This window comes from Coptis chinensis, chromosome 7, assembly GCF_015680905.1.
Source record: "Coptis chinensis isolate HL-2020 chromosome 7, ASM1568090v1, whole genome shotgun sequence".
NCBI classification, from domain to species: Eukaryota; Viridiplantae; Streptophyta; class Magnoliopsida; order Ranunculales; family Ranunculaceae; genus Coptis; species Coptis chinensis.
In genome coordinates, this window is record NC_141462.1 from 63,294,814 (window position 1) to 63,366,902 (window position 72,089).

A 72,089-nucleotide genomic window follows, 5' to 3' on the forward strand; every position below is an offset into this window, starting at 1 on the left:
TATATATAGAATTCTCTCCCCCTTTGGTGCTCCATGAATTGAATGAGATCCCCCTTTCGTGCTCCATTCATTGATGATACTTAATGCATGTATTCATGTTCATTTTGTAACCATTTGGTAACTCATGACTCTTAAGATGACTAATTATAATGATCCAATAAGTTAGTCTCAAGATATGATCAATGGCAATGACACGTGTTGCGAATATATTGATGATGATATATATATGTCCCCCACACAGCTCCCTCTCGTTAGGTCGTGCTTTATTAAGAACGATCTGACGAGAGAAACAATTTGACACGTGTCCAAGTGGAACAGTGAGCGTGTTGGAGGGTGTGTGAGCGTTCTGCTCTAGTGAGTGTAGGTCTAGAATCTTTAGTGCTTAAGTAAAAGTTACGCTTTCGAGTGGCCTTGCAGTCAAGGACCTTTTAGCTTATGTAAAGCGTTACGCTCCGATGGTCAATGGACCTTTTAGTGCTTATGGAAGCGTTCTGCTCGAGTGAGTGTAGGTCAAAGGACCTTTTAGCGCTTATGTAAGCGTTCTGCTCTAGTAGGTCAAGGGACCTTTTAGTGTTTATGGAAGCGTTCTGCTCGAGTGAGCGTAGGTCGAGGGACCTTTTAGCACTTATGTAAGCGTTCTGCTCTAGTAGACCAAGGGACCTTTAGTGCTTATGGAAGCGTTATGCACTGAATTGATCCTAGAAGTGTAAGTCCTCAATTAGCGAGAATTGATCGGCTATGTAACCTCTAAGCTCGAGGGACCTTTTAGTGGCTAAGTAAGCGTTCTGCCCGGGTGGGCGTAGGCGAGGGACCATTTAGCACTTATGTAAGTGTTTTGCTCGGCTGAGCGTAGGTCGAGGGACCATTTAGCGCTTATGTAAGTATTTTGCTTGGGTGAGCGTAGGTCGAGGGATCTTTTATCGCTTATGTAAGCGATCTGCTCCAGTAGGTCAAGGGACCTTTTAGTGCGTATGGAAGCGTTCTGCTTGAGTGAGCGTAGGTCAAAGGACTAGGAGTGCTCATGTGAGCGTTCTGCTCTAGGGAGCGTTAGAGCTCAAGTGAGCGTATTGCTTTATTGAGCATTCTGCATTGGGCTGGCCCATGACGTATAGGTTCCCAACTGGAGAGAAATGTTAGCTCTATGTAACATTTAATCTCAAGTGAGCGTTTAGTCATTCAGAACGTTTGAGCTTTGGAGAGCGTTTGAGTTCGTTTGAATGTTTTACTTTTAGAAAGTGTTCTGCACTTAGTTAACCCTAGAAGTACAGGTCTCCAACTAACGAGAAGTGTTAAGGCTAAATAGCCTGTGAGCTATGTAGCCTTGAGCTCGAGTGAGCATTTAGTCATTCAGAACATTTGAGCTTTGGAGAGCGTTTGAGTTCGTTTGAATGTTTTGCTCTTAGAGAGCGTTCTGCACTTAGTTGATCCTAGAAGTATAGGTCTCCAACTAGCGAGAAGTGTGAATGCTAAGTAGCTTTTGAGCTATGTAGCCCTGAGCTCGAGTGAAGCGATTTCTTGTGGAGAACGTTTAAGCTCGTAGAGCGTTTTAGGTTAGTGAGCGTTATACCCGGTGGGCCGTGACCGAAAGTGAGTCTACCTGCTTTAGTAAGCGGGTGGCTCTAGTGAGCGTCCTGATTTGGAGATCGCAGTTGATAGCTAGCCTTGAATTGGCGTGACTATAACTAGCCCCAGTTTTGGAGCTTTGATTGACCTGTAAAAAATGCAAGCTAGCACCAAAGAGTTAGTACGAACTAACAGTAGTAATTTTGGAGATGCATGGAGCATAATAACATAATTAAACATGTTTAGATGGCAATAATGAGCCCAAGTCCGGAGATGGTTGTGGCTAGCCCCTCGTTTGCATTGGAGCTTGATTGACCTGCATTAGATCGAATTGCGCATATGGCTGTTGTGAGCCCCAGTTCGGCGTGTAGCTCTTGCACAGTTTTGTCTTTGATCATTAACAGACCTGCAATTTATCGATATATACTGGAAGATCACTAGTAGAAAAGTTGAATAGAACTAGTCCAAAATAAATTGAGTTAGTTGGTCGGGTAAGACTGGTTGTATCTAGGTCGCTCCTGGTTCGTGTTGTAAACGACTTGACAAGGAGCGAGCTGGATTAGTTGTAGCCTTTGTCCAAATTTGATCAACGCTGGCGAGGTCACTTATCAACACCGATAGTTTACTCCAACATTTGTACGTTCTTGGTGGGATAGACGACCTGCAAGCTAAGCAGTACTAAAAACAGCAATAGTACGTCTTCACTAAAAATGTATTTAGTAATAACTTTGTCCAAGTGCTTAGCTTAAGCGACCTGCTAAGGAGTCTATAATCCATGATATATTGCCACATGTAATTGATGGAAGCTCCCAGCTGTGTTTAGAGCCCCAGTTTATAGTTTGATCAAGGACCTGCTGATTGGTTGAGCCAGAGTATTATAGGTTGTAATGCTTTTTTGGCAATCGTCCTGCTGATTTCAGTGATACGATGCTCTTACCTCGCCTTCTTCGTGACTTCTAGCAATCTGATTTTCTTCTAGACTATAGAGAAAATTGTAAGAACGGTTGAGAAGAAAGCAAATGGAATGTCGGCGACCGCACATTAAGGTCTATCAAGGAACAATGAATACTTGTCGAGGTCGACAAAGTTTAAGCGCGAATCTTTGCCCATTAATGGTTGGAATGCTTGTTGCCAAACTAGTTTTGATGATATTGCCTAGTCCCTTTGTTAAGCACAAAATGTTATTGCGCACAACAAAAAGCAGTAAGTTTGTAACGCATAGGTAGTTACGAACTGCATGCAACGGAAACCAAATTTAATAGAAATTGAGTCTTGATGGCAATAGTTTCAGTCAAGCTTTTCTTGTAAGCATTAATTGCTATGATGCAACAAGAAATAATTGCAAAATGAACGAATAGATTCATATCTAACGTCAAGAATTAATAATGCTTGTAAATGACATTTTTTTTATGTGATCAGGTCGTTGAATGGTAAGGAATTAAAGCAATAATATGTATACCAAAGCAATAATATGTATGTGTGTTATCTATTCGAAGAACTTTTGTGTTTTTCACACATATGAAACAAAATATACAGGAAAATATAGTTATGACCGTCGATATCATACACCGTGAACCTAATATAAGACAAGGAAACAGCTGATGTGGTCGATTGACCTATGTAAGTAAACCAAGTCGAACATAGTAGAAGCTCGCTATTCAGGATTATGCCATTCATACTGAGTGAGTTGTACTGCTACAATACGCATGTGTATTTGAATCTAAAGAGGTGTGTCCTGATCCGCTATTTAATTTTGTGAGAGTGTCCAGGCATGTTGATTCCATATACACGAATAGTATTGGTATGCATGTGGGTCTCTATGACACAGGTTTTAACCAACTCTAAATAAGAATTGATAATGGTAATAAGTCAAGCGAACTAATGCCACAAGAATCCATAATCAATATAAAGGTAAGGGTAATTAGCACGCAACAGTTAAGTATGCAAATGACATACAAAATGTTGGTCATGTGACTAGTTTAAGAAGCGCTAGATAGTCCACAAGCCGCAATTGTAAAAAAGGAATTGGTTAGAAACCAGACAGTTCCAAATTGTATTGAAATTTCAGTTCATCATGCGACCTTAGGGTGGAGCAAATCCAAAAGTATGTAGCGTAGACTAGTTAGATAATAGGATAACTTATCTTTCATGACTTGATTAACTCCATGGCGAGCTAGCTTTGATTGATTGATCTTTTCGGAACGACAATCACCATGCTTCGTAGTCTTGAACAAACTTTGAACTAACGAAAGAGAAGTTGAGTTTTCAAGAAATTCGACCCACAGACGGCGCCAATGTAAATGTAATAATTGGGCATACCTTGCATGTGTTGATGATTTGGGTAGAATGATATTGTGACTGAGTTCGACGGATCAAATTGCCTATGTATCTAGTTCGCTGACAAACTGGAATCAAGTCGAACGTAGTTCATTATTTGGATTCGAGTCATAGAGTGATCGATGGTGAACGGAGAAGATGGAGAGTGGAGAAAAAGCCTGGAATTCTCCTTCTCTTGTTTAGAGAGTGGATAGGAAATATATAGAATTCCCTCCCCCCTTTGGTGCTCCATGAATTGAATGAGATCCACCTTTGGTGCTCCATTCATTGATGATACTTAATGCATGTATTCATGTTCATTTTGTAACCATTTGGTAGCTCATGACTCTTGAGATGACTAATTGTAATGATCCAATAAGTTAGTCTCAAGATATGATCAATGGCAATGACACGTGTCGTGAATATATTGATGACGATATATGTCCCCCACAGATACCACTTATAAAAAATGAATAATGTAGAGTTTCTCTCTTTTTTTGATGAATTCTGCAGTTCATTGAAATCCTACATCCAGTGGGAGATGAACCTTTGCATGAAAGCCAATTACAAAAACCTCAAGTAAAATACAAGGCACACCAAGACCATATTTTAAACTCACACTAGTTGAATCTAAAATCCAATCTCTATTACCATCAACATTCCAAGTAGTAACATTGTATTGTGGGAACCTGACCACAAGCTAAACAAGTGATCCACAAAGTTCTTCAAACACTATAAACCAAATTTCAGTGTTAAATTCTTTCTCCTGCACTATATCATTATACAACTTCTTCAGGTCATCAAATTCTTTCTTCTCAGACTCTTGCACGACCTGAACATTAGCCAGCTCTTCCTTCAACTTCTCCATTTCAATCTTGTCAGACTCTCCAAACTACAGTACTAGTTGTTTAAGCTTCGATAACCAAAGAAGAATACCTACACAACACCTAAATAAATATCAAATATTCATATGAGAAGAATACAAAAGATTTTACACGTTCTACACTTACCAAACACTATGCAAGCTCCATAGCCCTTAGATTTTCCTCCAAATCCTTAGCTACGTCCATCTCCTTCCAATCCCATCAAGAACAATATTGTCCACCAAACAACTAGCAATAGGCCGGGGCTGACTTAAAACTACACTCTGACCTCTTGCCAACATGCTTCCTACCATATTTTGGGTTTACATAAACCAGATTTCTATCAAGTTCATAACCCTTATCTCTCACTGGAACTACTCTCACACCCTCTTTACCACCGACTTTCTCCTTACCCTTAAGATGATTCGGAGAGGGTGCAACAACATACTTGCTCAAGCCTTTCTCAAAATTCTCCAAGTCTAAATCGCTTAAATCAATTTGTTGCATTGACCTAAGCTCACGACCCGAGCCCCTACCAGATCGTACAGTCCTACTGATAACCCGTAAAAACTCGACTAGATTACTCTAACTTTATTCTTACGGTTTATCAATATTTTATTTCCTACTCTCACATATATATTCATGCAATATATAGAGTACAGAATCGTTCCACTCTTAAACTATCAAGACATAAATGGAATTCAACTAATCAAACACAAGGAACAATGGTGAGAGTAATGACATGTGAAATTTCTATTCTAAATAACAACTATTCTAACAAGCAATCATCCTCACATGGCTTCCTTAACCTCCTCTAATGGATGTTTTAGCCTAATATCATTATACTATCATTCCCAACACAAGAACAATAATAACAAAATTTAATAACTAATTTAAACTTTATAAATCTAATTTTAACAATAGTCTAAGAATCAAAATGAAAACAACCTAATTTATGAATTTAAAACAACTAAAACTAAATAAGAATTTAATCAATAACTAAATTGAAATGAAAACTAATACTTTATTATAAAACTAATAGTGATTCTAAATAATAATCTATTTTGTTCTAGCACTAATTAATTGAAGGTAAAAACTAGATCTAAAACAAGCTATTCTAACTAATTAATGGAGTCTAATTTTCTAATCTAAATCTAGATATCTTTAAGAGTTAAGTCTTCTCCATAAAAATGGAGGAGACCAGATCCACTTTTTCGTGCATGGGCTGAGGAGCCATGTTTTGGGCCGGAAAATCGAGTCCAAAACCCAATTTCTTCAGTCCACAAAGGCCTTTTCAGCTGGATTTGACTTCTATGAACTTTTTGCCCATTGTTGCTCCTCTGATTGGGTCAATACTTGGACCATTGGAAAGCTCTTTCCGAGCCGGTCGTTTTGACATAAGGTATGCCCAATTCCGAGGTCTGAGTCCAAAGATACGGCCTTCGAAAGTTTTGTTGACTTTTGTGCGCTGTTTTCGCCCGCGTTGACTTTGACTTTTCAGCTTTGACCGGGATTTAAAAAGACTTTTTCTCCTTGAATCTTGGCTTTTAATCATAGAACTTTTTAGCAACTAATCCTTGCTCCTTTATCTCGCAAAAGGGGAGTATTTCTGCACATATTCGACTCTAATACCTGAAATACATAAGAACACAATAGCAGTACTAACTCTTACTTATTAATCACATAATTGGTCAAAAGCGATATTGTTAAAGGGGTTAAAACTACAGTTTTGGGCTCTTATCACCTACCAGACACCCTACCAGAAAGCTTACCACTCTCAGGTTTTAGAATCTTTGAAACCCTAATATCAGAACCCTCAGCTTTATGCTTCAACACCAAACTTAAATCACAGACAACAACACTAACATCTTCCATATCAAAAGGAGAACTCTCCCTTTGCCTAGCAGATTCCCTGGGAGAAAGCTCAAAACTATCACCACCACCTTTGCCTCCAGAACGCTCTAACATACCACCACCACTACCAAAAGCACCTAAATTAAATTACCACCAGTCCGCATATATGTCCAGTTCTATTCTTCTGCCTAGTAATGATGCCAGATTTTGGATCACTCTCAACGATACCACAAGCTCCTCTCTTTTACCTCTTCTTCTTAAGATTAATCCTTGCCAACTTTCTTCACAAAATAGCTTGCTATAAAGTCAACCTTCTCTATCTTCTCAGTTCAATTGAGACAAGCAAACCTTACAATCTCTCCTCAACGAGTTCGATTGGTAATCACGACCTCTACACAAAGAAACAACAAACATTAATCAATATCAGTCATAAAAGAAAAAGAGTCTACATTTATCAAAGGCAAACATACCATCAAAATTACAGACGAGAGTATTCAGATAACTCCCAACAACACAATAAGAATCAATTATCAGCAATGGCCTCTTTTCCCAAGATTCATTACTAAGCCCATCCAATACAGGAGAATTTTTCACTGTGGTTTGCAAACTGAAATTGTTTGCACTAGAGCGCTTAACATCAAAATGCTTCAAAATGTCAAAACCCTAAACAACCTCTAGGTATTGCCAACGAACTGGCAAGGGGCTTTCTCACAAAAATTCAAAAAACTACAAGTCAACTTGGAAAAGGGCAAACGCAAACCAACTTTCAACTTCGAATCTCACCAACAGAATCCGACTTATCTACTTCTAAAACATCATCAAACCCTAGCAACTCTTCTACAGACTAGTCATAGCGAGTATCGTCTGAGTCCGACATAACTCCAGATTTAAACAAATACAACTTCCTAGAAATCAAGATAATAAGAAAATAAAAATTTTACATTTTTGCTCTCACACCGCCTTAGAACTTGATCAACCTACCACAAGGTTTCTTAAGCAAGCTAACTCTTCAGTTTCCCATAAGGCGTAATCATTACAAAAAATTCCAAAAAGACATGTCGACTCATACAAAAAATCAAAAGTAAATCAGATTCATTCACCTACACAAAAGTCGAGGCGGTTATCAAATGATTCAAATGTATATTAGACACATGTCTGACACTACAAAACGTTTCTCCAATCGAGCTACTCTAAGTTCGCCCTACTCAGCAGCTTCCCTCACACGGGTTTATCGACTTCTAAGAACGGACACCAAGCAGTTCAGAATTTGGATGAATACTTATTCTCAAACTACTTACATCGCATACTGATGTAACAGTCAATAAATGCAACTATTTCCCGCAGGTCTAGAACTTCAGCCGCTCTCTCTATTACTTTTCATTAAAGCTCAATTAAGTCTCATGTCAAAAGAACCTGACATGACGCAAAAGATGGGGAAGGATCACCAAGATTACTATATAAAGAGAAGACGAACTATATCTGACTTGATTCAAGTTCACCTCAGAACTTGATATGGGGCAGCTCGCACAGACCCGAGCTCAGCCAATACCAAATCTCACCCCATTTTCCTATATTTTCTTAGAATTGTAAGGTTTTCACTAGTACAAAAAAGGGTTTTTGTGACTGTTTTAAAATGTTATTTGTGACTGTTCTGTTCGAAATGGTCACAAATAATAGAAAAGGGTTTTTGTGACTGTTGTAGAAGCCTTTTTGTCACGCGCACCCTGACAACCGTGACAAATGGCATTTTCATTTTTTGGCCAAGCACACAGAAACTAACCTAGGTTATTTGTTGTTACTATTAAGCCGAAACCGTCTCTAGTGGTATTATTTTTCGTCACTATTCTAATTTTTAAGCCCATAGCCCCTGAAGATAATTAGTTTCTTCTAAAACTACATTAAAACCCACTATCTGAAAACAAACTCATCTTAACGTTCATAATCGTTCAGTCATTGCTCTCATAGTCTCATCTTCACTCATGACTCTCATCTGGTTCATTAATTTTGAAGCTGACGATCAATTAAAGCTCTTCGATTCAGATCTCATTCTTTCGCACTCAACGCTACTCTCGCTTTCTCTTCTTTGCTTTGGGGCATGCCGACATGTGAGAATTTGGTTAGAGGTAAGGCTTCAAAGCTTTGGACTTTATGGTTGTTATCTCCATATTCCATAACCAGGTTAGCCAATTGGATACAAATCGTGGAAGTTCAAAATCTTGTAAGCTCCTTAGTCGATTCCCCCTCTATTAGTTTTCATTAATTTTATTAATCTTTATTAATTTTGTATTAGTTAAGGTTGGGATTTCTCATTGTTTTTAAGAGATGGATTTCTAATTGTTTAACTTGGAATACCATGAGTGAGAAATTCCATTCCATGAACATAACCAACACAATCGTAGACAAAGTTTTGGTTGAATTAAAAGACCCTCTCGACGCGAAAAAAACATTAAGTTTCTTCCACTGGTCATCACACCAGTTTAAAAACATTGAACATGGGGTTGAATCTTATTGCATGGTTGTTCACACATTAGTTCGAGTTAGGCTACGAGTCGATGTGAAAGTTTTACTTGAAACTGCTGTGAGGAAGAGTTGTAAGTATGATTCTATTGGATTTATTGTTGTGGAAATGATGTTTAGTAGTTACAAGATAATGAGTTCAGTTCCATTAGTATTTGATTTGTTGATACAGACTTATTCAAAATTTAGAATGTTTGATACTGCTTTTGAGGCTTGTAGGTTTATAGAAGAACATGCATGGGCTTTCTTGTAGTATTATTAGTTGTAATACTTTGATTCATTTAGTTAAAAAAAGTGGTAGGAATGAATTGGTTTGGAAGATTTATTAAGAGATGGAATGTATGGTTCATTTGGTTGTTCTGCCAGATGCATTCTAGCATCTGGTCATTTATACAAACTACCAGCCAATGCTTGATCTTGTGAAGTTGCTCATATAGAAATATATTGTGCCTGGCGACGAAGCTACTACAAATCATATTTCTGAAGTTATTAATGAGGTGCTGCAGTTAATGCTTTGCCTTCTTGATGGGCTTTCTAGTGGTCCATCCGCAATCACTTCTCTTCCATCTAAATGGGCTCCTGTATTTGAGCTAAGAAATGAAAGGTAGGGTATCTAAAGAACTATTTCCACCCCATATTCTGAACGTGCTAGACCTTTTCTTTTTGATATCTTTAATTTATGGCTGGTGCTTTCAGTTTGCTAACTTTTATTAGAGATCTCGTTCAAAAGGATCCATGTGTATCAGAAGCATTTAGAAGCCAGATCCTGAGGTTTGTGTTGACGTCTTTATTGTTTGTGAACTTCTCTTCTCTGATCTAGTTTTTTTTGTGCTCAATTTTTTCTGTGTCTCATAATTCCAATGCAATGAATCATCTAGTTGAGGCTTCACCATCGGAGGAAGCTATAAATTTGATACTAATATTTTTTGAGAAGCTTCATGCAACCTCCTTCTGCTTTAGTGAGGTGTTTGAAGCGAAGGTTCCAAAAGTGTGCAATTTCCTGTGGGAATCTATTGCTAAGGCAATAGAAGATATTAGACATATGGAGCAGCCGTCAACTATGTACTTTCATGAGTCGAAGTTGGCTTTATTGTGGGGAGTTCTTAGTTGCTACCCCCATATTTCCTATTTGAAAGCAGACCATTCCTTGATTATGGATTTGGTGGTTGCACTTGATCAGCTCCCTATAATTGAAGCAAGTGAGTTTACTCTTATATGTCTCCATTTTGTTTACAACAAAATTTGTTTGTGAGGAAACTTGTAACTTGAGTATAATGTGCACGTGGCAAAGATTGATGTATGTGCTTGACTGCTTGGTGTCAAGCACTTTGCAAGTATTAGTGAAATTGACTTATGCTACTTTGACATGCAAAGAAAGTTGATATCATTAAGAATCTACCCGGATGCAAACTTTTGAAGCCAAATGGTACATATAAGCAAGTACTTATATCGTTAGTTGTTGAACACATGCATAGATGCATGACGGTTCATATGGTTCAAAAAGTTTGCATTTTTTTTTCATGTGTGCAATTTTTGGTTTTTCAGCCCATGCCCCTCCACTCCCATACACAGAAACACCACCTAAGTCTTAGAAAGGGGTCTCAAGTTCAGTTATGTCATTCATGGGTTTCATTTTTCAATAATTAACACTTATGGTACCTTGTATTTTTTTTTATCAGTATATAGAGTTTTGCAGGTTTAGATATCCAACAATATTTAGAGAACCTAACAAGGCATGAAGGAAGAACACAAATTAAAACAACAAAAGACATCCCCAAGAACCAAAGTACACAAAGAAATCAACAATGAGTCCAATCTAAAGATGACTGATGCTTTTAAAGCAAAATGTTAGAAATTGTCTGTTTTTAGTATTTGAACAAGTGAACCAGAATTGTACATGTATACAGAACTGTCTGCTACTCGGTGACTTTGCGGTGTAAAAAAAGGAAAAAATACACAATCTATTCAATAGGAGTCAAGGTTTTATTTTAAATTTGTAGAGTGGAAGTTGGGAGGGAAGAAGTGTCCTTGCCCATGCAAGAAATGTCGAAATAGATATTGGTCGACTTATAAAGATGTTGAGCGCCATTTAGTCATGCCTTAAAGTTTTTATGTGCAGTGGTTAGTTTTTATGTGGTATGTAGCAGCCACTTGATTTCTGTTTGGCAAACGTATCAATCTAATGACACTTGGTAGTTGAGTCTAGATTGGATTTTTGCTGAAAGGATTCTATTGATTTATGACATTTACCTAGTGGTTCTTCCAGGGAATTCAACTAGTAACAAGTCTTAGTTGCTTGACTACATACCACATAAAAGTAAAATTCTAAAAACAAATAATACGTTGATTTGATTTATAATAATTTTCTTTTGTTTCTTTTTCCAAGCTGATTATGAAGATTAGTAGTTGCTCGCGCATTAGGCCATGCGACTTACTTACATTCAAGCCACTATCCTCAAGATGAACCACTAGTTGGCTGACATACATGTGACTTTGGCGAGATTGGGATTGTTTTTCTTTTGAATTCAGATGTATTTTTTTATTGGATTAGAATGATTTGGAATTAGTGTTTATGGATGCTATTTTGAAATAAAGTGGGTTATTCAGTAGTTTGTGTTTGTTCAGAGTTGAAGTGCACTAGTGCAGTTTGAGTTCATTGTGCAATCTTATGGTTCTAATTTTTTTTAAAGAAAATTAAATCATTTATCATGCTTTTAAGACAATTGTCATGAAAAGTGTCTCCTTTTGTGATGCTTTTGAATTCAATTAACTACTGTTTTGCCAAAACAGTCACAAAATCTATGTTTTATGGTGACGGTTTTCCAATATTTGTCACCGTTTTTTGTTGGTGGATAGGCTTCTCTAGAGGAACCATTTGTGACGGTTTTGGGAAAAAAATAAATGACTCTTACTCCGTCACGGTTTTGGAAAAAAAAAAAAAAAGTGACAAAAGACTTTTTAACAGTGGCATAAAGCCTTTTTTCTTGTAGTGATTTGCCTAAAACAAACTTTTATATATAATTATGACTCTAGTTGTTTATATTTTCATTTTTTTTTCTCTCTTCCCATTCTCTTCATCCTTTGCAATAAAAAAAATCAGCAATTTCAAATTAATAATCTTAAAAAAAAAAAAACACTTACAAGTAGCAACAACAAAATATCTGATCTTTAAAATTAAAATAACTTAGAGAGAGAATTGAAGGAAAAAAGTTAAAGCCATGAAGAAAAATTTTCAAAGAGAAAAGAGAGAGAAGGTGCTCAAGGTTTGATATCATTCCACAATTAAACAAAAAATTAAAAGATAAATTGAATTTCAATTTCACTTGAATTTTATCGAGAGAGTGGAGCATACACTTTCGGGGGTGGTGGTCCAAAATCTCTCTCTCTCTCTCTCTCTCTCACATGGTCCAAACATAGTTTCAAAGTTACACACAAATTATACTTCATTGCATAAGCCTAAAAGAGATGGAAGGGATTCTTCATATGCTGGGTTACAAGAAAATAACTATTCAAAGATGATGGTATCTTCAACAGAGAGGGGATTGAAAAATAAAGAGTGGCTATTAATAGTTTAACACTTTTCTTATAAAAATAAGTAAATTATTAGCATTTACATCTACCTTTTTATAACGATCAATCCTACATTCATGTCTTTATCGTGATCCACAATCACCCCAATTCTCCAGCGGACAACCAAAGCTTAAGTTTCTAGTGACTATGAATTGACACATATTATGTGTCTCTCTAGAACCACCAAAAATATGAAATATGATTATTACGAGAAAAAGTAAAGACCATAGGATGCCACAAGGAACTATAGTGCATTCCACAAACTTTGGCTAAATGCTAAAGATTGTTGTGACTTCCTAGTCTATAATAACCAACTATACTTAAATAGAGACAAATCAATATAGCATCTCTAGGCTAAAATTGTATTAGAACATATTGTAGTATTCTGGACCTTTTAAACATCTTTCATTCTATTAATAAAAGAAAATATCTCCCAAGTGCAACAATAATGTATAAAGAATAAAACTGTAAGAAAACAGTGAAAAGTTACAAGCCAAAAGACCACAAAAAATTCCAATAATACCATCTATTTTCATTAGGTGGTTACCATCCTAATATTCTTGTAATGAAAACAAATGAAATCAAGAAGTAAAGAAAAGAGGAGAGGTATTATTATAAGGTAGTCTAACTGTATAATTGACAATCACAAAAGAAAAATGGCATGACAGCAACATACTGACATAGTACTAACCACAGTATACTTGGAAGAGAATTTAACAGCAACATGGCTTTATTAAAATAACTTGCATAAGAGGAAAAAGTAGAATAAGGTTTAACATAATAGTAAAATTACTTAGCAAACCAAAAATAATTCAAATATTAGTTCAATTGGAACCACGGATTATTGTAGCATGTGAACATGGTGTTTGTTTATACGTCACAGTGGAGCACCATATACAAAAGCTAAGATAGACTTTTTTCAGATAACCTTTTCAAATAAATGTTTCTCGAGTATTATTTCCTTGAGAGTCAAAACATACTTCACTAATTTACTAGTGGCAACCTTGGCACTGTTCACAAGAAATTTGCAGACATTCTTTGTTGGTTAGGTGGGTGGGAACACTAACCATTTTCATCCCCAACCAACACAAGACTACAAAATATTTAATGTTTTATCTAAAAAAATAAGAAAAACAAAATTGGGCACTCAAGCTGCAAGCAGATGCATACTTTCATCAACATTAACCAGAAGAGTATTTACAAGTTTGCACAGTTGCATATGAGCTTTATTTTTATCACTTAAAACAAAACAGCTCCCATAAAAGTAATAATTCACATGGATAGAAATGTGATCTTTCTAATAACAAGGTGATGTGAGATCACATTATTGATGATTAGCATGTGCCACGCACATGCTTACATATTTCTATTATTTAGACTATTTGGTTTAGGATTTAGGAGAGTTTGATTTAGGATTTAGGAATAGAGTTTGGTTTCCTATTTAGGTTTCATTGATTGTTTATAAATATCATTGTAAACAAGAGATGGAGGGACTTGATTTATTATTAGATTGAATTTATGAAATTCAGTTTTATTCATTAAACCCTAGTTTTGGGTATTTTTATACATTATGTATCTATTGTTCTTGCTTCCGCGACAAAGATACATCAAATTGGTATCAGATTTCAGCAACTTTCTTGGTTATTTTGCATTGGAAAATCAAGAACGAGGTCGTGGTAGACCTCTCAGAGTTAATACAAGGTTGAATCGAGTAGAAGACGCCCTCTTGGATATGCAAAAGATGATGCAGAATCGGAAAGGAAAAGGACCAACAATTGACGTTGAGCAGACTTTAGCGATTGAGAAAGATGCAGAAGACAAATTACTTGCCCCCGAATCCGATCCCGATGCTGACTTAGAAAATTCGTCAAGTTCCTCCCTTCCTCAACTCTCGCGCCGCCACCATCATGCACCCACGCGCCATAACTCTTCAGCTTCCACTTCATAGTATAACAACATAGAGTTGGGTGTTACTCAAAACCTCAAAATGCAGCAATTGAACACTCACATCAGAGAGGAATCAAATTTTCATGTCCCAGGACATTGACAAAGAATATGGGTGTCATTTCTTTTAAGCTAGAGGGTTGTTTGGTTTTATGTAGTTTATTTAGATGTTGCCAAGTGTAAGGCTAGTATCATCTTTTGTTAGGTGAGAAAGCTTATATATGGACAGAAAAAGAAAAGAGAGGTAGCTAAGAAGAAAATAGAAGAAACCAGGCTCTTGTTTCAGTGAAACAGAGATTAGGCTCTGCATTCTTTGAATCAGAGATTATTTCAAATGTTTTGTTTATGTTTACTGTTCACGAACTTAGTTTTTGTTAATGTACGTGAACTAAGTTGTGAACTCAGTTACTGTTTGTTTATAGAACTAGCTTTAAAACTCAAGCTAGTTCATAACAATTGGTATAAGAGCATTCAATCCTTGGCAAAGATGTTGGAGATGCAAGATGGGGTTTCTCAACTAGCAGAAAAAGTGGAGAGAGAGGCTCAAGCATGGGAGAGTTATGAGAAAAGGATGGATGAGCGATTTGACAATCTATTTAAGCTGCTAAATGATATGGGGTATATAGAAATGGAAAAACAAACTGATTCAGGACTTTCTTCAAACACTAAGATGCCATTAGAGACTTTCACTGAAGCTGAAGCCAACTCAGAAAAAACACTCAAAATACTCCATGCAAATACCATCAACTTCAATAGACGAATCATCGATAGCAGAATCAATTAAACAAAATCTAGGCCACAAAGGTAAGTCATCCGATGCTTTAACTTCCACATATTTGAATGTCGATTTTTCATCAAAAAATGGTATTGGTAGTGCTAAAAACAAATGGGGTTTACTTCATTTACTTAAAGTTGTTCCTAATGAACAAATAAATGAGAAGAAATCTGATTTCATGGTTTCTCCCAGTTTTTCGGCATGGACAATTACCGATGGAATTTCGCTTTTATTTGACGATTCGAATAATGGGTATCATAAAAAAGAGTGAACAAAGTAATGGGGTCTTAATTGTTAGTTTTGGAGTGTGGGGATTTACTAAAAGAAGAGAGTGAGGTTAATGAAGCAATTTTTGGTGGAGATATTTTACATGCTTGTAAAGGAATTAATGGGAAGTGTGTTGTGGAATTTGATAACAGTTTAGATGGTTGTGCTATTTTAGATTTGATTAAAGGGCCAAGAGCGACAAAGGTAATGGTTATGAAGTTTTATGAATTAAGGTGGTTGTTTGATAAGGGGAAAGATTGTACTTCTAAGAATATGGCTAAGTTTTCTACTGAAGGTGTTGGAGCAATTGGACAAGCTTCTTGCACTACATTGTTGGGTGAGCTTTTGGAGTGTTATAAGTTGTTGGTAGTACTTGAAGCACTGTTGAGGAATCAGGTAGTGAGTTCAGGAAATCATCTTTCGTTGAGGAGATTCCGAGATTGGCAGTTTTGGCTTCAGACTTAATTGTTAAGTCGAGATGGATGGTTTTCTTGGTAGATTGTTCCAAGGTTTTTGATAATAGTAAAAAACTCGCTTTTACTCCTATAGAATACTTGATTATGCTAGGAATAAATAAAAGCATGAATTTACTCTGGTTGTTTATCAAAGTTTTATTCTCGTTATCATGCAATATATGGAGTCAGAATTCGTTCCACTCCTAGTTGCTTAGACATAATAATTTCACTAGTTTAACAATTCTAACAATATGATGAGAGCAATAATTTAATTATACTAATGTGATATGAATTAATATTAAGATAAACTAAATTATATTATAGCAATTTAATATGAAGATTTTAATGGAGAAAAAGGATTTGGGGGATTTGATTCTATCTTGATTTAGTCCTAATATGCTAGTATATATTATTGCAATCCTAACCAATAAAGGTTAAATATTTGGATCCCTAACTATTCATGACATCTCTAACCAACTAATAATTAGCATGAGAGGAAGTTTAACCCATTCTCATGGTGAATAAACTAACCTTTAGATTGAAACTCTTAAATAAATAATAATTCTAACTAACACATCAAGTCTTCATCAAAGCTTCATCATAAGGTTTTTTAGGCTATATTCTCACAAGATTTGTAGAATAAGTACTCTAGTCTAGATTTCAAAAACTTACTGCCAATATAAACATAAATGCTCATTCAATATATTTATGGAAAGATGCAATGACTATTATGCAGTAGCCTGATGTGCACAGATGGGACTAAGTCCGCGATGTATAGAATAGGAAGCAACATAAGCAAGAACAAGGAGGAGCAGCAAATCAAGACCGCAGAACTCTTAGTCCATGGGGTGTCAGGTGTACGGTCAGCAAGAGGGTCGTAGGATGACAAGACAGGTGGACGGACCAGATGAGATAAAGAAGGATATAAAAATGAGAAGATAAGAAAAAGAGGAGGCCACTAGAGAGAGAAAAGAGGGAAGGGAGAAGAGAAAGAGAAAAAGAAAAGAGAGAAGATTACGGGAGAGGGTGACATTTAGTATTCATACATTTGGCGCCGTCTGTGGGGATCGGAGAAAGGCAACTTAGAAATGGCACTGAAGAGAGCAGTGGTTAGACCAAAGAAGATTATGGTTCATGAGTCTTTTTCGGAAGCGGTGATTGAGGAGGGAGAATGAGTAGAAGAAAGGGCGAGCAACGGAAGAAACACGCTTGATGCGAGAGGAGATTGAGAGGCTGAAGGAGGAGAACGATGAACTGTGGAAAGAGAGAGAGAAGATGGAGGAGGAGGCCGGGGAAGAACTAAGCGAGGGGTCCGAAAATGAGGGATTTGAAGATGAGGAGGGGGCCGGACTGAATCTAGTAGAAAACCCGGTAGCGGGGTTGACAATGGAGCAAGTCTAAGAGATGATAGACAACGATAGGGAGGCAAACTGGCGGCAGACGAAAGAACGCGGGGGAGCGGCCAGTCAGGTGGTGGCTAGGTTGAATCGCAACCCGTTAGGAGATGACATATGGGCCTCAGAGGTCCCAAAGTGGTTCGCCCAGCTGAGGTTTGAGAGGTATGACAGCAAAAGGGATCCAGCGGACCACATTCATCGTTTTCGGCAACAGATGCCACTTTAGCAGGAGGCTAGGTATGACGGTTTACGGTGTGTGATGTTCTCGGCTAGTCTTAAGGGAGGGGCGTCGGATTGGTATTACCGATTGGCGTCGGATTGGTATTACCGATTGCCGGCGGGGAGCATCAAGAATTTCCAGGAGTTGGAGGAGGCGTTCATAGATCACTTCATACATCAGAAAAAGCGAGTGGTGGACATCACATCTCTATTCAATGTGCGACAAAGGTCCATGGAATTAGTTAGGGAGTTTCTATGTTGGTTCAAGGCAGAGACCCTGAAAGTTGAAAATCTAGACAAGAAGACGGCGGTGATAGACTTTGAGAGAGGCTTACGCCTGGGGACAGGAGTGCACCAATCCGTGGCCAAGAATGAGATTGCGACACTACATGAGCTGTATCCACGAGTGGAAAAGTATATAAGATATGAAGATTCTATGCATAAAGATTCCAAGAGAATGGGGAAGGCCGTGTTGTCCTTGGAGAAGGATCGGGAACGCCGGAAAGTGGGGACATCGGAGAAAGAAAGTGGGAGATACCGCGGGTAAACAGACTCCACTGAACAAACCACTCAGTGAGATCTTGCCCTTAATAAAGAATCCGCCGGGGTATGAGGGACTGCGAACCACGCCAATGGAGATACCGGAGAAGCCCTTCTGTGCATATCATCATATAAGGAATCATGAGATGAATGACTGTTATGCTCTAAAATGGTTAATTTAGAGAATGGTGGAAAAAGGGAGGATGGGAGAATTTGTGAGAGATGGTCGGAATGAGGAGCGCATGCCGCCGCAGGGAAGGATACTGGGAACCATCAACGTGATTTACAGCGGGGATGTTATGAGTCATAACGCTCATAGAGACAAGATACGGCGGACCGTGAGCATCCAGCAGATTAATGAGAGATCGGATAGGCCTCGGCAGCGAGCTGGGACAGCGGCAAAAAAGGATAGAATCGTGTTTAGCGACGCAGACCTAAGAGTAGTGGACTCACCACACGAAGACGCATTGGTTATTACAGTGGCAATGGGGAATTACATGGTGAAAAGGGAATTGATTGGTTGTGGTAGTGCGATAGATCTATTGTTCAGAGTTGCTTTGGAGGAAATGGAAGTTGATCCTAAGCAGCTGCGTCCTTCGCGAACTAATTTGTATGGATTTAACGGAAGTATGACCGAACCCATGGGCGAACTCTTACTGCCAGTAACAATAGGGCTAGTGACAGTCTTCGCTCGTTTCATGGTGGTGGATTCGGCGTCGCAATATAATGCAATCTTGGGAAGGCAGCGGATTCACGATATGAAGGCGGTCCCATCAACGTATTATCAGGTAATATGATTCCCCACCCCTACTAGGATGTATGAGGTCTACGGTGATCAGATTACGGAAAAAAATAGTCATCGGGGAACCGTAAAGAGGCTGATAGGCGGGACAGAAGGAGAGGTTTCTAATACTAGGAAGAGATTGGCATAACAATTATAGTGCACTTCAGGGGAAGAGGAGGGTGAGACAGCGTCGGACCAAAAGACGCTCGATGAGATAGAAGTGGTGAATATTGGGATAGGGGAAGAGGAGAAGTTCACGTCGATAGGATCTAGCTTGCCTGAGGAGTGGAGGGAAATTGATGCAGTTCTTGTCAGAAAATAGAAATGTCTTCGCTTGGACAATAGAGGATGTTACTGGGTTAGACCCCGAGTTCGCATGTCATCACTTGCATATGAAAGAGAATGCCAAACTCGTGAGACAAAAGATGCGCAATATTAGGCCAAAATATGCTGAAGGGATCCGGGAAGAGGTCGCCAGATTGAAAAGGGCGGGAATAATCCGAGAGGTAGAGGTCACGGACTTGTTATCTAATATAGTCGCAGTACCAAAAAAGAATGGGAAATTGCGTATGTGCGTGGACTTTACGGATGTGAATCTAGAGTGTCCAAAGGACAGCTACCCCATGCCGTGAGTAGATGAGTTGGTGGACAGGACAGCCGGGTTCAAGATCTTTTCCTTCATGGACGCGTCGATGGGGTATAATTAGGTCGCGATGTATGGGCCCGATCAGGAGAAGACTTTGTTTGTGGTGGAGGGCGGTACTTATTACTACTATACGAGGATGCCGTTTGGTTTGAAAAATGCAGAGACAACCTTCCAACAGTTGGGTGAAAAGATGTTCGAAAGCAAGATTCAGAAGGGAATTAAGATTTATATAGACGACATGGTGGAGAAAAGTATGTCAGAAGAGGAACATATAGAGGGGTTGCGAGAAACCTTCGGGATACTACGTAAATACAACTTGAAACTGAACCCAGAGAAGTGTACTTTCGGGGTGACTACTAGAAATTTTTTGGGGTATATCGTTACTCATAGGGGAATTGAAGCTAACCCCGAGCAGATAAGGTCCTTGATAGAGATGCCATCTTCGCAGAATGTGAAGGAAGTACAACGGTTAGCAGGAAGAGTTACGGCTCTGAATAGATTCATCTCCAAGTCATCTGACAAGTGCAGACTGCTGTACCGACTGTTGAGGAGCACACCGGATTTTATATGGACCACGGAGTGTGAAGAGGCATTCCAGGAATTGAAAAATTATTTGGGCAAAACGCCTTTGTTGTCGCGACCCGAGACCGGGGAGAAGTTGTATTTGTACTTGGGGGCCACGGAGTATGCAGTCAGCTTGGTTCTAGTTCGTGTGGTAGACAAGGTGGAGAAGCTGGTATATTTTCATAGCAAGACTTTGTTAGACGCGGAGACGCGATATAGTAGAATCGAGAGGTATGCCTTGGCATTGGTATTTTCAACCCTGAAGCTAAAGCCCTATTTTGAAGCACATGTGGTGGTGGTGGTAACGAATTTGCCTCTGAGACAAGCACTGAGAACAGAAAAAACTGGTAGAATGTTGAAGTGGGCAGTGATGTTGAGTTCCTATGAGATACAGTATCAGATAAGAATCGCGGAGAAGGCGCAGGCGGTGGCTGAATTTCTGGTAGAGTTTCCCACAGAGGATCCCACGTGGGGAGAGGAGATGATTATGGAGCCGGAATGGGAGAGCGAGCCAGACCTTCTAGACCCATGGGATAAGAGGAATGGGTGGAGGGTGTTCACGGATGGATCGGCTACCGATGCATGCAGTGGCATAGGAGTCGTGTTGGTTACACCTGATAATAGCATAATAGAGCAAACCATGAAACTTGGGTTCACGGCATCTAGCAATGAGGTGGAGTACGAAGCGGTGATCGCCGGATTGAGAATGGCCGAGGATTTGGGAGTGAAGGAGCTGACAGTCTATTCTGATTCAAACTTAGTGGTTTGTCAAGTGAATGGAGGGTTCGCCGCTCGATGTCCTAGGATGGCAAGATATTTGGATGTGGTGTGTAAACGAGTTGAGAAATTCACGAAAATCTGTTTCCTTCACTTGGGCTGGGGAGAGAACAGACACGCCGATGCCCTAGCATATGTAGCATCTACAATTCCTGGATTGGAGGAGAGAATAATACATGTGGGAAGGTTGGAGAAACCGAGTACCGAGGATGAGATGGAAATTTGTCATGTCACGGAAGAGAAGGAGGGTTTGATGGAGCCTATTAAGGACTTTCTGGAGGGAAAGGAAGTCACAGATAAAAGGGAAAGAAGGAGATGGGAGCAGACTTCTCGGAGATACATACGTTTAACTGGAAGGAGAGTTATATTGGAAAAACTTAAGTGGACCACTTCTAAAATGTTTGGGTCCTCGACTATCCCAGGAGGTGTTGGCAGAATTACACGAGGGAGATTGCGGGAGTCATTCGGCGGGAAGGACAATGGCACACCGACTACTGACACAGGGGTATTTCTGGCCCCACATGAAGAGGGATGCAGTGGAATTTGCTAAGAGGTGTGACAAATGTCAGAGATTTGCACAGTTGATATTCGCCCGTTGAACCCCTTCACAATGTCTCAAGTCTGTGGCCTTTCAATATGTGGGCAATGGATATAGTGGTACCGCTGCCCATGGCCAATGGTAAAAGGAGGTTCATGCTAGCAGCCACAGATTATTTTACAAAATGGATTGAAGTCGTGCCCCTGCAGTAGGTGAAGGAAGCGCAAATCATCAAGTTTTTATGGGAGAATATCATCTCCAGGTTTGGGTTGCCGTACGCCATCATAGCAGACAATGGAACTCAGTTTATGGGAGCAAAGGTGGCCAAATTCTTGCAAGCCTACAACGTAAGACAGGTTCTCGGCCCCTTACAACCCCGAGGGCAACGGACAGGCAGAGTCCTCTAATAAGACCATCATGAACAACCTAAAGAGGAAGTTAGAGGATAAGAAGGGGGAGTGGGCCGATGAGCTTAATCATGTATTGTGGGCCTACCTAACCACACCTCGGTCGTCCACCCAAGAGACTCCATTTTCCTTGGCTTATGGGTTGGAGGCCGTGATCCCGTCGGAGATGGTGGCAGCTACAACACGGACAAAGGTCGTGGAGGAGGGTTCAAACTGGAGAATCTTAGCAGCAGATATGAATCTAGCAGAGGAAAGAAGAGACATTGCCTATATAAGGCTGGAGGAGTACCACCGGAGATTGCAAAGACAGTACAATAGGAGGGTCAAGCCAAGGCAGTTCCAAATAGGTGACCTAGTGCTCCGCCGAGTGACACCTAGTACCAGGAAAGAGAAAGAGGGAAAGCTGGATCCAAATTGGGAGGGACCTTATACGGTGGTGGATATCGGAGGGGTGGGCACCTCGAAATTGCGGACACAGGATGACAAACTGATAGAGAAGTCGTGGAATGTGAGAATGTTAAAAAAAATTCACACTTGAATGTAATGGAAATCTATTGCCTGAATCTGGGGCTGTATGTAAATATATAATGCATCAACACTTTTGAGAAGAAATCATTGTTTATAGAGGTAGGAGTCCAAAATAACGACGAGACGTGAAATGCCAACGAGACCGCGGATGGATGAGCCCTTCGCTGACACAAGGTCAAATATGGACCTGGGGCAAGGCGAGGCCCCAATGACTTTTGGAAGCTATGAATCCCGTGGAGTGGGGCGAGAGGTGTGAGTAATATAGGGGGCATAGAGCCTGAAGGTGGAGAGAAACAGTGGAGGGGATGAGCCCTTCCCTGATACGAGGCTAGAGATGAGCCAGGGGCAAGAGGCCCCAAGGGACGTTCTGAAAATATAGAACCCGTGGAGTGGGATGAGCCCTTCGTGGGGCAGCAAATCGCACATGGGGCATGAAACCCCAAATAGTGGAGGGAGACAAAGAGGGAAGAGCCTTTCACACGACAAGAGGCTAGAGGAGTCGAAGGCAAGAGGAGTTGCCCCATTCGACTCACCAAGGTTATAAATTCCCCGGAGCGGGAGGAGCCCTTCGTGAATTATAGACACTAACACCATGTGGGCCATGAGGCCAAACATAGAGAGAAATAACGGGAAGTTGGAGTCTTTCAGCAGGCAAATAGCAAAATCAAGAGAGGAAGAGATGACAAACATGCTGAACAAAATCAGACTTCATAGAAAAGAGATTAATATTCAAACATAAACCTAAACATACATACGGATGGGAACATTCGTTAACATTCAAACATCAACAAAAGCTAGAAAACAAGTGTGATAAGTGGCTCAGATGGGACAAAGGGACTTATTACAATGAAGTACAAAATACAAAGAGTAGTTCTATTGCTTCTCAGATGGGGAGTCAGTGGCAAGAAGGACATTAGAAACATCTTCATGGGGTGCGGTGGTGAACATTCTCCGGGGTCCCAGGGTGGGTCTCCTTGGTAGCCGCGGCGGGGAGGGAGTTCTCTTCATGCATCGGGGAGCGGGGAAGTGTCTCGGTGGCGGTCACTTCTCCATGGGAGTCTCCAGAGGGGGCTGCAGCTGTGGTGTAAGGCTTTTCAGGTAGAAGCCATCCTTCCTGGGTGAGTCGGGCAAGCTCCTCTTGGATCTTCTTGATTACCCGTTTGTCAGCAAGAGTCTTGAAGCGTTCTGCAGAGTAGACATGTCGTCTTGGTGTTGCTGAAGTAGAGCGGCTGTAGCAGCTTCCTGTTCTTGACGGATGGAGTCGACGACATCTTGGTGTTGTCGGGCTAATTCAGATAGATTGAGTTGATGATGTTCAAGGAGCATTTCCCACTGACTACTAAGGCGGTCATTCACCGAATCCATGTAGGCCTGATAAGACGACTCAGTGGAATGCAGTTCGTCCTGGGCCTTGAGTTTGGCCATGTTAGCAGCGGCTAAGTCGGATTGAAGCCCTGCATGGGCGACCTTTAGTCTACCAGGGCCGTTGACCTCTTTCTTCAAGGCAGCCAATTTGTTCTTGGTGCTGAGAAGACTGCGGATCATGAAAAAAATGTCTAAGCTCACCTGGAGACAGAAATAGAGAGAGTAAAAAAATAAAAATGAAAGTGATGAGAGATTGGAGCGTACCCGTTCCCAGTTAGTATAAAAGGAAGTGCGGTGGGTATCAAATGAACCCCCATCGGCGTAGGCAATGTCCCTGGTAGGTGGAAGTTGTAAAATAGGGAAGAGGTTACCGCCGCATTGTTGAGGGCGGAGTCAGCGGTGGATACTCGGCTGTTGTGCAAGTTGAAGATGGGGCAAAAATCTTCTGCAGGAGCCAAGTCAGAAACAGGGGTGGCCGGTGGAATCGGTTCCTTGCCAGGTCAGTGAGCGCTTGGGGAAAAGGCTGCAGAGGGGAGCGAAGAGTTGAGGGGGGGCAGGTGCTTCAGATACAGAGGTCCGCGGAATGACAGGGACGGACTCTTCAGAGGTTGAGGTCCGCTGCCTCTTAGATGGGGGCATTTCAGTAGGAGCCCTCATCGCGGTCGGGGAAACTTCAGTCACTTCATCTTCCTCGGAGTCACTGTCAAAAGTTTTTGCTTACGAACATCCATGTCGTTGGTAGGGGAGGGGGGGAGGTATACTGGTCGTCCCAGTTGGAAATGGAGCGATAGGAGGGAATGTCTTCGGGCGCGGAGGTGGCAGGAGAGTCACGGGATCTAAGGGGCTGAGAGGAGGTGTGAGGATGACGGCGGTGGGAGGACGAGACGCGGGATCTTTTCCGAGTGGGGAGAGACGCTCTGGGTTTCCGCTCTTTGGGAGGAGGAGGACGGTAGAAGGGAGCTGAGAAGCCACGGAAAGTGTGCAGACTGGGGACTTATAGTAGGGGGGTAGCTGTTGTAGGATTGATGCCTAAGTAATTGGCTTGATTGTGTCCGAGCTCGCGGAGTCTTTGAAAAATGGGACAAGATACGCCAGAATAGAGTTGGGATTTGGAGTTTGGCTGCCAACCTACAGAACAAAGAGGAACAACGAGTTAGAGCATGACGGTAACAATACAATAAGAAAGAAGGAAAGTACGAAAACACTCACCATGGGTAATGAAGGCGAGGTGGTTAAGAGTTAAGTCTGAAGGAAGGTCCACGGACAGAAATTGTCCTGATACATATAAAGGGTAATGGTGCCATACTTTGTCTGAAGAGGTAGTACGGAGCAAGAGGGGTAGCTTCTGAGGACGTACATAGAATGACTGGTAACCCACACCGACATCTTTGGTGCTTTTCTTAAGGAAGTAGTGGGAGAAGATATCGCGGCTGGTGATTTTGGGCTCGCCGGTTCTATTGTAAGCATTCGCAGCATACATAGTTCTCCAGAAGTTTCCTATACCTTGGCAGGGGGGGATGTTGAAGTGGTTGCACACCTTGACATCCAAGAGAGTGAGGGGCAACCGCAGACCGGTAATAATTTGTCCCACCGTAATCACAAAGTGCCCAGGACGACGGGGAACCAGGTGAGGGTAGTGGGTGATGGATGGCACGTGTTCTAGGGTTATGTTGGTTGGAATGCCATAAGCAACCCTAATGGCGTCTAAATTAGGACGACGACATCGTGAGGGTGGAGGTAGCAAAGAAACTGGGCGCCCGGAGGTGGATGGGGCCGCTGTAGGGGCAAGAGGAGGCGGGGATGCTATTGGGGGTGAACAGGAAGTGGAAGAGTCGCTGGAGTTAGAGCCCGACATTAGAAAAATGGAGAAACAGGCGCAGAATATTGAAAGAACTCACTATTTAGTTTGATCAAAAGTAAAGCGAGCCTAGAAAACGTACCAAAGGGAGCAAGGAGAGTGGTTACGCCTGAGGTAAGGTCTAAAAGGATGAAAGAACCGCCAAGAAACCAGCAGAGTGCACGCAAACCGGAGGTTGATCGGAAGGGAGTGAAGGAGAGAGCAGTGGAAAACTAAGGGAGAGTGAAACTGAAATGAGGAAGAGGGAAAGGGAAGGGTGTTTAAATAGGGAAAAGGAAAAAATGTAACTTCATGGGTTGTGGAGCTCGAGGAGTTAGTTGAGTAGCCCAGCCAGCGCTGGACACGTGGAAGCGCAAAGAACGAGGGACGGCTAAAAACGCTCGTGATGATTGCAGTAAGGTTCACGCGTAAACCAAGAAAAAAGGGTATGGGCGGCAGAAAGAGTATGACGATGAGGGTTCTTGACCCCGGATCTCTTAACGAGACCGCGGAGTCGAGAAGGGGCATTTGTAGTAGCCTGATGTGCACAGATGGGACTAAGTCTGCGATGTATAGGATAGGAAGCAACATAAGCAAGAATAAGGAGGAGCAACGAATCAAGACCGCGGAACCCTAGTCCACGGGGTGTCAGGTGTACGGTTAGCAAGAGGGTCGTAGGATGACAAGACAGGTAGACGGACCAGATAAGATGAAGAAGGATATAAAAACAAGAAGATGAGGATAAAAAGAGGAGGCCGCTAGAGAGAGAAAAGAGGGAAGGGAGAAGAGAAAGAGAAAGAGAAAAAGAAAAGAGAGAAGATTGCGGGAGAGGGTGAGATTTAGTGTTCATACATATTACCTACATATTAACCTAAGTTTCTAAAAACTATTCTAATTTAAGAGCTAACGTGAAACTTCTAGATTAATATCATCATGGAGAAGGAAACAATACCAATATTCCTAAGTATATATATATATATTAGAAAACAAGTGCATATTATACATATATATCCTAATAGGTGCCATAAATTACGCGTGTTTCTATAGCACCCCAAAAAAAACCTGTTTTGTCCTCAAAGTATAAAAACAAGAAGGATAGAAAATACCATGGAAACGTGTAAAATTTTTAAAATACCTGCAAAACAAATTTAGAACATACTAATATAGATAAATAAAAATAGACGCAACTCTATACGAGTTTCACCCATTATGGGAATAACAAAAAATTAAATTGCTTCGGACATAAGCAGACACGAACAAAAAGTTAAACTTACCTCATACCCAGTATTTAAACATTGTCCTCCTCTTTTATAAAGAAATGAGGTTCCTTTGCATCCTACCACTCCATGACAATTTGCCAGGCCTCACACCATTTGTCATCTACCTTTACTAACCTGTTAAGCGCTACTTGGTCGGATGGGGTGTAAGGGGCAATATAATTAGATTGTTGCTGATAAGAGCCCAAAACTGTAGTTTTAACCCCTTTAACAATATTGCTTTAGACCAATTATGTGATTAATAAGTAAAAGTTAGTACTGTTATCGTGCTTTTGTATATTTTAGGCATTGGAGTCGAATATGTGCAGAAATGCATCCCTTTTGCGAGATAAAGGAACAAGGGTTGGTTGCTAAGAAGTTCTATGATAAAAGGCCAAGATTCAAGGAGAAAAAGCCTTTTTAAAGCCCGGTCAAAGCTGAAAAGTCAAAGTCAACGCGGACAGAAATAGCGCATAAAACTCAGGCCTTGGAATTGGGCGTACCTTATGTCAAAACAACCGGCTCGGAAAGAGCTCCAATGGTCCAAACCTTGACCCAATCAAAGGAGTAGAAGTGGACAAAAAGTCCGTGGAAGTCAAATCCAGCTGAAAAGGCCTCTATGGACTGAAAAAATTGGGTTTTGGGCTTGATTTTCTGGCCCAAAACATGGCTCCTCAGCCCATGCACGAAAAAGTGGATCTGGTCTCCTCCATTTGTATGGAAAAGACTTAACTCTTAAGATAAATCTAGATCTAGATTAGAAAATTTAGGTTAGACTCCATTAAATTAGTTAGAATAGCTTGTTTTAGATCTAGTTTTTACCTTCAATTAATTAGTGTGAGAACAAAGTAGATTATTATTTAGAATCACTATTAGTTTTAGAATCAAGTATTAGTTTTCATTTCAATTTAGTTATTGATTAAATTCTTGTTTAGTTTTAGTTGTTTTAAATTCATAAATTAGGTTGTCTTCATTTTGATTCTTAGACTATTGTTAAAATTAGATTTATAAAGTTTAAATTAGTTATTAAATTATGATTTGTTATTATTATTCTTGTGTTGTGAATGATAATATAATGATATTAGGCTAAAACCTCCATTAGAGGAGGTTAAGGAAGCCATGTGAGGATGATTGCTTGTTAGAATAGTTGTTATTTAGAATAGAAATTTTACATCTCATTACTCTCACCATTGTCCTTTGTGTTTGATTAATTGAATTCATTTATGTCTAGATAGATTAAGAGTGGAACGATTCCGTACTCTATATATGTGAGAGTAGGAAAAAATGATTGATACCGTAAGAATAAATTTAGAGTAATCCAGTCGTGTTTTTACGGGTTATCAAATGGCGCCGCTGCCATCTTAATCTCATTCAAGACAAGAATTCAATTGCTTGAATTCAAGGGGCAATCCCCCATTCTTTACCCACCTACCATTTTAATTTTTCATTCTTATTTCTTGAATTTTCGGAACTGTTCACTGTTTTAGGCATAGGGGCTACGGATTCACAGAGGAAAACACTGCAGTAAAGATATTTATAAATTTTGAAAAATTCTGAAAAGTTACAGGCGTAATCCTTAAGTTGTTATTGATTTACTGTAATTTTTCAGATTTTTCCTAATTGTTTTACCTTGTGAACAAATACGATCTTTACAGTGCTGCATTTCAGTTTCCAAACCGTAAGTTCTTGAAAAACAAACAAGTAAGGTTACTTAGGCAGTTCCAAAAATTCTAAACTTTTTACAAGAGTATCTATCCTAAATCAGGAGTTTTCAGTAAATATTTGATTAGTTTTTTATTTGTTTTGACCTCCTAACTAGTGGAGTGTTTCCAGTGTATTTCTGCAGTTTTGCAAACACTTAATTTCTGGAACAACAGCTGGTAAGGAGGGTTTTTAGAACTCCAATTGCTCTAAAATTTTTACAAGAATAGTCATGATCTGTCAGGAGTCCCCAGTAAAAGTTTGGAGATTTTTTCTCTGTTTTGATTGGTTAACCTTTCAGTTGTTTGTATTGTGTTCGAAAACTGTTTCACAAATTTTGAAGGGCAGTAGAAGGACTTTCATAGCTCTGATTGATCTGAAATTTTACTGGCTACTTGATAGACGTCTTAGAAAACTACTGTAAAAATTTCAAATTTTTTGGAGCGCGGCCCGCGCTCAACTGCTTGGACATTGTGTCAAGCATGAACGCGACCCGCGCCCTAGGTAGCCTATTTCCTAGCGAGCCCCACACTCAACCACTTGGAACTTGAGTTAGACATGAGTGCGACCCGTGCCCTACCAAGGCCATTTCTGAGCCCGACCAGCGCCCTCTTCTGGAGCAGCCCGATTTTCACAGGTCAGTCCAAATTTTCATTTCTTCAAGTTATTCAGTGTTTCTAACATCATACAAACACTGAGATCGCGTATGCAAGATGCTATTCAAACGCGTAGCAAGGAGGCATTCAGGTACTCCTTCTTCCACTCCTTGCCTCTTTTGTCAGAGGAGTTTAATTCTAGTATAATTAGGCTTCTTTTTCGTAAACGTCAACGCATATGCCTATCTAGAAATTTATTGTTAGAGTTTTGTTTGCATATTAATTGTCTTAGAATATATTTTTAAAACCAATATGGCATATCAATATGTAGGCGAACAATCATGTGATTATTATGTAAACCCTTCACCATGTTCATGCTGCAATAGTCCTTACCATTGGGCTTCTCATTGCCCATCATACCAAGAGTTTGAACCTACTATAGAATATAATAATAATTATGAGCCTCAATTTTCAAATTTTCATAGTAACCAATACAATCAAGAGTTTTCTAGTCATCCAAACTATACATGGAGTCAACCTAACCCAACACAGTACGAAATCAACCAGAGTTACTCAAACGCCAATAACTATGACTATCAAACACCGTACCAACCAGAACCACACCACCAAGCTTCCCCTCCGCTAACAACATTTGATAAAATAATGGCCCAAAACAAAATAATACTTCAAAACCTAGAACGGACAAGATTGATGCTAACCTCACCTACGCCAGCCCTTTCCACCATGCCAGAAATCACCCACCCATCTAGCTCGCCACCCTTCCCAGACCAAATTTCCCAACAAATAGCCAACAATGGAAAAACGTTTAAAGAACAAAATGTAGAAACCCAAACTATGCTTCAGAATCTAGCCAAAATGATTTCCATGATCCCCTCACCTAACACAGAACTTTCAACCTTGCCAAAGATCGACACACAAGATGAACCATTACCTTCCCATGACCCTCCCATTAACCATTATATTAACTCCACACACAACCTGGATAAGGAAATTCTTGAAGACGACTCTGTAGGACTTGTTTCGGATGACCATGATGCCATTGAGGAAACTTATATTGTTTTAGAGGACGAGAGTGAGGAAATAGAAATCAACAATTCTAATCTAAGGCATGAACAAGGTAATGTGCAAGAATTAAAGGAAGTAATATCTTTAGAGCAATGTGAATCTAAATTTAGTTTGGCAGCTGAGGAAATAACAATGGAAAACATAGATGAAATTCTTACAGATAAAGCCACAAACCATAACTTTATAGATTCAGCTAAGCTAGATGAAGAATTTTATGATTTCTTAAGAGCATGTGAGGATCCACCAACTGATAAACCATCAACTGACCACCATCCACCTGAGTTACCACCTCCTACAATCTAACCATCTCCCACAACTAAGCCATCCATTCACCCACCATTTCAGAAGAACCTCAAATTTGCACTTGAGCCTATGGCCTCAGAGACCCTCTATAATTTTTTCAACCCTCATGGTGAAGAGTGTTTGCCTAGTACACAATCCCATGAGTACACCATTCATGTAGTTGAGAGCCAAGCTTTGACCAAGTGTAGTGAGAAACCTAGTTTGTCTTATTTTTCCTTATCTAAGCCTCATGAAAGACATCAAAATCCATACTTCATTCCTTTCTCACCTAAAATATCACTAATTCATCTTTTTGGTCATTATAACTCTTTAAAACAGCAACAACATGATGGTTTGCATATGTTTTTTGATGGGTTACATAAGTTTTCTTTCATTCTTCTACATAATTGCTTCCAATTATACAATTTCATTCTATTTGGGGGGTGCATTTAGTATCATGTTTTTATGGCTAGACACTCAACTCTTTCGGCTATTAGTTTATAGTTGACCACGCATCATCCATTTTGTGTCACCCTAGTTTTTGCTTGTTTTCTTGGTCTTGCAGTTTAGGGAATCGACTTAAAATGACCCCACATTAAGTCTAGGGGAATCTGACTTTAAAAGACCCATATAATTTCTTGTAAAATACCACCTTAATGGAATATAGGCCACAAAATTTTTCAAACTTCAAAAAAGTTTCAAATTTTGTTTGGGGGTGGCGTATTTTGGTATTTCATTTCAAATCTTTTTGCCACCCTTTGGTTGTCATGTTTACTCCAATAGAGTTTGTGTTAGTGCGTACGTAACAGTTTAATTGTGCTTCATGTTATCATATCATTTTTACAATATTTCTGTTGCAGGTACTGCCAATTTTTGCCATGTTTCTATGGTAAATTCTTTTCTTATCTCTTTATACTTTGAGGACAAAGCATTCGATTGTTTGGGAGTGGGATAGAAACATTTGCAAAAAATAGGTACTTTTAGGATGTAAATTACGCACTTTTCTTTATATAAAAAAATTAAAAATCATAAATATTGTTTATACTAGGTACTTAGTGATAATAATATTGTTCCCTTCTCCATGATGATATTAGTCTAGAAATCTCACGTAGTACTTGAATTAGGATTTAATTTTTGAAACATAGATTAATACATAGGTAATAGTCATTGTATCTTTTAACGAACATCTTGCATGAGCATCTTTGATTGTACTTGGCAGTATTTTTCTGAGACCTAGGTTAGAGTACTTAATACATATCTTGTGAGCATCTAGCCTAAAAACCTCATAAGAGTGAAATATCTGAGTGCTGACACAAGGGAGAAGTCAATTCCGAGTAGAGAAATCACACATCCACTTGCTTGATCACCACACCATATCCTAAGCGAGAATTTAGGACCCTCTTTGGATCGATATAGCCAGAAATTCACACCTATATGAAATTTATTATCCGCTAGTCGCCCACTGAGCCTTTTATTAGCCTTTTCACAAACCACAAATCCTTTACCCAATAAAACAAAATAAAAAATAAAATCAGCCTACCTATCTGGATAAGTATGAGAAATAGGATGAGTGAAGAAAAGAAAAGAGAAAAAAAACCCGTGTAAACAAAAATTAGTTAGTTGCTTCAGAAAAGAAAAAGAAAAGAAGTTTCCATCCAAAGAAAAGAAAAGAAAAGAAAAAGAAAAATAAAAATAGAATAAAATAAGTCAAAAAACCAAAATAAAAAGGCTAAGGATGGAAACAAAGTGTAGAAGCAAAAGAACAAGGTTTTCTCTAGTTACATAATATGAAGACCCTATTTTCTCATACTTGTCTTTTTAAATATCCATTTCCTTCCTTCTTTAACCAATACCTACGCCCCGTATCACCTAATAAAGACCTCTAGCTCAATTAGGAATAGGTTGGTGTGATAGTAAATGGTAGATGTGTTTGATCGACATCAACTTCCTTGGATTGTCATTAAGATTGTGAGGAAACGTGTGCCCACTGCACACTAGAGTTAGCAAACTTGAGTGGAAAAATCAGAGTGTTATGTGTTTTGACACTTTCTTTGTGAGAACCTACTTAGGCACGCTACCCAAAAGTTTCATAAACGGACCTGCTATTGCATTTCATATCATAGTTCATTGTATAGTTGTTTATCTTAAGATGATTTGATTATAATGCATGTATTAGTTTAAGTTTTAGAATGATCATTCTTGTTTAAATACTAGTGAGATGTATAGATCATTGAGACATAAATAAGGAAACAATAGTTTTATTTCTTAGTCATTGTAGTATAAATGAAGTTTGTGAGTACCTTCACTGGAAAACTCTCACGAGGCTATAACTCGTCCACTTGGGAATTCCTAGTGGTTTAAGGCCTTGTTGCATATGGTCAATGCAATTGCACTCGGCAAAACGAGATTAGTTAGAACTCCATTTTTGGTCACATATTCTAATTTCTCATATTTGCTTGAGGACAAGCAAAATGCTGTTTGGGGGTGGTTTGATAAGAGCCCAAAACTGTAGTTTTAACTTGTTTAACAATATTGCTTTAGACCAATTATGTGATTAATAAGTAAGAGTTAGTACTGTTATCGTGCTTTTGTATATTTTAGGCATTTGAGTCGAATATGTGCAGAAATACGCCCCTTTTGTGAGGTAAAGGAGCAAGGGTTGGTTGCTAAGAAGTTCTATGATAAAAGGCCAAGATTCAAGGAGAAAAAGCCTTTTTAAATCCCGGTCAAAGCTGAAAAGTCAAAGTCAACTCGGGCAGAAACATCTCGTAAAAGTTAACAGAACTTCTGAAGACCGTATCTTTGGACTCAGGCCTCGGAATTGGGGGTACCTTATGTCAAAACGACCGGCTCGAAAATAGCTTTCCAATGGTATAAATCTTGACCCAATCAGAGGAGCAAAAGTAGACAAAAAGTCTATGGAAGTCAAATCCAACTGAAAAGACCTCTGTGGACTGAAGAAATTAGGTTTTGGGCTCGATTTTCCGGCCCAAAACATGGCTCCTCAGCCCATGCACAAAAAAGTGGATATGGTCTCCTCCATTTGTATAGAGAAAACTTAACTCTTAAGATAAACCTAGATCTAGATTAGAAAAATTAGGTTAGACTCCATTAATTAGTTAGAATAGCTTGTTTTAGATCTAGTTTTTACCTTCAATTAATTAGTGTTAGAACAAAGTAGATTATTATTTAGAATCACTATTAGTTTTAGAATCAAGTATTAGTTTTCATTTCAATTTAGTTATTGATTAAGTTCTTGTTTAGTTTTAGTTGTTTTAAATTCATAAATTAGGTTGTCTTCTTTTTTATTCTTAGACTATTGTTAAAATTAGATTTATAAAGTTTAAATTAGTTATTAAATTATGACTTGTTATTATTGTTCTTGTGTTAGAAATGATAGTATAATGATATTAGGCTAAAACCTCCATTAGAGGAGGTTAAGGAAGCCATGTGAGGATGATTGCTTGTTAGAATAGTTGTTATTTAGAATAGAAATTTTACATCTCATTACTCTCACCATTGTTCTTTGTGTTTGATTAATTGAATTCATTTATGTCTAGATAGATTAAGAGTGGAATGATTCCGTACTCTATATATTGCATGAATATATATGTGAGAGTAGGAAAAAATGATTGATATCGTAAGAATAAAGTTAGAGTAATCTAGTCGTGTTTTTACAGGTTATCAGTAGCCTCCACCCCGGCCAAATCATCGCACGGAAAGAGCGTATAATGTAATTGGTGGGTCTCACAATGTCAACCCCAACCCAATCCATGAAACGGGTACAGAACTTAGGAAGTGTAGGGTAAACAAGGGCGCGGGCGCGTTCAAGGTATTGTTCCAAATTTTTTTTTCCAGTAACGAGAGGGAAGGCACACTCATATGATAGCTTTAAGAGGGCACAGGCGCGCTCAAGGTACTATTCTGAAAAAAATTCCTGAAAAAACAAAAACCACGGTTAGAACCAAACAATCGAGTGGGTGGGTGAAAAGGGATTTTGGTAGGATTGAAACAGAAAGGGAAACGAATCTAAAAACAACTAAGATGGCAGCGACGCTATTTGATAATAGTAAAAAACTCGCTTTTACTCCTATAGAATACTTGACTATGCTAGGAATAAATAAAAGCATGAATTTACTCTGGTTGTTTATCAAAGTTCTACTCTCGTTATCATGCAATATATGGAGTCAAAATTCGTTCCACTCCTAGTTGGTTAGACGTAATGATTTCACTAGTTTTAACAATTCTAACAATATTATGAGAGCAATAATTTAATTATACTAATGTGATGTGAATTAATATTAAGATAAACTAAATTATATTATAACAATTTAATATGAAGATTTTAATGGGAAGAAGGGATTAGGGGGATTTGATTCTACCTTGATTTAGTCCTAATATGCTAGTATAGATTATTGCAATCCTAACTAATAAATGTTAAGCATTTTGATCCCTAACTATTCATGACATCTCTAACCAACTAATAATTAGTAGGGTTAGTTAGACTTACCCCTCCCCCCCATTTTCAAAAATATTAGTGATACCCCCCCAATTGCAAGATCCAACGGCTACGAGATGATTTTTTTTTTTTTTTTTTTTTTTTTTTTTTTTGATGAAGAAATCAACCATGGATCTTACAAATGGGGGGTAAGTCTATCTAACCCTAATTAGTATGAGAGAAAGTTTAACCCATTGTCATGGTGAATAAACTAACCTCTAGATTGAAACTCTTAAATAAGCAATAATTCTAACTAACACATCAAGTCTTCATCAAAGCTTCATCAAACCCCACTAATGGAGGTTTAGCTAAGATTCATTAGACTATCATTAATAGAAGAATAAGAATAAGACATAATAAAGACTAATTTATTAAAGATAACTTGAATTGAATTAATGATGATTAGGCTAATAAAACAATAACTAGGGTTTAACTAAAGAAAACTAATGATAGAAAACTTAATTAACTAAAGGGAAGAGTCTAAGAATTAAAACTAAGTATTTCTAACTAATAGGAAGGGAGAGAATTATTCGAAGTAATGGGAAAGAGATTAATTAACTAAGGGGGTAAATAGAGAGTTCTAGTTTTCCCCTAGTCCTCTTTATATAGGAAATGTTAGATTTAAAATTTTCGTGCATGGGCTTTGGAGTGATAAAACATAAAATGAATAGTTTACCTACGAAATGAACGATAAAACTCAAAACGTAAGTAAACTAAAACTAAATTATGTGCCTATATTTTATCAAAGAGTTCTACTCTCAATCCTATGAGATATAGTGGAGTAGAGTGATTTGTTCCACTCCTAGTCCTTCCAAGATGTCTGTGTTCTCTACGATAAGTATTCTTAACTCTAAAGTCTAATGAGAGATTTACTTAAGTGGCAACTAGACTACGATGTAACTACCCACAAGATGCAACTAGTCGATTATCGTAACAACTATGGGAATGCTACGTTGATTCAATGATAAGGAGTTAGAGGGGGATTGATTCCACCTTAACTTCGACTTAATCCTATTAATCCATTTAATCGTCAGAATGAATTGAATCGCCGGACAATATGGTTACTCCTAATCCCTAATTACACATGGCATTTCTACCAATTCATAACTAGTATGTGAACGATTAAACCCATTCTCATGGTGAACTAATCATTTCTAGAGTGGAAAGGAAATTACGACGACTCTACGATAATCGGAATCAAGCTTTCATCAAGGCTTCTCAACCCCCTCAATGGAGGTTTAGCCGAGAATCATCAAGCTATCATTCCTAATGGAATTCAAACAAGACATGATATAAAGATTGAAACTTTGCTTATTTAAACCCAATTCAAAACTACTAATGCAATAATTTGAATTAAACTAATAATGACAATTACTTAAATCTGCGAATTGAAATTAAACAATTAATGGAAATGAAACTAACTTATAGAGAACACTATTTTATTAATCTAATGAATAATAAAACAATGATTCAAATACTAAATTAATAATCTAACTAATCTAAGTCTAGCTATCTACGTAATAAGGGAAATTAGATCTACACAATTGTAAATAACAAGAATCGAAATTGACAAACTAGCTAATTTATTAATCAAACTAATTAAGAATAATGATTCTAAGAGTTTAATCTAAAACAAGAATTGAAATGGAACTAAACTTAATTAAACTACTGAAAACTAGATCTAGAATTCTATAATTTTTTAGGTCTAACTAGCTACCATTAACTATCTATCCTATCTACTATTAACCAAGAGTGAAGCTTTGGTTTTTATACATTCAGATCCAAAAATCGTGCATGGGCTTGGAGCCATGTTTTGGGCCAGAGAATCAGGCCCAAAACCCAATTCTTTCAGTCCAAAAAGGCCTCTTCAGCTGCAGTTAGATTCAACAGACTTTTCATCCACTTCTGCTCCTCTGATTGGGTCAAGGCTTGGACTATTAGAAATCTCTTTCTGAGCCGGTCGTTTTGACATAAGGTAGGCCCAATTCCGAGGTCTGAATCCAAAGATATGGCCTTCGGAAGTTCTACTGACTTTGTGTGTTGTTTCTGCCCGCGTCGACTTTTCAGCTTTTGACCGCGCTTTAGAAAGGCTTTGTCTTCTTCAATCTTGGCCTTTAATTACAGAACTCCTTAGCAACCGACCTTTGCTTCTTTATCTTGCTAAAGTGGCACATTTCTACACATAATGGACTTTGAAACCTGAAATGCATAAAAACACGTAATCAGTGTTAACTCTTAATTATTACTCACATAATTGGTCTAAAAGTATGATTGTTACAGGGTTAAAACTACAGTTTTGGGCTCTTATCAAACCACCCCCAAACAGCATTTTGCTTGTCCTTAAGCAAAGATGAGAAATTAGAATAAGTTGACCAAAAATGGAGTTCTAACTACTCTCGTTTTCTCTGAGTGCGATTGCATTAACCATATGCAACAAGGCCTTAAACCACTAGGAATTCCCTAGTGGGCCGAAGTTATAGCCTCGTGAGAGTTTTCCAGTGAAGGTACTCACAAAACTTCATCTATACTACAACGACTAAGAAATAAAACTATTGTTTCCTTATTCATGCTCTAAATTAACTATTCCTCTCACTAGCAATGCATATATAGAGTAATCAAGTCGAAACCTAAGTTAATATATACATAATAATTAATCATCTACAATAAACATATATACAATGAGTAATACTATGAAATGCCTAGCAGGTTCGTTTCTGAAACTCGGGATAGCGTCCTTAAGTAGGTTCTCACAAATTAGTCAAGATACAACACTCTGATTTTTTCCACTCAAGTTCCAATTTACTCCAGATTAATGCGGTGGGCACACTTTACCTTACAATCTCAATAACAACAAAGGAGCCGGAATCGATCAAACACATCTGCCACTTACTATCACACTAACCTATTTCTAATTGAGCTAGAGGTCTTTATTAGGTGTTGCGGGGATTAGGAGATGGTTTAAGAAGGAAAGAAATGGATATTCAAAAGGGACAAGTCTGAGATAATAGAGTCTTCATATTATGTAACTTAGAGAAAACCTTGTTATTTTCTTTTGCTTCTATACTTTGTTTCCATCCTTAGCCATATTTTTCTTTTTCTTTTCTTTGGCTTTTGACTCCCTTTTATTCTATTTTTGGAGTTTTTATTTATTTCTATTTTTTTTTCCTTGGATGGAAGCTTATTTTCTTTTTCTGAAGCAACTAACTAATTTTTGTTTACACAGGTTTTTCTCTTCTTCTTTCCTCACTCATTCTATTCTTAAACTTATTCTAGATTGGGTAAGTTGAATTTTTTTTATTTTGTTTTGTTTTTGTAACAGGGTAAAGGAATTGTGGTTTATGGAAGGCTAAAGAAAGGTTCGTTGGGGGTGACTAGCGGAAAATAATTCATAGGTTTGAATTTTTGGCTATATCGATCCAAAGAAGGCCTAAATTCTCGCTTAGGATATGGTTTAGTGATCAAGCAAGTGGACGTGTGATATCTCTATCCGATTTTACTTCTCCCTTTGTGTCATTTCTCAAATGTTTCACTCATATAAGGCTTTAGGCTATATTTTCACAGGATTTGTAGAATAAGTACTCTAGCCTATATTTCAGAAACTTACTGCTAACAATCATCGATACTCATGTAATATATTTATAGATAGATGCAAAGATTATTACATACATATTAACCTAAGTTTCTAAAAATTATTCTGATGCCAAAGCTACGTGAGACTTCTAGATTGTTAAGAGCATAGAGAAAGAAAACAATACCACTATTCTTAAGTGTATAGCATAACTTATTTATTTATATTTTTGAATTTTTGAAATTTTAACTAGAAAACAAATGCATATTATACATATCTATATCCTAACAGATGCCTTAATTACACGTGTTTCTATGCCCCCAAACAAGAAGCATGCTTTGTCCTCAAAAGCATAAAATAAAGAGGGTAGGAAAATTACCATTGAAGCGTGAAATTCGTGAACATCTGCAAAACAAAGTTAGAACGCATTAATATAGGAAATAAAAACTGACTCAACTCTATAAGAGTTCTACCCATTATGGGGTTAACAAGAATGAAATTGCTTGGGACATAAGCAGACACTAAATAGAATGAAAACTTACCTTATCTCCCGCATTACTCATCATCTTCCTCATCCTCTTCTTCCATAAAGAAGTGAGGTTCCTTCAGCCCCCTGCCATGCCATGATAATTTGCCGGCTTCCCGCCATTTATCATCTATTATTGTTAACCTATTAAGAGCCACTTGGTGCGGCCGGGGTGTAGGGTGCAACCCGATGAGGTTGTATCCTCCACCCTTGCCAAAGTCATTGCACGGAAAGATCGAATAATACTATTGGTGGGTCGATGCGATTAATCGTAATCCAATCCGTGAAACATGTACAAAAAAGCGAGGAAAGAAACATAGCATAATACGGAAATTAGAACAGGCATAAGAAGGTACTTATGCCTCATGCTATGGGATCGAGCTAAACTAGACATCAAGGTTCGGGAAGGTCATGACACATACGTCCCGTGGGCTAAAGCAAGGAAGACGCTGCAAGTGGCATCATTCACGAAGAAAAAAAGCGCCATTCCCTAAAATGTTTAGCATGATCCAAAACATAACAGTTCCTATGTTCATGGACAAAGCTACCAAAGCGCGACGTTATATTCCCCTTGGTCCTCGATACGGAAAATGCCCGCGCCATACGACTCATGCAAAAACTCGTAAGTGTAGATATACATATTATCTACCCAATAGCACCATGGGTCTTGTATTTCAGCGGGCATAAAAAGTCCAAGAACAAATGCTAGCAAGAACCTGGTAATTTCCATTGGTTCATTATCAATGTTGATGGAGAACACTTGTTTTCCATCTGGTCTTTCAAAGAAAATGCAGTTATCGTAAAAATAAGATGCTAGTGTTGGAGAATAAAGTGCATTAGGTCTTACCATAAGGGTTCCCAGCCTACATATGTGATAAACACAAAACCAAGCACCGTAAGTAGTGCTTTGGAACAAATCTTCGAAAAGATCGTTCGGTATCAATGTTGGAGATGTCATCTCAAAATTACGCCTGGAATAGCTGCGAATGATCCGAAACTACCCGCAAAAACTAGAATTTTTCAGGTCCACCAGTCGTGCAAGTGCACTTCTTAGGTCGCTCTGAAGATTTGGAATTCCAGTGTTTGGCGCTGGTCGCTCACCTTGAAGCCGAAAGTGCCTCGACAAAAAATCTGAAAAAAAAATTGCAGAGCGCGAGTGCACTCCTCTAGGGCGCGAAGTGCGCTCGAGTTGAAACTACGGAAAATGAGAAGACAAACGTGGGGAATCGTGGGAGTGAAAGGTGAGTGATGGAGGTTAGGTGTAGTGTGAGTTGTGAGTGTAGAATGTATGAAGTTTATATAGGTTTTAATTGCTAAACCGGATCGGGAAGTTGCCAAAAGGTTTTTACGGCAGTTTCCGGAAATACCTAGATTTCCAAACCCGAAAACGGAAACAACTCATTTTCTTGATTCTAAAACAAACCTAGTATCTTTTAGGTTGAATTTATGATAGAATCTACCTATTTAATCGATATTTCATCCTACCATGATACTTATTCATAGATATGCCTAAACGGCCATATTTTCACCTTGACTTCGCAATAAATTCTAAGACGAGGGTCATATAAAAATCATGCTGGAATAGATAAAACCACCCCCAAACAATTTGGGAAGGTGGGATCAATATTAAACAACCAACAATAATGAAAATAACCGCATTATATTAAAATTTTCATTCGAAGTACATTTCACTACAAAATTCAAATTACGGAAATAAAACTTACATTAAAATAAATGGCAATAATGAAACTACAAATAAAAATAGAAACATCAAACGATACTATCCCTAATCACTCCGCATCGGGTAGCGGAGGCACACGGTCCGGGATGGCTCCCGAGCTCTCGATGGGCCAACACCATTCGCTTTTCGCGACGGCGCGCGTGCCTCGATGGTGTGTCCTCGGAAGGAGAATCCCGTGAGGTGGGAATCGTTCAAGCATGTTGGCCTTGGAACCGACGCTTCTAGCTTCTAGCTCGACCCTCATCTGTTCCCTGCCGTCCTCTCTTTGGGTGCGGATCTCGAAGTTATGATGGATAGTAGCCCGTTGAGTCCGGAGGTCTTCGCAGATAATGTTGAGTGAACGCATGCCACGATGAATTAATTACGCCATGCTACGTATCCGACCAACACCGCTCCAGGGCATCCGCATCAAAACAAGTCAAGTCCTCCTCATCCTCCTCGGCATTCTCATTTCCCCCATCCTCCTCGGCATTCTCATTTCCACCATCCTCCTCGTCCTCTATCCTATCCTCAGGCAACCGCCAAACTCGTTGGACACACTCCTTATAAATGCGAGGATTTCGGTGCAGGGTGATGTAAGACCTATCAGACGCCTGAGCTGCTCTCAACTTCAGCATGATCTTGGTTATCAACACAGGGAGAGGTGCAACAGACTTCCCTACTCCCCTAATCATGCTAAGGAAAAACTCCAAGATACAGAACTCGTATTTTTGCTCCTGGAGTATCCATAAAATGTGGAGGCAGTTCAGACCGATGTCACTGACCTTCTCCTTCCCCAGGACATTCCGACCAATCCACTGAGCTGCAGCCAGCTGGTTGGTTTTGAGGGATGACTGGCGAACACAATGCGATCTCGCATTGTAGTTCCCTTCGGTAACTGTCACGTTCATCAATGGTTCTACCCCATTGTATTGGAACTCTTGCAACATGACATCCAGATGGATTCTAGGTGGAATGCCTAGAATATCAGCCAACAACCCAGTAGTTACCTCCTTCCTCCTCTTCGCCACCATAACAAAAATTCTAGTCCCCTCTACCTCCTTCGTGTTGTAAAACCGTCGAACTAAGTCTTCGTGGTAAAAGGCTTCAGTCGAGTACCACAAGCTATTCCAATCTCTACTGATCATTTCGTCACCGTAAAACGGTCGCGAAGTGGTCGCCAGTAAAAGCTTGCTCGGCAAAATTCGACGTTGTTGAGCCATTTTAGTGTTTGGAATGTAGTGGGGGTTTAAATGGGATGTGGTGTTGGAAATTAAATCGACCGACTGAAGCAAACAGTGGTGGTGGCGCGGTGGTGGCGCGACAGTTCACAAATTTTTTTTAAATTTTCGTGGGTTTTGGTGATGTAAGTAGGTGGATTTGGTGGGGGTTTGGTTTTTGAGAAGATTTGCAGCGGATTTTTGATGGTTGGCGTGGGTTTAATTAGGTTTATTGTTTTTTTTTTTTTTTTTTTTTTGTTTTTTGTTTTTTGTTTTTTTTTTTGGGGTTTGGAGCTTAGGCAGTTTTAATGGCAGTTTTGAGAAGATGAACGCGACTGTTGGGTAAGGGTAAGGGCGCGGGTGCGCTGCCGGTGGGCGTGGGTTGGGCCCAAGCCCAATTCGAAATTTTTGAATTTTTCGATTTTTTGCGAAACATCAAATCAAAATTGCCGCTTCGTTACCGGTCCAATTTTTGTGAATGAGATATGGAAATGATCAGGAGAGAATTTCCAATCTAATGATCCATAAAACACTCTATTCCAACCGTGGATGACATATAAGATAGTGGAAAACACCTCGAAGTGCGTGCATGACGTACGTTATGCGAACGAATGAACTCTAAATTCATAGAGTATGTCAACCCGAATCGAAATACAATTAAACGGCCTAAGCAACTCTAATGGGACATAAAACATTCTAGGACGGAAACACGAACACCCCACCCCCAAACAAATTTTTTACAACAAAGTTTAGAAAATTTGTTTTTTAACAGTAGGTCTTTTAAAGTCAGATTCCCGAGACTTCCTAGATTACTATGTTTATTATTTAATATTTTTTTTTTACTTTTATAAGGAAAAACAATAAGCAAGAAAGACATAATTCACCCCATAGAGAAACATGAATAAAAAATCCGAGAAAACATACAAGAGTGGAAAACGTTAATTATGTTAAACGTGGACTTAGGATCCGGTACTTACAGCCACACACTCCATAAGGAGGGCCCGGTTACCTTAATGGTGCACTCACCAATATATGGAAATGAAAGGAAATGCACCAAACACAAAAGTTGAGTCGCTTTATAGTCAAATACTTTCGAGACTTTATCCAAACATATGTATGAACATGCAGTTTATCATATATCAACAACCGAAATAGTTGTGGATCATTCCATAAATAAATATCACAGAAAATATATCCAAACACAATCAAGCACCAAGATTTCCTATGACGCAACCTAGTGAAATGAAAGCGAAGTCGGATAACCCTATAACGTAACCTAGCATGCACCTTATTTTTCATTTTTGAACAAGAGGGTGTTCTAGTAAATAAGTGTGGGAAGGTGAATGGTTGTGGAGAATATGGTGGACATGGATAAGTTGTAGAAGGAAAGCATGGAAAAAATAAGGATGTGGGTTTAGCACAAAACTCATTCATAGTGTAGGTAGGGACTGTCTCAAGTCTGAAAATGAAAGGTGTCAAATGGTTTGTCTTTCTGAAGTATTTGTTTACTAGGTGGATTTAAAAAATTATGAAGCACAGAAGAAACAAAAGGATCGAGTGCAAACTCGAGATTCCTTTGAAAGGGTGGAAGGAGGGAAGTCGAGGTGTATGTTGTGCAAAGTAGTTCTTGATAGGGTGATTCATCACCTGCTCTAAGAAACTCATCAAATTCCTCATCTAGATTGGTCATATCCTCGTTACTATGATAGTCCTCTACATATTTGAGAAAGTCATCTATCTCATCCTCATCCGTAATATGTGTATCGACTAGTGTAGGGATGGAAATGTTGGAGTCTGAACTTCCAAAGGAAAGAAATTTGGGCATATGATTATCATGGAACGTGTTGTTGAAATAATCTCGAGCAAAGCTCTCGATCATGCTAACCTCTCCATCCGTAGATGAATCGGGTAACTGTGTCTTTGTTTTAAAAACATTGACTTCAACAAAGAAAGATGGCCAAAAGACATGGACATTGAACCATCGCGCAATTAATGAGCGCAGCGTTGGCGGTTGCGGGAAAGGGCGCCCTAAGATGATCGACAGAGTCGTTAACGACTTCAGATCGAGGATGACAAAATCAGCCGGATAGTAAAAATCCTGAACTTTTACCGTAACATTTTCGACGACACCCTTAGGATACTTAATAGACCGATCAGCTAATTGCAACGTCATTTTAGTGGGTTGCATTTCGCCTAGACCTATTTGTCTATACAAATAAAACGGGAGTAAGTTAACACTAGCCCCCAAGTCTAATAACGCTTAAATATCAGATAAGAATCTCCTAAGGTGCATTGTACTGATGGGGCGACCGAGGTCCTTGTACTTAACAATTCCATTATGTTCGATAGAGTTGGGAATTGTTCTTAAAAAGGCGTTTTTGGTATATTGGTCATACGCCTAGTAGTAGTACAACAACCTCCTTAGAAACTTAGCATGATGTGGTAGCTTTTTAATAGCTTCAAGGAATGGAAGGTTTATAGTTAGATTCTTGAAAACGTCCCTAATCTCCTCATAATTAGTATCCCTAGTTAACACGGCTAATTTTTGTGGAAATGATGGTTTCTTTCTATATTTAGCAATAGTATCACCTGGATGTTTAACCGTGGCTTTCTGTTTCTTAGGTTGTGTTGTAACTGGTACCTCTATAGTGGTAGGCTCTTCGGTTTCTATTTTGGTATCTAGTAAAATAGTAGGTGTAGGGGCTACTGGTGGGGTACCTATAGGCATAGTTACTTTGTTATCAACCACTCTGCCAGAACGGAGAGTGGTGATGGCCTTTAGCTCACCTACATTTTCATATTCATTACTAGTATTATCGGTTACCTCAAAGGCTGTATTTATTATTTTAGGATTAGGTATTTCGTGACTTGGAAACACACCTTTGGGTTGGGCTTTATCTTGAGCCAATTGTTGGGTTAAATTATTAACGGATTGTAGAAGGCCGCTTGGTTAGATTGAGCCATGGTTTGGAAAAGTTTTGGCTCACTTGTATGAAGGTGTCAAGACGATCCGGGTTGTGTGGAACTATTTCACGGAATTATTTATGGGTGGATTTTGACAATTATTATTTACGAACTATTTCTATTAGAATTATTTAACTGGGTGGATTTTGACAATTATTATTTACCCCCCATGTTTTTAACGATACCTCTATTAGCATTATAATTATTATAACTACCTTGACCTTGTGCTTGACCTTGTCGAGGTTGCACTTGGTTGTTATAATTATTAAAATTACCCCGACCCGCCCTTGTCGTGGTGGAGCTTGGTTAAAACTTTGTGTTGGCCTAACATATTGATTATTGTACCACGGAGGTGTGACGTGTTGGTTATTTCTCCAACCGGTTGGGATTTTGTCTCCAAAGGGCGTTAGGTTCACTATTAATGGAACAAGCCTGTTCATAGGCTATAGGATAGTGGAAGTCGGGATGCTCAGGGCTCCAATAGAAACTACATGGATTTGAATTTACATTCATGACGGGGATAAGCTTTTGTTGAACCGAAATGGCCTCTACCTTTTTAGTGAGTGATTCAATTAGAGTTTTAAGCTCGGGATCGTGTTTAATTTCAAACATACCGGCGGCCTTAATTGTATTAGAAGAACTAGCGGAGCGGTGGATATCGTCACTACCCCCCCAGTTGTTATTTCGCTTAGTTTGATCCTCTAAAAATTTATAAGCCTCCGAGGCTCCTTTGCTTAAGAAACTACCCCCATTCATTATGTCTAGGACTTCTTTATGGTGGTGTAGAAGTCCTCTGAAAAAGACACGAACTAACGTGTCTTTAAGCTAAGTTATGATGTGGACACTCTATAAGGAGATCGGTGAAACGATTCCAAGCCTCAAAATGATTCATGAGGATTTTGTCGAAAAGAAATGAATCTTGGAAAGCATTTCATCCGTCTTTAGGGGTGGGTAAAATGTTCCATAAACAGCTAAACAAGTTTAGCCCACGAGTCCACGTAATTAGGCTTGGGCGTTAACCAAGACGCCTTTATCGGCTAAGGTGAAAGGGAATACCCTTAGTTTAATTTGTTCCGCACCAACCGTAGGATGATGGAATGTTGTTAGGACTTGTTCAATCCTACGATGCGGATAAGGTTTTTCATGGTCTAATCCATGAAAACGGGTAACAAATTAAAATATTTAGGGGATTCGAAATCCCCACGAAGTCCGCTAGAACGATGCAAGATTTGGGGCTATCGCCAAGGCTTTATAAAAAAGTCCGAGAGGAGTTTCTCCTTCGTTGGGCATTTTGTCGGGTGGTGTGTGTGAAATAGTAACTAGAGGTGTAGTGGGTGGTATACTAGATAGACTTGTTTGTTGACGTTGTTGTGTAATTACGCTCGTGTTTTTGTTCGACCATCTTTAATCTCATACAAGGCTAAAACCAAACTTAGCTAAACACATCAACACTCCAAACAATTATGATATACTAGTATAAACCTCTAACAGGAGATGCGAGGTGTGGAAGAAAGGAATACCTCATTGCATCCTTGCTTCGCTTATGAATAGCATCTTGTTTACGCGTGTTCAGTGTATATAACAAGTTAGAACACTGAAAAACTTGAAAAATCAAAATTCGAATCAAAACTGTAGAAATCCGGAAAACTCTAGCTTAGGGCGCGGGTGCGCTCACTTAGGGCGCGGTCGCGCTCCTTGTAACTTCAAGTTAAAGTGATTTTTTGGGTCGTCGCTCCACATGGGGGCTGGTCGCTCGATGTTCCAGCTTATGGGCGCGAGTGTGCTCGCCCGAAACGAGCAAAGATGCGCCGGTGTAATTTCTCGCGAGACTTTTCAACGATGAAACAAAAACCCAGAGTATGAATCAAACAAGGGTGGGTGGGTGAAATGGGACTTTAAGAAAAGTACTTACATTACAAAAACAATGCGAAAGTAAAACTAAGATGGCAGCGGCGCCATTTGATAAAACATAAAATGAATAGTTTACCTACGAAATGAACGATAAAACTCAAAACGTAAGTAAACTAACTAGATTATGTGCCTATATTTTATCAAAGATTCTACTCTCATATCCTATGAGATATAGTGGAGTAGAGTGATTCGTTCCACTCCTAGTTATTCCGCATGCTGTGTTCTCTACGTATAAGTACTCTTAACTCTAAAGTCTAATGAGAGATTTACGAAGTGGCAACTAGACTACGATGCAACTACCCACAAGATGCAACTAGTCGATTATCAGAACAACTATGGGAATGCTACGTTGATTCGATGATAAGGAGTTAGAGGGGATTGATTCCACCTTAACTCGACTTAATCCTATTAATGACGAATCGTCAGATCCGAATTGAATCGCCCAGCAGGACAATATGGTTACTCCTAATCCCTAATTACACATGGCATTTCTACCAATTCATAACTAGTATGTGAACGATTAAACCCATTCTCATGGTGAACTAATCATTTCTAGAGTGGAAAGGAAATTACGACGACTCTACGATAATCGGAATCAAGCTTTCATCAAGGCTTCTCAACCCCCTCAATAGAGGTTTAGCCGAGAATCATCACGCTATCATTCCCAATGGAATTCAAACAAGACATGATATAAAGATTGAAACTTTGCTTGTTTAAACCCAATTCAAAACTACTAATGCAATAATTTGAATTAAACTAATAATGACAATTACTTAAATCTGCGAATTGAAATTAAACAATTAATGGAAATGAAACTAACTTATGGAGAACACTATTTTATTAATCTAATGAATAATAAAACAATGATTCAAATACTAAATTAATAATCTAACTAATCTAAGTCTAGCTATCTACATAATAAGGGAAATTAGATCTACACAATTGTAAATAACAAGAATCGAAATTGACAAACTAGCTAATTTATTAATCAAACTAATTAAGAATAATGATTCTAAGAGTTTAATCTAAAACAAGAATTGAAATGGAACTAAACTTAATTAAACTACTGAAAACTAGATCTAGAATTCTATAATTTTTTAGGTCTAACTAGCTACCATTAACTATCTACCCTATCTACTATTAACCAAGAGTGAAGCTTTGGTTTTTATACATTCAGATCCAAAAATTGTGCATGGGCTTGGAGCCATGTTTTGGGCCAGAGAATCAGGCCCAAAACCTAATTCTTTCAGTCCAAAAAGGCCTTTTCAGCTGCAGTTGGCTTCAACAGAATTTTTGTCCACTTCTGCTCCTCTGATTGGGTTAAGGCTTGGACCATTGGAAAGCTCTTTCCGAGTCGGTCATTTTGACATAAGGTAGGCCTAATTCCGAGGTCTGAGTCCAAAGATACGGCCTTCGGAAGTTCTGCTGACTTTGTGTTTTGTTTCTGCCCGCGTCGACTTTTCAGCTTTTGACCGAGCTTTAGAAAGGCTTTGTCTTCTTCAATCTTGGCATTTACTTACAGAACTCCTTAGCAACCGACCTTTGCTTTTTTATCTCGCTAAAGTGGCACATTTCTGCACATAATGGACTTTGAAATCTGAAATGCGTAAAAACACGTAATCAGTGTTAACTCTTAATTATTACTCACATAATTGGTCTAAAAGTATGACTGTTACAGGGTTAAAACTACAGTTTTGGGCTCTTATCATGGAGCTATGTTTTGGGCTATGAAATCAAGCCTAAAACCTAATTACATATGTCCAAAAAGGGATTTTCTATTAGAAATTACTGCAACAACCTTTTCATTCACTTTTACTCCTCTGATTAGATCAAGGCCTAAACCATTAGAAATCTCTTTCTGAGCCGGTCGTTTTGACATATAGTAGGCCCAATTATGAGGTCTAAGTATAAAGATATGGCCTACGGAAGTTCTATTGACTTTTCTACTCTGTTGACTTTAACTGGGCTTTAAAAAGGTTTTTTCTCCTTGAATCTTGGCCTCTAATCATAGAACTTCTTAGCAACCAACCTTTGCTCTTTTCTCTTGCAAAAGTGACATATTTCTTCACATATTTGACTCCAATACCTGAAATACATAAAAACACGTAAACAATACTAACTCTTATTTATTATACACATAATTGGTCTAAATGTAATATTATTAAAATAGTTTTGGGCTCTTATCTGTTTTGAAAGGGTTTGCAAAGGCTGGTACAAGTCATGTTAACCAATTAAGCTATATTGGAGCGACTTTTGAGAGTACTAAAATTTTAAATCAAAATTCCTATGGAGGTAGTATTAGTAAAAAAATCGATGTTCATATAGCTTTTGATTCTTTGGATTGGTTTGTTTTGGTCAAGGCGGTACAAGCATTTGGGTTCGTGATACTTGTGTTGCTTGGATTCAAGTTCTTCTCAAGTCAGCTAAACTATCAACTATTGGTGATTATTTCATAGTTGATTGTAATGCACTATCAGTTGACATTGAGAATGAGATTGTTATTATCCACAATTTTGTCCTGGGCAACTACAGATTGTAATTTCCCGAGCTCGAATCTCTGGTACATCACCCAATTTATTATGCTCGAGTTGTAAAGAAGATTGAAAATGAAACATATTTAACCTTGGTTGATCTGGAAGGACTTCTACCTTCAACAATTATTATGGTTGTTTCGTCCAAAGATCAACTACTAGTGGAAATCTACTTCCTAAAGAGAACCTTAAGAAGACATTGGATGCCTGTGATCGGGCTCTTGCTCTTGATTTGGCAAAGAAGAAGGTCCTTGACTTTGTTGAGAGTAGAATGAGTTATAATTTCCCTAATCTTTCTACCATCATTGGGAGTGTTGTTGCTGCAAAGCTTATGGGAACTGCTGGTGGTCTGTCAGCTTTTGCGAAGATACTTGCTTGTAATGTCCAGCTTCTCGGCGTAAAGAAAAAGACTCTAGCAGGTTTTTCAATTGCAAGTTCCCATATGCATGTGGGATTTCTTGAGCAAAAGGAAATCTTTCATAGCAAACCTCCTTTGAGGATGTGTGCCTGCCGACTTTTGGCTGTGAAATCAACACTTGCGACGCGAGTGAATTCTATAAGAGGGGAACCAATGGGAAGAAATGGAAGAACCTTGAGGGATGCGATCCTTAAAAAAAGTGAGAAATGGCAAGAACCGCTTCCTGCAAAGTAACCAAAGCGTCTACCTCTTCCAGATTCTGAACCTAAACAGAGGAGAGGAGGTCGTAGTCTAAGGAAAATGAAGGAGAGGTATGTAGTAACGAATATGAGAATGCTTGCTAACATGATGCAGTTTGGAATACCAGAGGAGAGCTCTTTAAATGATGGACTTCGAGAAGGTTATGGTATGCTTGATCAAGCTGTAAGTGGGAAGTTGCAAGTATCAATTGGCCAGGGTAGACTAGCGGAAAAAGTTGCTAACAAGTTCAAGGAACAATGTCTCACTTATTGTATGTTTGTATGTGCTTCAACCACTAGATTGAGCCAACATCTATGAATTGTGTGATTTTATCTTGCTTAATCACCTTTTTTTTTCATGTGTATGTAGTACTTGTGTATTGAATTTTTGACATTGAGTATAGATAAGCCTTGGATGTTTATGGATAGACTGTCCGATGAATACGAGGAAGGGGTCAAGTATTTTATAAAATGTGCTGGAAAGCATGCAGGCCCAGACAATCTTAATTTCATAAGATGCCCATGCCTTAATTGTGGGAACCACTTGCATCAGAGTTTGGACTATATCAGGGATCATCTGTTTCATGTTGGTTTAGAAAAAAGTTACAAAACGTGGATATGGCATGGGGAAAGCCTCACAGTGGAAAGTCCCAAAGTGTCAACACGCATGAACCTCCATGTCAAGACTTTGATATGGAAACCCCATGTGATTTTGGGGACATGGTTAGAATGGTTAATGATGCATATGAGAGTTTCACGGGGAATCCTGAAAAGCTTTGTAAATTGCTTGAAGATGCTGAGAAACCTTTGTACAAAGGTTGCAAAAGCTATACAAAGTTATCATCCCTTGTGGAATTGTTCAACTTGAAAGCCAGTAGTGGGTGATCAGACATGAGTTTTACTAAGCTATTGAAGGTGTTGGGAAAAATGTTGCTGGATAATAACGAAGTGCCACAATCCATGACCAAAGCTAGAAATATTTTGTCTACGTTTGGAATGGAAGTTCAAAAAATACATGCATGTCCCAATGATTGCATACTTTACAGAGGAGATGAGTACAAGGATTTAACTAGTTGTCCAACTTGTGGAATGTCGAGATATTAGGAAAAGAAGGGTAAAACACCTGCGAAAGTTTTGTGCTACTTTCCTCCACTCCCAACGTTTGCAAAGATGTTTCAATCCGCTCAGACATCAAAGGATTTGGTATGGCATGCAGATAGAAGAGTAGAAGTTGATGGTCAAATGCGTCATCCAGCAGATTCTCCAGCATGGAAAGAGGTTGATAAAAGGTGGCCAGAGTTCGCTGAAGATCCAAGAAATCTGCGACTTGCTCTTTCGATAGATGGGATCAATCCACATAGTAATCTTAGATCTAGGCATAGTTTCTGGCCAGTTATGTTGATTACTTACAATCTTCCACCATGGTTATGTATGAAGAGAAATTTTTTGATGCTGACAATATTGATATCAGGTCCCCGACAACCTGGTAATGATATTGATGTTTACCTTAAACCTTTAATTGAAGATTTACAGGCTCTTTGAATCCTGGTGTGGAGGTTTATGATGCCTACAAGGTTACATTAAGGGTTGTTCTACTGTGGACGATAAATGATTTTCCTACTCTTGGAAATTTAGCTGGGTGTAGTGTCGAGGGATATCTTGCTTGTCCAATATGCGGTGAGAAAACTGATTTTACAAGATTGAAACACTCGAATAAAAACATATATCAGTCCCATAGAAAGTTCCTTCCAAAAAATCATTGTTATCGAAGGCAAAGGAAGGCATTTAATGGTTAGCAAGAGTTAAGATCACATCCGGACCCGTTAACTGGAGAGGTGATTTCAAAGAAGCTCAAAGGGATGAAAGTTAGATGGGGGAAACCAAAGTTGGTGATTCAAAAGCCAAAAACATCAAGAAAGAAGTCAAAGGCATCTAATGAAGAGTTGATAAAAGATAAAATGAATAGTCTACCTACGAAATGAACGATGAACTCAAAACGTAAGTAAACTAAAACTAATCTATATGAGCCTATATTTATCAAAGATTCTACTCTCAAGTCTATGAGATATAGTGGAGTAGAGTGATTCGTTCCACTCTTAGTCCTTCCTCATGCTATGTTCTCAAGTGTAAGTACTCTCTACTTAAAGTCTAATGAGAGATTTACGAAAAAGGCAACTAGACTACGATGCAACTACCCACGAAATGCAACTAGTCGACGATGGAAATAACTAAGGGAATGCTATGTTGATTCTATGATAAGGAGTTAGAGGGGGATTGATTCCACCTTAACTCGACTTAATCCTATTAACGACGAATCGTCAGAATCCGAATTGAATCGCCCGCAGAACAATTGGTTCTTCCTAATCCCTAATTACACATGGCATTCCTACCAATTCATAACTAGCATGTGAACGATTAAACCCATTCTCATGGTGAACTAATCGCGTTTCTAGAGTGGAAAGGAAATTACGACGATTCTAATGATAGTCGAATCAAGCTTTCATCAAGGCTTCTCAACCCCTTCTAATGGAGGTTTAGCTGAGAATCATTACGCTAATCATTTCCGATTAAAGTTAAACTAAACATGATATAAAGAATTGAAATTTACTAATCTAAATTAAACAATAATTAACATAAGTGACCAAAAATGGAGTTCTATCTACTTCTTTTGTTTAGAAAGTGCGATTGCATTGACCATATGCAACAAGGCCTTAAACCACTAGGAATTCCTAGTGGACGAAGTTATAGCCTCGTGAGAGTTTTTCCATTGAAGGTACTCACAAACTTCATCTATACTACAACGACTAAGAAATAAAACTATTGTTTCCTTATTCATGCTCCAAACTATCTATACATCTCACTAGCTATGAACAAGAATAACCAAGTCAAAACCTAAGCTAATATATGCATAATAATCAATCATCTATAATAAACATATATACAATGAGTAATACTATGAAATGTCTAGCGTGTCCATTTCAAACTTCGGAATAAGCGCCCTTAAAGTAGGTTCTCACAATAATAGTCAAGATACAACACTCTGATTTTTCCACTCAAGTTTAGCTACTCTAGTGCGCAGTGGGCACACTTTACCTTACAATCTCAATGACAACAAGGAAGCCGGAGTCGATCAAACACATCTGCCACTTACTATCACACTAGCCTATTCCTAATTGAGCTAGAGGTCTTTATTAGGTGTTCATGGGGGATTAGGAGATGGTTTAAGAAGGAAGGAAATGGATATTCAAAAAGGACAAGTCTGAGATAATAGAGTCTTCATATTATGTAACTAGAGAAAACCTTGTTATTTACTTTTGCTTCTACACTTTGTTTCCATCCTTAGCCATATTTTTTCTTTTTCTTTTTTTTTTTTTTTTTTTGGCTTTTGACTCCTTTTTATTCTATTTTTGGAGTTTTTATTTTATTTCTATTTCTATTTTATTTTTCTTTTTCCTTGGATGGAAACTTCTTTTTTTTTTATTTTCCTCAAGCAATTAACTAACTTTTTTGTTTACCACGAGGTTTTCTCTTCTTCTTTCTTCCTCATTCTATTCTCATACTTATTCTAAATTGGGTGGGTTGAATTATTATTATTATTTTTTTTATTTTGTTTTGTTTTTGTAACAGGGTAAAGGATTTGTGGTTTATGGAAGGCTAAAGAAAGGCTTAGAGGGGCGACCAGCAAGTGGACGTGTGATTTCTCTATCCGATTTTACTTCTCCCTTGCGTCATTTCTCAAATGTTTAAACTCATATAAGGCTTTAGGCTATATTCTCACAGGATTTGTAGAATAAGTACTCTAGCCTAGATTTCGTAAACTTATCGCTAACAATCATAGATACTCATGTAATATATTTATAGATAGATGCAAATATTATTACCTACATATTAACCTAAGTTTCTAACAATTATTCCGATGCAAATGCCTACGGAGACTTCTAGATTGTTAAGAGCATGGAGAAAGAAACAATACCAATATTCCTAAGTGTATAGCATGAACTTATTTATTTATATTTTGAATTTTTAAAATTTTAACTAGAGAACAAATGCATATTAACTCTATCTATATCCTAACAGATGCCTTAATTACACGTGTTTCTATCCCCCCCCCCCCCAAACAAGAAGCATGCTTTGTCCTCAAAGCATTTAAATAAAGAGGGTAGGAAAAATACCATTGAAGTCGCGTGAAATTCGGAACATCCTCAGAAAACAAGGTTAGAACGCACTAATATAGGAAATAAAAGCTGACCACAACTCTATAATGAAGTTCTACCCATTATGGGGTTAACAAGAATGAAATTACTTGGGACATAAACAGACACTAACTAGAATGAAAACTTACCTTATCCCCCGCATTATTCGTCATCTTCCTCATTCTCTTCTTCCATAAAGAAGTGAGGTTCCTTTAAGCCCTCTGCCATGCCATGATAATTTGCCGGGCTTCCCGCCATTTATCATCTATTATTGCTAACCTATTAAGAGCCACTTGGTCCGACGGGTGTAAGGTGCAACCAGATGAGGTTGTATCCTCCACCCTTGCCAAGTCATTGCGGGAAAGATCGAATAATACTATTGGTGGGTCGCGATTAAGTCGACCGTAATCCAATCCGTGGAAGCGTGTACAAAAAGCAGGGAAAGAAACATAGCATAATACGAAAACTAGAACGGGCATAAGAAGGTACTTATGCCTCATGCTATGGGATCGAGCTAAACTAGACATCAAGGTTCGGGAAGGTCATGACACATACGTCCCCGTGGCTAAAGCAAGGAAGACGCTGCAAGTGGCATCATTCACGTAAGAAAACGCCATTCCCTAAAATGTTTGGCATGATCCAAAACATAACAGTTCCTATGTTCATGGACAAAGCTACCAAAGCGCGACGTTATATTCCCCTTGGTCCTCAATAACGAAAATGCCCGCCCCATACGACTCATGCAAAACTTCGTAAGTGTAGACATACATATTATCGACCCAATAGCACCATGGGTCTTGTATTTCAGCCGGGCATAGCCAGTCAAGAACAAATGCTAGCAAGAACACCGTAATTTCCATTGGTTCATTATCAATGTTGATGGAGAACACTTGTTCTCCATCCGGTCTTTCAAAGAAAATGCAGTTATCGTCAAAAATAAGATGCTAGAGTCGGAGAATAAAGTGCATATGGTCTTACCATAAGCGGCTCCCGTGCCGAGTGCTTCGGAGTTCTGAAAACTTCGAAAATGAGCCAAACGAGGGAATCGCGGGAGTGAAAGGTGAGTGATGGAGTTTAGGTGTAGTGTGAGTTGTGAGGATAGATTGTATCAAGTTTATATAGGTTTAAAGTTGCTAAAATGGATCGAAGTTGCCAAAACTAATTACGGCAGCTCAAAAATCCTAAAATTTCCAAACCCAAAAACGGAAACAACTCATATCCTTGATTCTAATTCAAACCCAAGATCTTTTAGGTTGATTTTATGATAGAATGTACCTATTTAATCTAGATTTCATCCTACAATGATACTCAATCATAGATATGCCTAAACGGCCATATTTTCACCTTGACTCCAAATAAATTCTAACACGAGGGTTATAAAAATAATGCTTGAATTGATAAAAGCACCCCAAACAAGTTGGGAAGGTGGGATCAATATGAAACAACCACGATACCGAAAATAACCTCTTATATTAAAATTTTCATTCGAGTACATTACACTACAAAATTCAAATTACGGAAATAAACTTGCATTAAAATAAATAACAATAATGAAATTACAAATAAAACATAAAACATAAAACTATACTATCCCTAGCTACTCCAGGCGGTAGCGGAGGGAACATGCTCGAGATCGCCCCGAAGAGCCGGCACCATTATTCGCCCTTCGGCGACGATGCTCGTAGTTCGGATGGTGTGTCCTCGGAAGGAGAGTCCCCGTGAGGTGGAATCGTGTCGACATCTCGCCTCGAACCGGGCGGAAGCTTCTAGCTCGGCGCTCATCTATTCCCACCTCTCGCCCTCTCGGGTAATGGAGCTCGAAGTTGTGATACATCGTTGCTCAATCGAGTCCGGAGGTCTTCACAGTTAGTGTTAAGCGAACGATGCCTCGATGGATCACAGCCATGCGTTCTGCATCTGTCCAGCACCTCTCCAAGGCATCCGCGTCAAAATAGGTCAAGTCCTCCTCATCCTCGGAGGCATCCCCGATGTCCCCGGCCTCCTCGGCATTCTCAGCTCCTCCATCCTCTTCTTCTTCTTCTCTATCCTCAACCAATCTCCAAACCCGTTGGACACACTCTTATAGATCACGAGGGGTTACGGTGGAGAGTGATGTATGTCCGGATCGCTGAAGCTGCTCAACTTGAGCATGATCTTTGTTATCAACACGGGGAGAGGGCAAATGCCTCCCTACTCCCCTAATCATGCTCGGTAAAACTCTAAGATGCGAAGTCATACTTCGCTCCCCGAGTATCCATAAGATATGGATGCGATTCGAAGCCGATATCGGTGACCTTCCCCTTCCCTCGATGTTCACCTAATCCATCGGGTCAGAGCTACCGGTTGGTCCTAAAGAAGCTTGTCGAACACAATGCGATCTTGCATTGTAGTCCCCTCAATAACTGTCTCGTGCATCAATGGTTCTACCCCATTATCTTTGGGACTCCTCCAGTGACATCGGATGGATTCTAGGCGGAATGCCTAGAATCTCAACCAACAACCCGATCATCACTTCCTTCCGCCTCTTAAACAACAAAAATCCTCGTCCCTTCCAACTCCCTCAGATCATAGAACCGCCGGACTAAGTCCTCGTGGTAATAGGCTTCAGTCGAGTACCACAAGCTATTCCAGCTCGACCGATCATCTCGCCACCGTAAAAGCGGTGTGAAGTGGTCGGCGGTAAAAGCTTGTTCGGCAAAAATCGGGCGTTGTTGAGCCATTGGAAGTTTGGAATGTAGTGGGGTTTAAATGTGATGTAGTGGTGGGATTTTAATCGACCGGTTGAAGCAACAGTGGTGGTGGTGGAGTGGTGGCGCGGCAGCACAAAAATTTTGAATTTTCGGTGGTTTTAGTGATGTAAATCGGTGGGAGTGGTGGTCGGTGGTGTTTGGAGTCGTTTTGGGTTGGGATTTGATTTTGGGCGTGGGTTAATTCTCGTTTTCTTTTGATTTTGTTTTTTTTTTAGGTTTTTGGAGCTTGGCGTTAATGGCGGAATGGAGAAGAAGATCACGAGTGCTGCTAAAGGTAAGGGCGCGGTCGCGCTGTCGGTGGGCGCGGGTTGGGCCCAAGCCAAAAATCGAAATTTGTGATTTTTTCGATTTTTAGCGAAAACTTCAAATCAAATTGCCGCCGCTTAGCATCGGGTCCGATTTTTAGAATGAGATATGGAAATGATCAGGAGAGAATTTCCAATCCAATGATCCATAAAACACTCTATTCCGACCGTGGATGACATATAAGATAGTGGAAAATGCCTCGAAGTGCGTGCATGACGTACGTTATGCGAACAATTGAACTCTAAATTCATGGATTATGTCAACCCGAATCGTAATATAATAAAACGGCCTAAGCAACTCTAATGGGACATAAATATTTAGTACGGAAACATGAACACCCCACCCCCAAACAAATTTTTTTACAAAGCTTAGAAAATTTGTTTTAGCGATAATGGTCTTTTAAAGTTAGATTCGAGACTTCCTAGGTTACTATGCTTATTCTTTAATATATATATATATATATATATATATATATATATATATATATATATATATATATATATATATATATAAATATATATTTATTTATTTATTTTTAATTTTAAAAAGAAAACAATAAACAAGAAGGACATAATTCACCCCATAGAGAAACATGACTCAAATATCCGAGAAAACATGCAAGAGTGGAAAATGTGAATTATGTTTAAACGTGGACTTAGGTTCCGGTACTTACAGCCACACACTCCATAGAGAGGGCCCGGTTACCTTAATGGTGCACTCTCCAATATATATGGAAATGAAAGGAAATGCACCAAACACAAAAGTTGAGTCGTTTATAGTCAGATACTCGAGACTTTATCTAGACGTATGTATGAACATGCAGTTTATCATATATCAACAACCGAAATAATTGTGGATCATTCCATAAATAAATATCACAGAAAACATATCCAAACACAATCAAGCACCAAGATTTCCTATGACTCAACCTAGTGAAATGAAAGTGAAGTCGGATAACCCTATTATGTAACCTATCATGCACCTTATTTTTCATTTTTGAATGAGTGGGTGTTCTAGTAAATAAGGGCTGAAAAGTGAATGGTTGTGGAGAATATGGTGGATATGGATAAGTTGTAGAAAGACAGCCTGTAAACAATGAGGATGTGGTTTTAGCACAAAACTCATTCATTGTGTGTGTAGGGACTGTCTCAATTCTAAAAATGAAGGTGTCAAGTGGTTTGTCCTTCTGTAGTATTTGTTTACTAGGTGGATTTAAAAAATTATGGAGCATGGGAGAAACAAAAGGATCGAGTGCAAACTCGAGATTCCTTTGAAAGGGTGGAAGGAGGGGAATCGATGTGGATGTTGTGCAAAGTAGTTCTTGATAGGGTGATTCATCACCTTCTCGAAGAAACTCATCGAATTGCTCATCTAGATTGGTCATATCCTCGTTACTATGATAGTCCTCTACATATTTGAGAAAGTCATCTATCTCATCCTCATCCGTAATATGTGTATCGACTAGTGTAGGGATGGAAATGTTGGAGTCTGAACTTCCAAAAGAAAGAAATTTGGGCATATGATTATCATGGAACGTGTTGTTGAAATAATCTCGAGCAACGCTCTCGATCATGCTAACCTCTCCATCCATAGGCGAATCGGGTAACGGTGTCTTTGTTTTAAAAACATTGACTTCAACAAAAAGATGGCCAAAAGACATGGACATTGAACCATCACGGCAATTAATGAGCGATTGGCGGTTGCGAGAAAAAGGACACTAAGATGATCGGGACAGTGTAATCCACTTCTCGTGTCGAGGATGACAAAATCGGCCGGATAGTAAAAATCCTGAATTTTACGAGAACATTTTGACGACACCCTTAGGATACTTAATAGACCGATCGACTAATTGCAACATCATTCTAGTGGGTTGCATCTCGCCTAGACCTATTTGTCTATACAAATAAAACGGGAGTAAGTTTACACTAGCCCCCAAGTCTAATAATGCGGTCGTCAGATAGGAATCTCCTAAGGTGCATTGTATGATGGGGCGACCGGGGGTCCTTGTACTTAACAATTCCATTATGTTCGGATAGAGTTGGGAATTGTTCCGTTAAAAGGCGTCTTTTTGGGTATATTGGTCTTACGCCTAGTAGTACACAATTCCTTAAGAAACTTAGCATGGTGTGGTAGCTTTTTTATAGCTTCGAGGAAGGGAAGGTTTATAGTTAGGTTCTTAAAAACATCCCTAATCTCCTCGTAATTTGTATCCTTAGTTAACACGGCTAATTTTTGTGGAAATGGTGGTTTCTGTCTATATTTAGCAATGGTATTACCAGGGTGTTTAACCGTGGCTTCCTGTTTCTTAGGTTTTGTTGTAAATGGTACCTCTACAGTGGTAGGCTCTTCAGTTTCTATTTCGGTATCTAGTAATATAGCAGGTGTAGGGGCTACTGGTGTGGTAACTATAGGCATAGTTACTTTGTTATCAACCACCTGCTTAACGGAGTGGGTGATGGCCTTTTAGCTCACCTACATTTTCATATTCACTACTAGTATTATCGGTTACCTCAAAGGCTGTATTTGTTGTTTTAGGATTAGGTATTTCGTTACTTGGAAACACACCTTTGGGTTGGGCTTTATCTTGAGCCAACTGTTTGGTTAAATTATTAACGGATTGTAGAAGCTGTTGGTTAGATTGAGCCATGGTTTGGAAAAGTTTTTGGCTCACTTGTATGAAGGTGTCAAGACGATCCGGTTGTGTGGGTGTAGTAGTCACGGGTGGTGTGACTGGAACTATTTCAAGTGAATTATTTATGGGTGGATTTGGGTAGTTATTATTTACCTGAACGATACCTCTACTAGCATTATAATTATTATAACTACTTTGACCTTGTGCTTGACATTGTCGAGGTTGCACTTGGTTGTTATAATTATTAAAATTCCCCCCACCAATCGCCCTGTCGTAGTGGGGCTTGGTTAAAGCCGCGTCGTGAGGCCTAACATATTGGTTATTGTACCCTTGAGGTGTGTGACGTTTTGGTTATTTCTCCAACCGGTTGGGATTTTGTCTCCAAGGGCGTTAGGTTCACTATTAATGGAACAAGCCCTCCGTTCATAGGCTATAGGACGAATCGAGCTCGGGATGCTCGTGGCTCCAACAAAACTACATGGATTTGAATTTACATTCATGACGGGATTGGCTTTTGTTGTACGTGAAATGGCCTCTACCTTTTGTGAGGGATTCAATTAGAGTTTTAAGCTCGGGATCTGATTTAACCTCAAACATACTTGGTAGCCTTAATCATTGAAGAAGAACTAAAAGCGGGAGTAATCGCTACTACCCCCCAGGTTGTTATTTCACTTAGTTTGGTCCTCTAAAAATTTATAAGCCTCCGAAGCTCCTTTGCTTAAGAAACTACCCCATTCATTATGTCAAGGATTTCTTTATGGTGGTGTAGAAGTCCTTTGAAAAAGCACGAACTAACGTGTCTTTCGCTAAGTTATGATGTGGACACTCTATAAGGAGATCGGTGAAACGATTCCAAGCCTCTCAAAAATATTTCATGAGGATTTTGTCGAAAAAAATGAATCTTGGAAAACATCTCATCCGTCTTTTAGGGGTGGGTAAAATGTTCCATAAACAAATGAACAAGTTTAGCCCACGAGTCCACGTAATTAGGGCGCTTTGGGCAGCTTAACCAAGACGCCTTTATCGGCTAAGGTGAAAGGGAATACCCTTAATTTAATTTGTTCCGCATCTAACCGTAGGATGGTGGAATGTTGTTAGGACTTGTTCAATCCTCGCATGTGTTGATAAGGTTTTCATGGTCTAATCCATGAAAACGGGTAACAAATTAAAATATTTGGGGATTCGAAATCCCCGTGGATGTCTGCTAGAACGATGCAAGATTTGGGGCTATCGCTCAAGGCTTTGTAGAAGTTAGAGAGAGGCCTCTCTTCTTCGTCGGGCATTGTGTCCGGTGATGTGTGTGAAATAGTAGCTAGAGGTGTAGTGGGTGGTATACTAGATAGACTTGTTTGTTGACGTTGTTGTGTAATTACGTCCGGTGTTTTTGTTCGGCCAGACCTTAATCTCATACAAGGATAAAACCAAACTTAGCTAAACACATCAACACTCCAAACAATTACGATATACTAGTATAAACCTCTAACGAGGAGATGCGAGGTGTGGAAGAAAGGAATACCTGATTGAAAGTCCTTGCTTCGGCTTATGAATAGCGTCTTGTTTACGCTTGTTCAGTGTATATAGCAGTTTAGAACACTGAAAAATATGAAAGATCAAAGTTCGAATCAAAACTGTCGAAATCCGAAAATTTTTGTTAAGGGCGCGGGTCGCGCTCAGTGTATTTTAGAATTCCAGAGTTGAAGGGCGGGTCGCGCTCCACATGGGGGCAGGTCGCGCTCGAGGTCCAGTGAGTTAGTTAGGGTCGCTCGCTCAAGGCGCCAGCGATTCATTAATAATATTTACTCGGAATTTTTCAACTCTGAAATGGACAACCACAGTATGAATCAAACAAGGGTGGGTGGGTGAAATGGGACTTTAAGAACAGTACTAACACAACGAAAACAATACGAAAGTGAAACTAAGATGGCAGCGGCGCCATTTGATAAAAGATAAAATTGAATTAGTCTACTCACGAAATGAACGATGAAATCAAAACGTAAGTAAACTAAAACTAATCTATATGATGCCTATATTTATCAAAGATTCTACTCTCAAGTCTATGAGATATAGTGGAGTAGAGTGATTCGCTCCACTCTTAGTCCTTCCAAGATGCTATGTTCTCAAGTGTAAGTACTCTCTACTTAAAGTCTAATGAGAGATTTACGAAAAAGCAACTAGACTACGATGCAACTACCCACCTAAAATGCAACTAGTCGACGATGGGAATAACTAAGGAATGCTACGTTGATTCTATGATAAGGAGTTAGAGGGGGATTGATTCCACCTTAACTCGACTTAATCCTATTAACGGCGAATCGTCAGTAATCGAATTGAATCGCCCAGCGAGAACAATTGGTTCTTCCTAATCCCTAATTACACATGGCATTCCTACCAATTCATAACTAGCATGTGAACGATTAAACCCATTCTCATGGTGAACTAATCGTTTCTAGAGTGGAAAGGAAATTACGGCGATTCTCTACGATATTCGAATCAAGCTTTTATCAAGGCTTCTCAACCCCCTCTAATGGAGGTTTAGCCGAGAATCATTACGCAATCATTTCGATTACATTTAAACTAAACATGATATAAAAGAATTGAAATTTACTTAATTAAACAATAATGAAATCTAATTTAATGACTCAAATGAAATAAAGACAGAATTGAAATTAGATCTAGGAATGGAAATGACAAAATCGAAATTGATAAAAATACTACTTTATTGATCTAATCAAAATGAAGAACAAGATTCAAAGGTTTAATCTAATACAATAATTGAAATGGAACTAAACTTAATTAATCTACATGAAAAACTAGATCTAGAATTCATTAATGGAGGCTACTAATCTAATCTATTTCTAGGTCTAACTATCTACCATTAACAAAGAGCTAATCTTTTGTTTTATACATTCAGATCCAAAATCGTGCATGGGCTTGGAGCCATGTTTTGGGCCAGAGAATCAGGCCCAAAACCCAATTCTTTTAGTCCAAAAAGGCCTCTTCAGCTGCAGTTGGCTTCAACAGACTTTCTGTCCACTTCTGCTCTTTTGATTGGGTCAAAGCTTAGACCATTGGAAAGATCTTTCCGAGCCGGTCGTTTTGACATAAGGTAGGCCCCATTCCGAGGTCTGAGTCCAAAGATATGTCCTTCCGAAGTTCTCACCGACTTTGTGTCTTTGTTTTCGCCCGCGTCGACTTTTCAGCTTTTGACCGGGCTTTTAGAAAGGCTTTGTCTTCTCGAAACTTGGCCTTTAATCACGGAACTCCTTAGTAACCGACCTTTCCTCCTTTATATCGCTAAAGTGGCACATTTCTGCACATAATGGACTTTGAAGCCTGAAATGCATAAAAACACGTAATCAGTGTTAACTCTTAATTATTACTCACATAATTGGTCTAAAAGTATGACTGTTAAAGGGTTAAAACTACAGTTTTGGGCTCTTATCAAGAGTCACAAACACGAGAGAAGTAGCCTAGCACTTCTGATGAGAATGAAAGTGGTTATTATTGGAAGAAGAGATCCATATTTTTTGAGCTTGAATATTGGGAATTCTTACTTGTGCGACACAACTTGGATATCATGCATATTGAGAAAACTAATTGTGATAACATCATCGGCACACTACTTAACATTAAGTACAAGACAAAAAATGACCTCAAAAGTCGCCTATACCTCTTAGAAATGGACATGAGGAAGGAACTAGCACCAGAGAAAAGGGGAAATATGACTTATCTTCCACCAGCATGTCATACGTTATCTAGAGCTGAGAAAGTAATAGTTTACAATACGTTGCGTGAACTCAAAGTGCCAGATGGATATTCTTCACATTTAAGACACCGCGTGTTGATGCAAGATCTAAAAGTGTATGGTCCCAAGTTTCATGACTGTCACATATTGATGCAACAACTTCTTCCTGTGGCAATACTATTAATGTTGTTGCCAAAGCACGTGAGGTACACCATCACTCAGTTGTGTTTCTTTTTCAACTCTCTTTGCACCAAAGTACTGGATGTGTCCAAATTAAAAGAAATTCAAGACAATTTGGTCCTCACTTTATGTCTACTGGAAATGTACTTTCCACCATCGTTCTTTGATATCATGGTGCATCTATTTGTTCATCTTATAAGGGAGGTTGAGCTTTGTGGGCCAATATTCTTTCATTGGATGTATCCATTTGAGAGGCAAGTACACAGAAAATTGAATTAACTACTTTCAATAATTCAATAAAGCTTCATCAATTTGATTGTTTGTTTGTTTGTATTTTCTCTTCTTTTGTCACTTTTTGAATATTAGGTTCATGAAAATACTAAAGGGCTACGTGTGGAATCAAAATTGTCCAGAAGGATGCATTGCTGAAAATTATATCCTTGAAGAAGTTGTTGAGTTTCTTAGCGAGTACTTATCTAGAGTAAATGCAGTGGGAGTCTCATTAGTTAGAAACATGGATACTAATGATACGGAGAAAGAAAATACAATTTCTAAGGGAAAGCCTCTTGGTGGTATGAATGTTGTTGAAGTCGACGAGAAGACTTGGGAGCAAGCTCATCAATGTGTTTTGGCAAACACTAATGATGTTCAACCTTATATCGAGTATGTTAGTATAAAATTTTGTTTTTCCTTATTTCACCTAGATAGATAACAAAAATGAGATAGGGTGAACTATTGAATGTTCAATACAATGAAGATGGTCTACGTATAGGGGACGGCAGAAAGGATTTGGCAAGCTACTCATGTTTGTTAGCGGAGTCCCGAATCTCTATTGTTGATTATGAAAATTGGCATGTTGTCTGAGATGAAGTAAGAGACTTGTTATGGGATACTATAAAGGTAAATAGCTCCAGTTGTAATATTAATTGTCTAATTAGTCTTAGTTTATTGTAATTTTATAGCTTATTCTTATTTTATAGGCCAAATTCAACTTGACAGAAGACGAAAAGAAGGGTGATGTCTCAGATATTGGTGAGAAATGGAAAGAATTCAAGAGTCAGTTGACCAGGTACTATATCACTCCCTACAAAGACCAACCAGAAAAGCTTTTGAAGTCGCCAAAAAAACACGAAAAAAATATTAGACAGGAAGATTGGGAAAGATTTGTGAAGTCAAGACTGACACCAAAATTTCAGGTTAGGATAACTTATTTTTGTATTGCCTCAGTTTAGTTTGCTCATTCTATTACTTAGGTTAGGATAATTTATGATTGCGTCTCTTTAAGTTGCCCATTTTGTTCTGCCTCAATACTGCCTCTGTTCTGCCTCAGTACTACGCTTCTCTCTATCATTACCTATCTCACATTCTGGTATAATTATTGAAAGATAATTAAATAGTATTACAATTCCTTATTTTTCATGGAATGCTTGTTGTTGTGCATCCACACTCTGAGAACTTGCCTCCTTATACCAAACTCAGCATAGAACTATTGAATAGCTTGATCATCTTGTTTTTACATTCTCCATCCAACCTTCTTAGGAAAATCAAACATCTTCTCTTTCTGTTCCTTACTAAACTTCATTAGAAACTGCTTCCATACTGCATGTGCTGGTTGTGGTGTTGATCCTGGTCCACCATTGTGGTACACATTGTGATCTTCACTTGATGAATCAGTCGCAACACTGCCACCTCCACCGCCACCGAATGCCATCATCATGGGTTGAATTGGACCCGACGGAGGACTATTAGGTAAGCCAATTGGGTATCTTGATGGGTGGTGTTGTATTGGTTAAGGAGGTTGAGATGGTGGTTGTAATGCAGGAGGTATGATTCTACTTCTGCTACCATTAGTCTTACTACAAACTTTTCTCCTTAGTTGCGATATTGAAAAATGTTGTTTGGAGTTAGTTTTTTTTAAGCTTTCGCAAAACAGTAATGAGGGCGTGCACGCGCCTAGCACGTGCCCAACTATTTTTTTTTGGCTTTCGCAAAACAATACTGAGGGCGCACACATGACCAGCCTCTTTTTGTGTGTGTAGATGAGATGATGGGTGATGTAGATAGATGATGATCGTTGAACAAATAGAAGCGTATCAAAACCTAATTATCCCTCAATAAGTAAAGGATGAGTAAGGTATCGTTCCATTTTTAAGTGTATGTTATGTGAAGGACAGGACTGGAAAGGGGATTTGAGGGATTAAAAACTAATATTGTAGAGATTGTAGATTCTAATGCTAAACTAAGCTAAACTAACTAAACTGTTGAGAATTTATAAGAAAGGGAATTCAAGAGATTAGAATCCACCAATACTTTTGATCTATGACCTTCTGCTTCATGGTTGTTCTTACAAGTAGACTACAATTAGGCAATCGAAGCGAGAGTGCCGATGCCCTCTTGACTGAAACATCGTTAACAATTAACTCTACTTAAGGTTGTTCCTATGTTTATGCTATTAATATCTTCTTTCCTTTTTATGTAAGCTCGGGCAGCCATTCAGTGTATTACCAAGAGCAACATCAAGGAGTACTTCCTAATAGGGCGCCATTCAATGAATCACCACTTAAGGCAAACACAAAGAATACTTCCCTAGGCAGCCACTCCCTTTGAGCTACCCCTTCTAAGGCAACACAAAAAAGAATACTTCCCTAACTCTAAAGAACTATACTACTAGAAGAAAAGTAAAGAACACTAGCATGATATTAATATTGCAAAACATAAACCCTATTCTATACTTCCATCCCCCAAAAGTGGGCAATGGAAACTAATAACTAAAAACATAAAGAACTAACTAACCTTGAAGAACACCATGAACCGGAAGAATCATTAAACCTTAATCAGCTTCATCTTCTCCTTGAAGGAGAAGATTAGCCTTCCATAAAGAAGGAAGAACAAGAAGAAGAAGAGTTGAAGAACATAAGACTAGAAAGACTAATTTATTAAGACTTCGACTAGTTAAAACCGATCTTTTATTATTAATCTCTCTCGCCTCAAGTTAGGAGACAAGAATATAAGTGAATTGGCCAATTACATGAGGCACTTAGGTCCCTCTATTTATAGGGGTTACAATGAGCTCTAGAAGCATTCCAAACCGTCATTTGTTTCCTAATACAAATAGACTTCTTCCCAGAGTCCGACTTAGATCTTCAAAAACTGAGAAGGAATTGGAATTAAGTGTTCATTCATTCATGCGTCCCCCAGACTTAATCAATGTGTGCGGGCGCTCGATTTATCGTCCCGAGGCGTACTCAATCGTCTGACGCCGATACATCGTCCCAGACGCATAAGCCGATTTTCTCTCTTACGCTCTATCCTTCTATCCTCTCCTTTTGGGCTTTGGTCCAAACAACGAATCCTTTGACCTTGGGCTTCCAAATAGACTTTAAAATAGGTCCAAGTCGGATCTTTAACAGCTCCAATTCCTTGGCCTTTTCCATGATTGTCCACGGCCTCCCATGTGTTCCTTAATGCTCCGAATTGCTTCGTTTTACCCCATTTTCTCTAATATTCTACAAAACTCTCTTTTTTCACCTGTAGAATCTTAAAACACAACTTATAAACACTATTAGTCCACTAAGATGGCTAAACAAGAGGCATAATTGAGGGTTAAATAGCACTTTTTGAGCACTTATCACAACTCCCAACTAGCCTTTTGCTAGTCTCTTAGCAAATAAGATAAAAAAATAGATAAGTGATCAAAATCACATCCTAATAACAAAAATAAAATCCTAACTCATTTTCACGCAGGCATCGCGATTGCATTTACCATATGCAATAAGGCTTTAAACCTTTATGTTCCCCAAAAAGGACGAGTTATAGTCTCGTGAGGGTTTTCATGTGATATACCCACAAAATCAATCAATAGCATGTTCAAGAATGATAGTATTTTTCAGAGAGAGAAATTCCTTACCCACTTAGTGCTTACTCCAATGAGGGCGGTCTCCATTGCTAACTACATTGCTGCAAAGACTCATAGATTATGATGGGAGATAGTAAAAATTGACAAAATTCTTAATCAAGGCTTATGTGTGTACTTAGTCAATCTCCTATACTCTCCTATCCAAGAAACGGAATCCTTAGTTTACCATAGGTAGATAATCTCGACTTTCAATCCTTACCAGTCATACTCTCAGAAAAGAATCTCTCAGAAGATGGTCTACTATTTTACCTCATGTATGTAGGGAAAAGAATAATGCATACGAACATCCCACATACTACCTTGAAAAACAGACTTCTGAATAAAAGTAGTCTCATGGAAAGAATGTCAATCACATATGAAGTGTCGGGTCCTTCACTTTAGCATCCTCTCACCTATTCTAGACTTCGTACCATACTGTAGTGATAAGTCATGGGTTGTAACTTTGGCTTGGGTATTGGTTTATGAAGGAAAGGTAAAAAGGATTCTAAGGTTGTTTCTGAAAAACACTAAGGGTTTTGCTTCTTTCTTTGGAAGATTTCTTCAAATTTATTATATTCTTCCTTTAAATTCTTCCTTTATCTTAGCTTTTCCATCCATTTTTTTTTTTTTTTTTTTTTTTTTTTTTTTTTTTTTACTTCTGGTATATCCTTGATTAGTAATGGATATGCTTGTTTTCCACTAGCTTCTTTCACTTTGAACAGAATGATGGACTTCATTGTATCTCTATGATATTTCCTTGTAATCTTCCTTTTGTGCTATTTCTTCCTCTTTGTGTCCCTCGTATTCTCAGAAACATATGGGTATGGTTGATAAAGATTTTGGCTATACTCCTTGTCTGGAGTTGGATAAAGGGTAGGGGGTTTTATGAAAGAAAATGGCTTATTGTAAGGCGCAAAAGGGTTTAACATGATGGTCCTACTAGGTGGGATAAAGGCTGAATGGGTTTACTACTTGACTTATCAGTATGATACTTTGTTTCGAATAGACTACAAAACCTAATGGCTATCTCCCCAGTTGATGTCACTTAAGTGATTAACCAAATCAACGAATAATGAGACTATATTACAACGACATAAAAGAACTGAAAGATGTTGAGTCACTAAGACTTCGGATTTTTGTAAGAACTCTCCAAAGAATGGGTATAAAGCTCAAGTCTCACGGGCTAAGTCTAAAAATGTACTTCTAGTTTACTAGGGGTTTAAATCTCTCTTCTAGCAAAAGTACACAAAAACCCCACCAAGTATTATGGTGATGCCTTGATAAAGAATTCTATCAATAAGAACTATGTCCAAGCATAATAAATAGTCTAAAAGCGGTAATGAAATCAATAATATCAACTATCTATCAAACTCAACACTAAGCAAGATAGAATATATATCCCAGACTCATCATTAAAATTTAATTTTCTCATGCTACTGATATAGAAACAAAAATATTTTTGTTTTTGAAAACTAATTTTCAAATTCATTTCTCAAGTACACCCTCCCCTACTTATGCATGCATTGACCTCAATGTATAAAGAAAAATGAAATGGATGAGAAAAAGGTAGGATATTACCATTGATGCCGAATATCAGAATTAGTTCAAGAAACAAATTTTTAGGTCTTTTTACGTCAGATCCCCAAGACGTAATGTGAGTCTTTTAAAGTCATATCCTCAAGACATAATGTGAGTCTTTTAAAGTCAGATCCTCAAGACTTTTGAGTTCTTTATAGTCAGATCCTCAAGACTAGTACTCCCACCCACTCGGTTCCACTTTGTAGGAATTATTCTAATCTCTCTCAGTATGTGATTGACAAAAGTATACCTTGTACTAACAATTTTCTCTTAATGGTCAGAACCCGGGACAAGTTTCGAATGGCAATTCTTACAAAGAACCTAGCTTTACGCACTCTCCTCTTATGTGCAAATGGACTTTTACCGAACCCTACACGAGCCATACAAATAATCTTCCTTTGAAGGTCAACAGGGAGTAAATCCCATAAACTAACAGGTGGGGAATACTTAGGTTTCCATCTCAAAACTGATCTTTCGACAACATGCTTACTTCCTGTAGACATTTTCGCTCGATCTACTAGAATTCCTTCTAGCAGTATCCCTTCCTTTACCATGAAGTGACACTTTTCCCAGTTCAGAACTAAGTTGGTATCGCAACAACGTTTAAGGACTAAGGAGAGATGATGCAGACAATCCTCAAAAGGACATGTGAATGTCTTCTCTTGGTCCTCAGGGTGAATATGGATCTGAAAGTATCCTGAGTAACCATCAAGAAAGCGGTAGGAAGCTTGTCCAGCTAATCTTTCAAATATCTGATCGATGAAAGGCAATGGAAAATGATCTTTCCTCGATGCACTATTCAACTTCACATGTCGATGCAAACTCTCCATCCAATCTGAATCACGGTTGGAATCAACTCATTGTTCTCGTTCTCCGATCAACGTGGTTCCGGACTTCTTTGGCACAACTTGAACCTGGACTAACCCATTGACTATCGAAATAGGGTAGATAATGCCGCGTCAAGGAGTTTGGCGACCTCTTCTCTAACTACTTCCTTCATTTTCGGATTAAGCCTCCTCTGTGGGTTGCTTAGAAGTCTTGGAATCCTCTTCCGGATGAATCCTATGTTGAACTATCATAGGGCTGATCCCCTTGATATCATCAATTGTCCAACCTATAGGTGACTTGTGTTCCTTTAAAAGTGCTACTAACACGGATTCCTGCTCCTCGATCAAATCGATGCAATGACTCCTGGGTAGGTTCCCAAATCTCCCAAGAAAACATACTTGAGTGTAGACGGCAAAGGCTTCAATTCTAGCTTAGGCGGCTCCTTCTTAAACTTTTTATATGGTCCATTAGGCATTGCCTCAACACTAAGTTCCTCACCGATGCGAGTGCATCCCGAGAGCTTTCAACACTTCGTTAGCAGGATATGAATGAGTCTGATAATCCTGTGCTAACGCTTTAATCATACAAACCTCGTTCACAGCACACACCTCCTGTGGTTGCTGTAAAGTATGGAAAATATTGGTTTCGACTTTCATATTACCAAAGGATAATGTCATATTACCATTTTGGCCGGTTGATGAGTGCATTTGCAGGTGGCCAAGAATGGTATGGTGCGCTAGAATGATTGGTATCGCCTACCGGATGTAGGTTCTGTGTCTAGTACTATGAAATCAACCGGATAATAGAAGTCTTCGATCTTGACTATGACGTCTTTAATGAGTCCTCTAGGTATCTTCATTGATCTATCTGCCAACTGTAAAGTAACATCAGTCGGTTTTAGATCCTTCAAGCCCAACTTCTCGTAGACGAAATATGGTAGAAGATTCACACTGGCACCCAAATCTAATAAAGCTTGTTCCTCCAAAGAATCTCCAATTCTGCATGTAACAGTTGGACTTCCAGGATCTTTCAGTTTCACAACCGATAGATTCTCGTAGGGTGCGATGAACATCTTTGAGCGATAAAAGCTTCTTTCGGAATGTTGGTCTTCTTCTTTACTAGATCTTTCGGGGAACTTGGCATATGAGGGAACTTGCTTGATGGCGGTTAGAAATGGGATATTAATCATAAAATTCTGAAATACATCGCAAAATCTCCTTTTGTATCTTGGTCATCTTTTTTCGGTATTCACTAGTTTTGAAGGAAACGGTGCTGGCGGATTCTTCAATATCGGTTCTCTTCTTTCGGCTTCAGTTGGCTTGGTAACAAATAGTGGAGTGACAGGTGGAGTCACTCATGATGGCTTCTTCTTACTTAATTCCACGATGGTTCCTTCAACTTCTCTCTCAACATTACTTCATGGGGTGGCCTGACACTAGATATATCACGGAATGTTAGAATCGGGTGGGATGGTGGGGACATAAGTTACCTTAGGCTCCACAGAATCTTTTCCTGGTTCATAGACAATCTTGTTATCAACTTTCTTGCCTGACCTCAGAGTGGTGACAACATTAACTTGTTTATGAGTAATCTCCAGGTTATCTACTTGCAGGACACCTCTTCCTTTTCGGTTTGGCTCCGGTGGCTTGGTAATGTTCCTTTTGATCTCTCTCTCAAAAGGCGGCAGCGATTTGCCTTATCGGCCTTGAATGACACTAAAGTTATTCTCCAACTTCGGTT

The 72,089-nt window shown here is 38.9% G+C and overlaps 1 protein-coding gene and 2 pseudogenes across 1 annotated transcript; all 3 read left to right on the forward strand.

Moving 5' to 3' along the window:
• The first annotated feature begins 22,006 nt into the window (after positions 1-22,006).
• On the forward strand, positions 22,007-22,534 carry LOC147488357 (uncharacterized). Its single transcript, XM_086574353.1, has one exon. The coding sequence runs from the start codon at positions 22,007-22,009 to the stop codon at positions 22,532-22,534; it is 528 nt and encodes a 175-aa protein (XP_086430479.1).
• A 1,784-nt stretch (positions 22,535-24,318) lies between these two features.
• LOC147488358 (U4/U6 small nuclear ribonucleoprotein Prp31 homolog) lies at positions 24,319-51,127 on the forward strand (annotated as a pseudogene).
• Positions 45,971-46,063, forward strand: LOC147488359 (small nucleolar RNA R71; annotated as a pseudogene).
• Positions 51,128-72,089: the final 20,962 nt, after the last annotated feature.

Bases quoted from the DNA above. Each gene is read 5' to 3' on its own strand.
- LOC147488357 (XM_086574353.1), top strand. From the start codon at position 22,007: ATGAACAACCTAAAGAGGAAGTTAGAGGATAAGAAGGGGGAGTGGGCC.